Here is a 60,225-nt window from a genome sequence, read left to right on the forward strand (position 1 = left end):
GGAGTTAAAGGTGTAGACTGTTTTGCCTGTCCTTTTTTTTTTTTTTTTTTTTTTTTTGAGACAGGATCTCATGTATCCACCACTGGCTACAGACTACATAGCCAAGGGTGGCCTTGAATTACTGATCCTACTGATCCTTTTTTTTGCAGGGGGTAGAGGGAGCAGGATTCAGGACAGGGTTTCTCTGTGTAGCTCTAGCTATTCTGAAACTTGCTTTGTAGACCAGGCTAGCGTTGAACTCACAGAGATCCATCTGCCTGCCTCTGCTGCCAGAGTGCTGGGATTAAGGGTATACACCACCACTGCCCTGCTGAATTACTGATCCTCCTGCTTCTCCCTCCTGAGTGCTGCGGTTACAAGTCGGTGTCACCACAACCAGTTAGTCAATCAGTGCTGAGGCTCAGGTCCAGGGTTTAGGAATACTAAGGCAAGCACTATACCAACTGAACACGGCCCTAGCCTAGGGTCTATCTTAGATCTTGCAAGGTCACAGTAAGCTGGCTTCCTAGGTGTGCACCTTGTGTGTTCATGGACACAACCTCCGAGAGATTTAGTCGTTAGGCTCCCACCTGAGACTCCAGCCACCTCACCCCTTCCTGGTCCCCGGTGACAGAGGCAGTCTATCATAGCTGCATGTGGTCTCAGGAGCTGCTGCTGTATAGAAGGAAGCTTGACTGCAGAGGATTGACTTCTACATAGTTTTGGGGAGGTTATTCACTTACACTGGTGTGATACAGTGTCTGGGATCACCCATGCTCCTGTAAGTAACCCTCACTCATCTGTGAGTAAGCCTTAAAAACTCACTGGTGCAGCAAGCTGGACTTGGATGGAATTGTTACTTTGGTCTGTCACTGGTGGCTGATCTAGGATGATGTCTTAGGGTTTCCATTGCTGTGAAGTCAAGACACCATGACCAAGGTAACTCTTATAAAGAACGTTTACAGTTTCAGAGGTTCAGTCCACTATCATCATGATGGGAAGCAGGGCAGCATCCAGGAAGACATGGTGCTGGACAAGGAGCTGAGAGCTCTACATCTTGGTCCAATGACAGTCAGGAAGTGAGAGGCTGGCTTCTGCAGACAGCCAAGAGGAGGGTCTCTTCCACACTTGGCATAGCTTGAGCACTCGGAGACCTCAAAACCCATCTACACAGTGACACAGTTCCTCCTACAAGGCCACACCGCCTAGTAGTGCCATGCCCTGTGAGGCAAGCATTCAAACACATGAGTCTATGGGGGCCAAATCTATTCAGACTAATGTGCCAGGAAGCGACCGTGAACCGCAAAAGACCACCAAGGAGCCAATTCTGATGCAGTCGCATTGGGGTCTTTATTTACAAACTTGACCTTGGGCCACACCTCCATCTCTGGCAGCAAAATGGGGGGGGTGCAGCCCCGATCTCTTAGGGGGACAAGGCTTTATAGGAATGGGGAGCAAGTGAGGGGTCCAGCCTGGCAAGCATCTAACTGAATGACTACTGTATGCTGACAGGGGGGTGCTGTGAAACAAATGTCTGAAAGTACATCTGAAACAATCAGACTCATCTTTGATTACCTGTTGCTAGGAAGATCTTGGGGGTAGCTCTGGCCAAGGACAAGCCGTGGGGTCCTTCCAGGTACCTGTGTGCAGCTAGGGTTCAGCTGCTGGTCAAGTTCTCAGGCTTTTCTTTCTTTTTTCTTTTAAGATGGAGGCCATTCCAAGATGGAGTAGGTTTGGCCTCTCAAAACCACCATACACAAGTAGACATTTTTTTTTCCAGGAAAAATAACCTAACTGGGGCTGGAGAGATGGTTCAGTGGTAAAAAGCACTAACCGCTCTTTCAGAAGACCTAAGTTCAGTTCCTGCTACTTACAAAGTTGTTTATAAACTGTCTGTAACTCCAATTCCAGGAAATCAGATGCCCTCTTCCGGCCTCGGTAAGCACCAGGAACACACATATGTGCACAGCCATGCCTTCAAGCAAAATACTCATCCACATAAAAAATTATCTTTTTTTAAAAAGATTTATTTATTTATATATAAGTACGCTGTAGTTGTCTTCATCCACACCTGAAGAGGGCATCAGATCTCATTACAGATGGTTGTGAGCCACCATGTGGTTGCTGGGATTTGAACTCAGGGAGTCTGGAAGAGCAGTCAGTGCTCTTAACCACTGAGCCATCTCTCCAGCCCATAAAAAATTATCTTAACTGGATCTGTCTGTCTGTCTGTCTGTCTGTCTGTCTGTCTGTCTCCCTCTCTCCCTCTCTGTCCTTGAGCTCCTCCACATAACCACTGGACCCAAAGAACAAATATTGCAAGTTGAGGGAAAGCTGTAGATCATCAGACCCAGACTCAGAAGTCACAGTGCACCACCGATTCCACTCTCTATTGATGAAAGCACACCTGAGTTCGTTTGCCCAGCACCCACGTGAAAAGGCCTTGCTCTGCACCAGCACTCCAGGCACTGGGGGATGAAATATAGCTGAGAAAACCCGCTCCCCAAAGCCAGGTGGAAAGCAGAGTATGCTGTTGAAGTCATGTAATCCCAGCATCTGGCAGGCAGAGAGGCAGGTGGCTTTTCTGTGAGGTCAAGAATAGCCTTTTCTATACAACAGTCTAGGCCAGCTAGGGCTACAGAGTGAGATCCAGTCTCAAAAAGCAAAACAAAACGAAACAGTGAAGAGCAATTGGAGAAGACACCTTTGGCTTTTGTAGGCACATGCACACATATGCGAACACTCTAAGTATGTAAATAAATACGAAGCTTGGGCTGGAGAGATGGCCCTGGGTGGTTAAGAGCACTGGCTGCTCTTCTAAAGGTCCTGAGTTCAATTCCTAGCAACCACATGGTGGCTCACAACTGTAATGGGATCCGATGCCCTCTTCTGGTGTGTCTGAAGACAGTGACAGTGTACTCACGTGCAGTCCATAAATAAATAAATAAATAAATAAATAAATAAGAAGCTTAAGGGCCCAAGCTAGACTATTGAATGGGACAGGGACACAGCCACACTGGTTCATGTTCCAATTAAGGCTAGGGAAACAGCTAGCCACCTCCACCTCCAACACTGGCCTCAGGTTAGACCAACCAAGTCAGACCCTCCCAGGTGGGACATCAAAATAAGATCATTTGCTCCTCTCTAGTGGTCCCTGCAAAGCCCTTCTACTGGGGGATTCTCCTCACTACATGGTTCCTTCCAGGAAAAGAGGGGGCAGGCTGTGTCCCTCTCATCTCTTATAGCTTCCCAAGGGAATCAATCTTCTCCTCTCGGAGACTCAACCCTCCAGGAACTAGGATACTAGGCTATCCTCTGGATTCTGGAGACTCTGAATCTATACCCCTTCCTAGGACACCCCAAGGGGTAGCCCTTGGTGCAAGTGTGAATAGCAAACAAATTAGTCAGGACACAGACTTCCTCACAGAACTCTCAGGTCCGGGCTGAGCAAACAGCCAGCCAGGCGTCCATCCCACTAGGAGACCCCCAGGCTCTGCACCTGGCCTGCAAAATGAGCTTTCCCAGGATGCCCCTCACCCCTCCCTCCAGAGCCCTCCCAGGTTGTTCCCCTTGGGCTCAGCCTTGGGGCCAGCGTCAAAGGCTTGCTTAGTGGATCAACCGGAAAGTCCACTTGTAGAAGAGCTTGGAAGGTTTCAAGGGTTGAGAGGTCTGAGCTGGTCCATAGGTCAGCAACATCTGTCTTTGTCCCCTGGTGCGGCCACCTGGCATCCATCTGCAGGACACACAACTGGCAGTGTCTGTCTTTCCTTTGAGAATAGGCACATCCTGGGTGGTTCAATCATGCTCTCTCCTCTTGGATTCCATCTGCTTACAAAGCATCCTAACCAACTCAAGTCATTTCACTGGGGCTCTTCACTTTCAGAGCAGGCACCAGTGGCAAAAGTCTCATTGTGTAACCCAGTTCAGTCTTGAACTAGAAGCAACTCTCCTGCCTCCACCTCTGGAGAGCAGAGATTACAGGTTTACAGCAAACACATCTGGATAGGATGGAAACTTTTTTTTTTTTAAGATGTATTTTATTTATATGAGTACACTGTAGCTGTCTTCAGACACACCAGAAGAGGGCATCAGATTCCATTGCAGATGGTTGGGAGCCACCATGTGGGTGCTGGGATTTGAACTCAGGACCTCTGGAAGAGCAGTCAGTGCTCTTAACCTCTGAGCCATCCCTCCAGCCCTGGATGGAAACTTTTACTCGTTTTGTTGTTTGTTTGTTTGTTTGTAAACAGAGAATAGACTGGGCAGTGGAGGAACATTCCTTTAATCCCAGCACTGGGGAGGCAAAGGCTGATGGATCTCTGAGTTTGAGGCCAGCCTGGTCTACAGGGTGAGTTCCAGGACAGCCAGGGCTACACAGAGAAACTCTGCCTCCAAAAACTGAAACAACCACCAACCAAAACCAAACAAAAAGACAGAGAAGGGTCAGAAACTCGCAGAGATCAGATGCCCCTGCCTCTCTGCCTTCAAGTGCTGGAATTCAAGGCTGGCTCTGACACACCCAGCAGGAACTTTGTAAAAAGAGCTATTAGAACTGAGCATGGTGACACATTCCTGCAGTCCTGTCATGTGGGAGACAGAAGCAGACAGAACTGTGAGTTCCACAGTAGCCTGCCTGGTCTGCATGCAGTCCCAGACCAGCCCAGGCTCCATCGTGAGATCTGGAAAGAAAGAAAGGAGAGTTAGGAGGTCTGGTAGCACACACCTGATATCCCAGCTCTTCAGAGGCCAACGCAAGAGGATTGCTCAGAGTTAGAGGTCAGCCTGGGCTACATGGACCCTGTTCAAAAAACAAACACAAAAACCAACATAGCCATGAAGGAGGTTTACTCCCTACCCCAACTCTCTCCCATCTCATGATCTCCAAAAAAATGTTTATCTTCCCCTCTAAGGGCTGTGAGTACAGAGAAATCAGCTCAATTCAAGTTCAACCTTTAGTTTTAGTTTTGTTGCTGTTATTTGTCTGTTGTTGTTGAAGATTTTATCTTGAGAAAAATATGAACATCTTGGGGACGCCTGGGCATTGGATAACTTAGAGCCATCTGATTTGATGCACCTGTTGCAAGAGCAATCCTCCCTCTTAACCACTGAGCCATCTCCAGCCCCTGGATCGATCTCTCTCTCTCTCTCTCTCTCTCTCTCTCTCTCTCTCTCTCTCTCTCTCTCTCTCTCTCTCTCTCTCTCTCCCCCCGTGTGTGTGTGTGTGTGTTTAAACCAGGCTTTCTTCTCCTGAGTCCTGTGTTTAAGAAGTGTTACCAAGTCTGACTTTTTTTTTTTTTTTTTTTTTTTTTGCTTCTTTTTTTCAGAGCTGGGGACCGAACCCAGGGCCTTGCGCTTCCTAGGCAAGCGCTCTACCACTGAGCTAAATCCCAAACCCCCAAGTCTGACTTTTTAAAAAATGTATTTTGTTTCTGTTGTTGTTACTATTGTTTCTGGTAGGTTGTTGGTTAGTTGAAGACAGGATCCTACTGTGTAGCACCAACTGGACTGGAACTTGCTTCAGAGACCAGGCTGGCCTCAAATTCACAGAGATTTGCCTCCTGAGTGCTGGGATTGAAGGCATGAACCATTATGCCTTTATTTTTAACATTTAATTACATTTTATTTGTTTGTAGTGAGTATATGTATTTGTGTATGGGCATATATGAGTCATGCCGCCACCCAAGATGTGCCTATTCTTAAAGGAAAGGAAAAGAGATACTGCCAGTTGTGTGTCCTGCAGATGGATGCCAGGTGGTGCTCAGAGTGTGGTGGTCAGAGGTCTACTTGTGAGAGTCAGCTGTCTCCTTCCACTGCTGGCCCTTGAAGAGTTAACTCAGGGGCAAGTACCTTTACCCACGGAGTCATCTTTTCAGCCCTCGTGCTCTTCCTCTTGCCTTGGCATTCCTAATGTTGGGATTACATGTGTGAGCCTCTATACCCTGTCCCCTTTTCATGCTGGAATCAAATCCAGGCTCTCTAAATAGGAAGCAAGTGTTCTAAAATGGAGCCCCATCCCCCGCACCTCTTCTGGAAGTTAGAGTTGGACGAATCCATACTGAACGTAGACATTACTAATGATGAAGGAAGTCATGGGGCTGGAAATGCAGACCAGTTAGTCGAATGCTCCCTAGCATGCAAAGAGCCCTGGGTTCAGCCTCAGCTCTGCATATACTGGGCACGGTGGTACACACTTGGGACATGGAGATGGAGAGAAGATTGAGGTCATCCTCGTAGAGTGAGTTCAAAGCAAGTCTGGGCTAAATGACATCCTGTCATAAAGTTAGTCATTTACTTGTCTGTCGGCGCCTGCGCCGCCAGCGTGTGAATATTGGGCGTAGGTCTGCGAGATTGAAAGAAAACACATATACGGGCCACCCGTTTTCAGCAAGTGCCACCAAGGCTTTACTGAGATCTCCTTATATACCCGAAGCAAAAGCCGTGGAAAACAACAAGGCAGGTGGAAATCCCCAAACAGAAAAACAGGAAAAGTCTGTGTGGTGGAAAGTTCCAGGCCCAATCAGGGGCATAAACAACTTCTTAAACAACAATAAGCTGGAAGGCTTGGTGGGGAGGAAGGGTGCCATGGAAAATCCCAGCCCCAAATCAGGGGCTAAGAGCAGCTGCCAGGGTGTAAACAATTTCTTGCTATAGCAGGCTAAAAGGCTCAGGGAGGGGCAAGGGAAACACCGAGGTAGGGCCCAACACTTGTCTATTTTCTACACGTGTGAAATGAAAATAAAGTTCCAACCAGAGGCTGGCGGGGTCACAGGGATGCCTGAGAACCTTGCAGTGTGTGAAGTGATAACAGGTTAGGGGCGTTCCTCCGTCTACTCTTTTTTCAGAAACTGGCTGGAGGAAAGGGGGAGAAAGAATTCAAGCCCAGCATATCTGCACTGAGCTCCACAGTAGGTGTGGCCAGTGGGTAGAGGCTGAGTGAGGCGCTGTCCCTGCCTTGAGCTGTCCTAAGAGTGACCACCTGGATGTGCAGAGCCTAGGACAATCTATGCTTTTGGAGCAGTTTCTTCCCTCGGGGTCCTTGCTGCCAACACCAGGGACTTCCAAGTGGATACAGCATAGACTGTCTCAAGCCTGGCATTGTGGCATGTGTTTATAAGCCGAGTACTTGGGAAGGCTCAGGATTTCAAAGTCATCCTCTACTATATAAGCAAGGGCAAGGGCAGCCTAGGCTACATCCTTGCCCCTCTTCTCTGACCTACCCTCCTTTATCTTACTCATTCTTAAAGTCACCACAGTGCAGACCAGCTCTTTTTCCTTCTACAGAGTTCAACGGGACTCAGGGACTTTGGTAGGCCTGCTTGCTTTGGGCTTAACTACAGAGGCAGCCTTCTCACACCTCTGGAGATACCGGGCTATTGGCTCAGCTACTTGGAAGACTGAGGCAGAAACACCAAAAGCTCAAGGCCTGTCTGGGCTATAGAATAAGCTTAGGGCCAGCCTGGACACTTTAGGAAGATCCTGTCTCCAAGTAAAAGGTGTACTGGGATATAGTTCAATGGCAGAGAGCTAGTCTAGCCTGCATGAGGCCCTGTGTTTTATTCCCCAGCACTACAAAAAAATACTGCTGGTAAAAAACGAGTTGTCCCTCATCTCTCTGCCTTCCACACTCCCGCAGACTCATCCCCTGGCTTGGCAGCTGCATTAGCAAGTTGTAGATGGGTGTGTCTATTTCATCTCCCACCCCACCATGATACCGGTAGTTCCCAAGGTAGAAACGGCAACACGTACCCCATAGCTCTTTGTACTCCTCATAAAACCCAAATCACAGAAAAGAGCTCAAACAAATACATGTTTGTTAACTTCACTCTAATTAAAGAGCATAGGACTTCAGAGGGTCTTAAAAGCAACATACATAAGAAAAAGTTAGGAAACCCTTGGAAACTGCCTAAGTGCCTGTGTGTCAACACACAGCACCTCCTCTAGGGGAGCATTCCAGAGAGGGAGGAACAAACAACCGTGTTTGCTCTTTTCTCTTGGTCAGGTGCAGCGCGGGAGGTGGGGCAGAGAGAGAGCAGGTGTGGGCTGGAGCTGCGGCAGCCTGGGCAGGGGAAATGTGAGAGGATTCGCCAAGGGACCTTCAGGCTCTCCCTCTCAGCAGGCTCTGCTCTACCTGAAGTCCATGGTGTGTGGGCTGTGGGCTGAGCTGAGAAAGAGGGCATCAAGGGGGTCTGTAACTGTTTCCCCAACTCCCAGCTTCCCGATGGCTCTGAGATCACAGTGAGGGCACCCCTCTATCCAGTGGAGGAAGCCTGCTCTTGATTTAAGGGAGATAGCCGAGCACACTGATGCTTAACGTCACTCCCACTTCTGTCACATACTCATCCATTTCTCAGTGCTCAGTGAGTTCAGAGAGGAGAACGAGCCCCTCAGTAGAGTGGGCAGGGGATGAAGGAGGAATTAGAGTGAGGATAGTTGAATAGATCTTAGCCAGTCTGTAGTTACTGTGTTTGGAAACAGAATAAGGTCTCCCTATGTAGCTTACACTGACCATTGGCTTCTTTCGACTTCCCATGTGTTCAAGTTAGAAGTGTATGGTACTGGCCATTAAAAATATATAAATTTGGGGGCTGGAGAGATGGCTCAGAGGTCAAGAGCTCTTGTTGCCTTTGCAAAGGACCAGTGTTTGCTTCCCAATGCCCACATGTCAACTTAACAACTCCAGTTCCAGAAGATCTAGTACCCTCTTTTGGCTTCTTTGAACAACTGCATATGATATACAAACATACATATAGGAAAAACACCTATATACAATATACTGATATATATACATGCTTGTTGTTTGTTTGTTTGTTTGTTTGAGATAGAGTCTAGCTGCTTGCCACAGATGTCCTAGACCAGGCCAGTCTTGAATTTCTAAAGTTCCATTGACCTACCTATCTCTGCCTGCCAAGTGTTGGGATTAAAGATGGTGTGCACCACTATACCCAGCCTCTTTATTGGTTTTGTTTGTTTGTATTTCCTGTATAACCCTGGCTGTCCTGGAATTCAGTATGTAGACTAGGCTAGCCTCAAACTCATAGATAACCACCTGCTTTTGCCTCCCACACCCTAGAATTAAAGTTGCACCCCACCATGCCTGGCCACTTTGCTTTTAAAGTCAATGTTTTACACTGATTTGTATTTATCTGTGCACAATGCGTGCAGGTGTTCTCCTGTGCAAACATGTTCTGGTCACAGTACATGAGCAGAGGCCAGAGGTCAACTTCCAGAAGCCAGTTCTCTTCTCCCATTCTGTAGGCCCTGGGGCATTAAATTCAGGTCGGCAGTCTTGGTGGGAGGACTTTTACCCACTGGACCATCTTGCCAGGCTGTATTTGTTGCTTACATCGCCCATTTTGGCCTTGAACTTGCTCTGCAGTTGAAAATGACCTTGACCTACTTGATTTCCAGCTCTTCCATTTCTCCATGCTAGGTTTATAGGCCTCTGCCCCTATGCCCAGTCCCAGTTTTATGGAGCACTGGGAATTGAACCCACAATTTTATGCATGCTAAGAAAGTACTATGCTAGCTGAGTTCTCTCTCTCTCTCTCTCTCTGCTTGTGTGTGTGCGCGTGTGTGTGTTCTGAGACAGGTTCTAATATAATCAGAGTTTGTCTCAAACTTGTTATGTAACTGAGGCCGGCCTTGAACTCCTGATCATCCTTCCCCCTACCTCCTGATGCTAGGAATACAGATGTGCACCATCACGCACCATGCTTTAAATACATATTGTTCATTTGGTCAGCTGAGTCCTTGGCATTGTGCTGGATCCCTGGATATGCTATGTAGCTACGTACCTATATAGCAAGGGCTGAACTAGTAAAGACTTTTGGAGATCAATGTGGCATAAAATATAAGTTCATATAAATTTATGCCCATTCATCCTATTTTCAAAATTTATATAGAAATAAGATCACCAGTTGTGCATTAAGTATTAAAAATAGTTGTCTATTACCTGTTCTGTTTGTAGAGGCAGAAGGTAGGAAGCTACTGAATGTTCTTCAGCAAAGGAACAGTTGAGTAATTGTGGTTTATCTACACCATGGGTCTAATGCAGCCGTTACAAAGAACAAGTTATAGCCATGGCTTGGATGCAAGCTGGTAAGTGCAACTACTTGAGTGGCTGAGGCAGGAGGATTGTCAGCTCCAGGTCTGTAAAACTGAGTGAGACCTGGTCTCAAAAAACGAGAGAGAAGGCTGGGCATGGTGGGGGTACACTCCTTTAAATCCAACACCTAGTAGGCAGAAGCAGACAAAATCTCCATGAGTTTGAGGCCAACGTGGCCTACACAGTGAGATCCTATCTTAAAAAATAAAATTAATTAGTACTGGTGATGTGGCTTCATGGTGGTGTTCTGCACCCTCACCAATATAAAAGCTCAAATGGGAGGACTTTGAGGGGAGGGCTTCACAGTTGACTGGGAAAAATAAAACCGAATGCACCAGGGTGAATGAACGGCAAAACTGAATGTCTTCAGATGATTCTGGGCAGCAGAATTCTTCTAAGCATCGTGCATCCGGGAAATTTGTTAAGTTGCCTCCAAGTGTTTCTCCTTTTTCCCATTTTCATGTTTGTGTGTGTTACACATGTGTATGCATGTTTACATGCATGTAGGCACACGTGAGGTATGGGTGCACATACATGTGGGAGCCTGCGTTTAATGTCAGGACTTGTTACTGTCTAGGTTTCTGTCTGTGGTGCAGATCGAACCCAAGGCCAAGTGTTTTACCACTGAACTCCATCTCCAGCTGTCTTTTCTGGTTTAGTGTTATAAAATGTGCTACAATGAACAGCGAAATTCCTCAAAGGGATGTTTGAAATATTTTAGTGGTTGCGAAAATTATTTTCAAAAAAATTGGAAGTGCCTAGAGATAGTGGATCATTTGCCACGTACACAGGAGGCCCTGGTGTTAACATCCAGTACCAGAGGCAGAAAGTAGCAGGAACAGTGCTAGTCAGCACCGACCAGATCCTAGGTTCAGTTTCCAGCACTGAACAAAACTGGGAATGGTGGCATACCCTGTCTTCTCAGCACTTCAGAAGTGGGGCAGGAGGCCAGGGTCATTCCAGCTAACTAACTAGCAAGTTTGAGCCCAGATACTAGAGTCTGTGTCTCCAAAAAAAAAAAAAAAAAAAAAAAAAAAAAAAAAAAAAGCCATTTCAAGAAACAAAGGCAGGCCCGGAAATTGTCAACAATTTCCCGTGGGACAAATCATATCCCTACCCTCACACCACTCAACTGCTGAGCTCTCTCCAGACTTGCACTTTTCCTCTTTTGCGAAAGGGTCTCATGTAGTCCAGGCTGGCCTCAAACTTGTACGTAGCCAGGGATGACCTTGAACTGCTGCCTCTCCCTCCCTTTATGCTGGGGTTGCAGGCATGAACCACCAAGCCCCAGTTTTATGAGGTTCCGAGTCCTGAGCCCAGAGTTTCATGCATACTAGCCAGATGCTCCGCCACTGAGCCACATCGTTAGGCCTCCACTCACCAGGCCTCTTGCAGGATTCCTTGGGAGTCACAGCAGACGTATTGGTTACTTTTTATTATCAATTTGATACAAACTAGAGTTAGCTGGGAAGACGGCGCCTCAGTTGAAGAACTGCCTCGGTCAATTGGCCTTTGGGCATGTCTGTAGGAAATGTTCTTGATTGCAAATTGATATAGGAGGGTCCGACCTACTCTGGGAGGTACCATTCCTATACCCGGCATAAACAGTGTTCTCTCCTCTCTCCCTCATGGTTTCTGCTTCACTTCCTGCCATGACTTCCCTTGGTAACTTGTTAGCAGAAATAAACCCTTTCCCTCCCAATTTGCTTTGCTTTTGGCAAACTCGGAGGGCAGGTGTGTATTCAAGAGAGAGCAAGATTCCCTCTACCTCTGTTTGGTGAGACAGAAGGGCACAGTTGTGGTGCCAGATAGCCGAAGACCGTGGGGTGACACAGAACCAGCCGCAACATGGCAGTGCAGCTTTGGTGCTAGGCATTGATTTGAGAAGTCAGGATTCCAGGAAAGACGGAGAATTGGGGACTCTCAAGGCTCCCCCTCCAGACCAGTCCTAAAGCACCATGTGCTTTACCTCGCTCAAGCCCCACCTCAAATAAAGGTAACCCCCATTATTCTCCAGTTCGCAGATGGTAAACGCAAAGGGAGTACTAGTAGCGGCCTGCAAAGTTGGGACACAAGTGCCTGTCCCACACACACATAATGCCGAGTGCTGGATATAGGAAAGAGCCTGCCTTCCTCAAACTCACAGAAACCCACCTGCCTCTGCCTCCCAAGTGATGGGATTAAAGGTGTGTGTCGCCATGCCCAGCCCCGAGATAGGCGCTTGACCTTGGCTTGTGTCTCCCAAGCCTGGTGTTAGTTGAACTCTATACAGTGTCTTTGTTCTCACCTTTTGTCATGGAGAACTAACTCCTGCCTACGAATGTCATGGTACATGTATGGAGGTCAGAGGACAAACTTGGCTGCGGTCTTTCCCTTCTGCCTTGTCTGAAACAGGGTCTCCTTCTCCCCCACCCTACCCCCACAGCCCCTAAAGCTAGCTGGCCCTGGAGCTCCTGGGGACCTTATCCTCTTTGTTTCCTGTCACCTCTTAGGAACTCTGAGGATGGCAGATACTTGCTGACTTTATGAGATTCTGGGAACTTGAACTCAGGCCCTCAATGTTTGCGTAGCGTGCACTTTACCCACTGTGCCGTTTGCCCAGGCCCTCCTCAATTTTTTTTGTTTTTTTTTATTTGTTTGTTTGTTTTGTTTTTCCGGAGCTGAGGACCGAACCCAGGGCCTTGCGCTTGCTAGGCAAGCGCTCTACCACTGAGCTAAATCCCCAACCCTCAATTTTGTTTTTTAAAAGACAGAGTCTCGCTGTATAGACCAGGCTAGCCTCAAACTCAGAGATCCATCTGCTTCTGCCTCCAGAGGGCTGGGATTAAATCTGATCCCCCTTTCGGGTGCTGGGACTCTAACCTAGGTCCTCTGTGAGAGTAGCAAGAGCTTTTAACTCTAAACTATTTCTCCAGGCCTCTGAGTCTTTGAGACAAAGTCTTTTGTAGTCCAGGCTGGCCTCAGACTCATTGTGTAACTGACGATGACCTTGTCCTCCTGGTCCTGTTGTCCCCCACCTCCCAAGTCTAGCTGGGATCACTGGAGAGTACCATCACGACCCCTTGTTTATTCTTTCTTTCTCTGACAGAGTTTTGCTTTGTAAAGCAGGTTTGGCCTTGTACTGTAGCTCTTCCTCCTTTAGCATTATAAGTGCCAGCAGGAAGGACCTGTCTAGAAAGACCCTGTGTTGAGGGCAAGGCTAATCCAAAAAAGATCTCAAAGCAGATCTTTTCTGCTTTTGTGGTAACAGCAGCAGTTTAGGGAGTCTAGGACGTCTATTTTTCACTATGGATACAATGTTTACATATTTTAGAATTCCAGTCCCTAAGTGGATCTAGCCAAGCCTCTGCTTTAAGAGGATTCTTCCAGAAGCTCAGAGGTAGAACCCTCACTTAGCAGGTGTCCCAGCTGCAGGAGGAAGAAGGTGAAGATTAGGAAACTCAGGACATCAGGGCACTGCCCCACCCTCCTGAGATCATTGTTTCCCACACCAGCAGAGGAGACTGGCATCACAGATGTCACAAGCAGGGTCAAAGAACCTACATCCAGGATCATCATCAGCAGAGAGCCACTTCGAAGCCAAGCACAGAGGCATATGTCTATAATCCTAGTACTCAGGAGGCTGTGGCAGAATTGCCATGATTTGTGACTTGGATGACAGCCTGGACTACAGATTGAAAAGGGAATGGAGGAGGAGGGGGAGGTTTGGCGGAGCATGCATTTAATCCCAGCAATCACAGGCAGAAGCAGGTGGATCTCTGAATTCAAGGCCAGCCTGATCTACATGGTCCAGGATAGCCAGAGTTCCACAGTAAGACCTTCTCAAACAAAAGAGAGTGGGAGAGGGCACCACAGTGAGTAAATTTCAAGGCCTCTTCTCCACCTCCCATCCCCGCCCCGGTGGGAAGCAACCTGCAGCTAGCTACCGGTGGCCTCACTCAGCAATGATTAAGTCAGTCCTTTGCTCCGCCTCCTCCCACCCGCTAAGTTTAAGAGTCTTGCAAACAGCTGGCCCTAGGGATCCTGATTCACAGGTCTCCTGTTCTTTAGTGAGGTGGTCTCTCTCTCTCTCTCCTACTGAGGCCCTTGCACAGCCTGGGAGGTCCTCCTACGCATCTCCCGTGTAGGTTTCCTTAGGGTCTTGCCATGTCCAGCCCAGTGCCCCAGCCTGCTTCCTCAGGCACTCAGGTCCAGCCCGGGGACTTGGGACCCTGTCCGGTGGCTGTTTCCCCAGTAGTCCCGAACCACCTAGCTCGGGGACGCCTGGAGTCCTCCTTCTCTGTTGAGGCCATCCTGGCGAGACCCGAGACTCGTGAGCACTCTGCCACGTCTCTGCCGCTCTCTACCTGCACCAGTCTGAACTTTGGCTCTGTGTCACAGTACCAGGTCCTGCCCTGGGTGTGCTCCACGGGGACTTGGCTGCCCACCTACCTGAGCGTAGGCATCTACCCGATGTGCTCCATGTCCTGCATGCCCGGATTGAATGTGACTCACCTCTTCTGCCAACAGGGCCTCAGACTCACAGGTATCGATATGGAGGTGGTGGCAGATGGTGTCAAAGGGAACTCCTAGAGTTAGCCAGGGGTGATGGTGATGCCTGTAATCACTGCTGTGATTTTATAGCTCTAATAATCATGTCAAATCCAGAAGACAGCTTTTCACAGCGTTCCTTCACATCCCCCTGACTATTTCGTACGTGTGTGTGCATGTGTGTGTGTGTGTGGTTAATTTGTATTCATATGTGTGCAGGCGAGTGCACCTGGATGTGCATGCTAGAGGTCAACATCAGGTGTCTTTAATACCTTTCAGATTCCCCAGAGCTATTTACACTTAAGTACAAGTGGCTGTAAGCAAGGTCTCTGGGAACCAACACCAGGTCCTCTGGAAGAAGAGCAATTAGTTACTCTTAATTGCCAAGCCAACTCTTTAGCTCTTTTCCATCTCAATATTGAGATAGGGCCTCTCACCTAACCTGGAGCTCTCCAGTTTTCTAGATTGGCTGGTCAAACACCTCCCCAAGGCTCCTCCTGTCTGCTTCCTCAAAGCTGTATGTATGTATGTATGTATGTATGTATGTAAGTATGTATGTATGTATGTATATATGAGTACACTGTTGCTCTCTTCAGACACACCAGAAGAGGACATCAGATCCCATTACAGATGGTTGTGAGCCACTATGTGGTTGCTGGGAATTGAACTCCGGACCTCTGGAAGAGCAGTCAGTGCTCTTTACCACTGAGCCATCTCTCCAGCCCCCTCAAAGGCCTTTTCAAAACAAACAAACAACAACAACAATTTGGTGCTGGGAATCAGAATTAGGTCCCCAATTGTGCACCATTTACTGGCTGAATCCTCTCCCTAGTTCTTCTGGGGTTATTTCTACTCCACCTCTTCCAGGCTATCCTATATTGCTTGGCCCAGGGGAAGAGCCTGTGAGGTTTTTTCTCTCTTACCGTGTGTGGGCAGGTGGCTGCTGGTTGACTTCTGCTCTTGGTTGTTCTCTAGGGTCAGAGCTACCTTCCTGTCTAGGCCCTCTGAAACGGGCACCCACTGTGAACCTTCAGGACCACAATACCGAGAGACACCAAAAGAGGGTTCGCACAATGTTTAGCGAGCAGCAGCTGGGAGAGTTGGAGAAGGTATTTGCAAAGCAGCACAACCTGGTGGGGAAGGAGAGAGCCCAGTTGGCTGCCAGGCTGCACTTGACAGAGAACCAGGTGAGAGCAGGGACCTGAGGCTCACACTGTGTAGGTGACACCTGATAGTAAGGGATGGGAAGAAAACATGACCTTTTCCCTCTGGGCTAGGATGATGGGGAGAGAGACCCTATTTTTTTTAAACACATTTCCTATGTAATATTCCTCTCAGGAGTCACATTATAAACATAACCAAAGGTTCCTCTAGTGCTTCCTCCTTTTTGTTTATTGTGTGTGTGGTTGGCATATATGTGTATGTATGTTTTGGCGTGTGTGCAGGCACACACGTGTGCGTATGTGTGGGGGCCTGAGGTTGATGTCAATAATTATTCTTTGGGGGGGGCTAAAGAGATGGATCAGCTCTTAACCACACTGGTGGTTCTTCCAAGGATCCAGGTTCAATTCCCAGCACCCACATAGCAGCTCACAACTGTCTGTAATTCCAGTTCCAGGGGCTCTGACATCCTCACATAGACATACATGCAGGCAGAACACCAATGTACATAAAATAAAAATAAATTATAATACATATACATTACACACACACACACACACACACACACCACCACCACCACCTCCACCATTTCCACTTTGTTCACTGAGGCAGGGTCTCAGTCACACCCAGAGCTAGCTAGCCAGCATAGCTAGTCTCACTGGACCAACTTGCTCAGGGAATCCTGTCTCTGCCTGCTGAGGCCGGAGTTACACACAGGCCACTTGGCATTTAAGTGAATTTCTGGGCATCTGAACTCTGGTCGTTAGATTTATTTATTGTATGTATATGAGTACACTGTAGCTGTCTTCAGACACACCAGAAGAGGACATCGGATCCCATTACAGATGGTTGTGAGCCACCATGTGGTTGCTGGGAATTGAACTCAGGACCTCTGGAAGAGTACTTAGTGCTCTTAGCCACTGAGCCATCTCTCCAGCCCCCCAAACCTCAATTCTTTTTTATTTATTTATTTATTTATTTATTTATTATAAGTACACTGTAACTGTCTTCAGACACACCAGAAGAGGGCATCAGATCTCATTACGGATGGTTGTGAGCCACCATGTGGTTGCTGGGATTTGAACTCAGGACCTCTGGAAGAACAGTCAGTGCTCTTAACCTCTGAGCCATCTCTCCAGCCCCCAAACCTTAATTCTTAATTGATTTTCTCCCCTCTATTTGTTCCTCTCCTCGTCCACGGTCATACCGCCCATGGGGCTACTAAAAATGACGTCATCAGTTTTCCCACTGCCCCTGCTTTACATCCCTACATCCCTAGCGCCCCCTGCTGCATGTTACTGCACCAGCCTCCCACCTGTCTTCTCGCCTCTGCCTTCATTGTTACTTCAGGATTATGTCTCACCCCATTTGCAAGCCTCGAAATGAGCTTTCCTGCCTTGTGTCCATACAGGGTCTTGGGCGTCATGGCCCTTGCTGACCTCTGCCTTTCCTGCCCTTTCTCCCTTGCAGCCATACCCCTCTTTCTGGTCCTTACCTTGAGTTTGGTGTTAACTGAAAGCCATTCTATAGGCTGTCCTCCTGCTCTACCCCATCAGCTACTAGGATGGACCTCACCAGAGCTCCCCCAACCCATGCCTCTGTTTGTGACTCCTCTTTTTTTTTTTTTTTTTTTTTTAAAGATTTTATTTTATGTATGTGAGTACACTGTAGCTGCCTTCAGACACACCAGAAGAGGGCATCAGATCTCATTACAGATGGTTGTGAGCCACCATGTGGTTGCTGGGGTTTGAACTCAGGACCTCGGGAAGAGCAGTCGGTGCTCTTAACCACTGAGCCATCTCTCCAGCCCCATGGTTCTTTGTTTGTTTTTTCTTTTTTTCGGAGCTGGGGACCGAACTCAGGGCCTTGTGCATGCTAGGCAAGCGCTCTACCACTGAGCTAAATCCCCAACCCCAGCCCCATGGTTCTTGAACGCTGCTTTTCTTTCTTTTTTTTTTTTTTCTTTTTTTTCTTTTCTCGGAGCTGGGGACCGAACCCAGGGTCCCCAGAGCTAAGCAAGCGCTCTACCACTGAGCTAAATCCCCAACCCATGACTCCTCTTGTATCTATTATATCTCCTTATTTACACTGGGCCTTCTCCCACTGGATGGTGAGCTGTAGAGGACAGGGGCCATGCCTCTCTGCTCACGGCCATCACTGTCACCATCCTTGAGTATAGCACCAGCATATTGTAGTCATAAGTACTCACTGGGGGCTAGAGACATAGCTCAGTATATGATTGCCTCAAATGCTTGAAGTCCTGCATTCGGTTTCCAGTACCACATAAAATGGGTACAGTGGCACACCTGAAACCCCAGTACAGTGGAGGCAGGGGGACCAGGGGTTCAAGAATATCTTGAGCTACATAGTGAGTTTGAGGCTAGCCTGGGTGATATGAGACTGGATCGAAAAATAACAACAAAAGTACAGACAGGGATGGATGCTCGGTGACTGAGAATTTAGGAATGGCACTTGGGAGGAGTGACAGTGATGGGTAAAGGGGCCTGCTGGCCAAATTCTAATGCCTGTTCATTGCCTCCAATTACAGGTAAGGATCTGGTTCCAGAATCGCAGGGTAAAGTATCAAAAGCAGCAAAAACTGAAGTCACCTCCCCCTGATGCCATGGAGGAGCCCTCCAACAGCTCAGAGGGCAACGTCCGGAATGAAGACGCTGAGGCAGGAGTTGGCAGTTAAGGACCAAGCAAGAGGTCTAATCATGCCATGTGAGCTATCCTTCCTGTGGTACCTGCTGGTCCTCCTGCCCAACATCTCAGTGAAAAGCCTCCATAAGGTCAAAGGACACCAAATGTACTTGATCAAATGGGAGCTCCGGAAGCAGAGCAATGGATTGATCTGTGTCCTTAGCCAGGTTTTACTTCTTGTGGATAGAGGTGTATTGATAACTCATCTCTCCCAGGGTGAGTTAAGGTCTGTAAAGCCCTTACCGAGTACCAGCTCGTGAGGTTTATGGGATGGAGGCTCTGCCCTGAGGATGGAGTCACCAGCTCTTTCCTGACTGGCTATGGAGAAGAGGCCTCCTTGAGTCAGCATCAGGGTGTGGAAGACTCTCCCCAGAGTCTGGAGGGAAGGAGATTTCTTAGCTCACTTCAAAGTTTCCTGCATTTCAAGCCTTTTCCTTTTCCTCTTGTCACTCTTCCCTGTATCTGAGGATCATCTACTTCCCACGCACGCTGGGATTACAGCAATTCTCCTGTCTCAGCCTCTCTAGTGCTGAGGTAATGGATGAGAGCCAACATGCTTTGCCCAAAGTTTTCTTGTCTTGTCTGATACCACTTTCAATAGGAGCTCATGTTATAGTGAACTCAGGTTTATGGTGATTGGTTCCTTGGAGCAACAAGCTACTTTTTCTCTGAAGCCCCTCCCCTCCCCTCCCCCTGAATTTATCTTGACCTAATTTTGTCATTTTTCACCCAGTATCGACAATACAGCTCTTCCTCCCTGAATGACCCTCTGAGCCTGCTGAGTTTCTTGCCAGGAAGCCTCCTGAGAGCTTATTCTTGTGAAATCATTTCCAACAGTTAAGGGCTGCTTTCTGTACTGAAGACAGCTCATCCGAGTTCCTGGGCTGAGGTGAGGTGATGGGGGAAAGGAAGGGCTGGTCTTCCCAGTTAGGTCGTTCTCAAGGCCCAGTTTTCTGGGGAAAGAGAAGGAAGGTGGGTGGCGGCAGATGAGCCTGGGAAGTATTGGCATCCAGGACAGTGGATGTAGCCAGGTACGGCGGTGCTTCAACTCCATCACCATGGAGGCAGGGGCTAGCCTGGTCAACAGAGAAGTCCTGTCATGAAACACTTAAAAAAAAAACCCCTCCCCCTAAAACTAAACAAACAAACAAAAAAAACCCCAAAACAAACAAACCAGTGGACTTGTAGACATTAAGAGGCAGGTTTGAGGGAATCCTCAAGAAAGCCATCTTTTGGAGCTGGACAAGGCAGTACACACCTGTAGACTTAGCATCAGGGAGGCTAAGGCAGAAGGATGGAGTCAGCCAGAGCTACCATAGTAAGTTCGAGGCAAGCCTTAGAGTAAACAGGCCAGATGCTGTCTCAAAGTCAAGGGCTGGGAAAAGGCTCAACAGGCAAAGACTCTTGCTGCCAAACTGAAGATCTGAATGTGATCCCTGGAATCTACGTGTGATGGACAGAGAGAGTCGTCTCTCCCAGTGCACACACCCACCCACACACAGACACACTCACAGAATAACTATAAGAAGAAAAAGACACGTATAAAAACTGGAGAAATGGCTCAGCAGTTAAAAGCACTTGTTGGTCTTGCAGAGGACCTTGGTTTGATTCCTAGTCCCTATGTGGTGGCTCAGAGCCATCCATAACTCTGGTTCAGATGACCCAAAGTCCTTTTCTGACTTATGCAGACACCAGGCACATGCAGGCAAACATTCACACAGGTAAAAAAAAAAAAATTAGAAAATGTAAAAATGTACAAAGACAACAAAAGGGGGGACCCTGAAAATTTCATTGTTCATATCCTTGGGGAAATCCTTCTGAATGCTAGGGTCAGAAGTCCTATTCACCAAAGGAATCAGCTGTCTCCTTCAGGAACAACTGGTCCATTGTGTATGTATGTGTGCACACCCATTCGTGTTCATCAGATGCCAGAGGTCCACACAGTGCCTTAATTGCTCTCCACTTTTTTCGAGTCAGGTTCTCCTGTTGAACATAGAGCTAGCCCATTTGACTAGGCTAATTGGCTGGGGAGCCCAAAGTGTCACCCTGTCTCTACCACCTCAACCCTAGGATGATAGCTTGTTACGTGGGCATTGGGGATCAGACTCAGGTCCTCATGCTTGTGTGGCAAACACAGGCCCAATTGTCTCACTTAAAAAAACAAAACAAAACAAAACAAAACAAAAAAAACCAAAAACAAGGGGCTGGGGATTTAGCTCAGTGGTAGAGCGCTTACCTAGGAAGCGCAAGGCCCTGGGTTCGGTCCCCAGCTCCGAAAAAAAAGAACCAAAAAAAAAAAAAAAAAAAACCCCAAAACTATGAGGCAGAGGTAGGTAGATCCAGAGATCCAGCCTGGTCTACACAGTGAGAGCTTGTCTCAGCTGGGCGGTGGCATTAGGCCCGCAGGAATTTCTCTCTATCGAGTTTGAGGATAGCCTGGTCTTCAGAGTGAGTTCCAGGACAGCCGAGGATACACAGAGAAATCCTGTCTCAAACACCACCCCACCGAGAGAGATGGGGGGGGGGGGACTGACTGAGGAGACTGAGACCTTGTCTGAACAAAAAATTACAGGACAAAAAAAAAATCACTAAGCAATTACTAGGTTATTTAATCCTCAAAAGTCACTATGAAACCATAGCAGACACAGGTTCCTTGTCAAGGAATAGTCAACTGGGGCACAGAACAACAAAAAGTGTGGTAGTCAGGCTCCGCTGCAGAAACAGTAAGATCTGCCCTCTCCCAGCCTTATGTACATTCATTTCTGTGTCTACTTAAGGGGTCCTCATGTGTGAGGTCCACTTATGACTATTCCATAACCCACTCTGCCAAGTCAAGAAAGTCCCCAACTACTCTCTGAGGCACTGCTCCAACCCAGCTAATATTTGTAGAAAAAGGAAATAACAGGGTTGGGGATTTAGCTCAGTGGTAGAGCGCTTGCCTAGGAAGCGCAAGGCCCTGGGTTCGGTCCCCAGCTCCGGGGAAAAAAAAAAAAAAAAAAAAAAAAAAAAGGAAATAACTTAATTTTTTTTTTTTTTGGTTCTTTTTAAATAACTTAATTTTTTTTTTTTTTTGGTTCTTTTTTTCGGAGCTGGGGACCGAACCCAGGGCCTTGCGCTTCCTAGGTAAGCGCTCTACCACTAATATTTTTTGTTTAAATTTATGCATATGATTGTTTTGCCTTCATGTATTTATGTATCTGCCTGGTGCCTGAGGAGGTTGGAAGAGGGGGCATCAGAGCTCCTGGAACTGGAGTTTCATACAGATAGCTGTAAACAAGTAAACAAGTGTTGGGAACCAAACCTGGGTCCTCAGAGCAACAAGTGTTAACTGCAAACGCACCCCTACATTTCTCTGTCAGGCAGGTTTCACATATTCTAGGCTAGCCTTATGATCACTATGTAGTTGAGGATGACTTTGAACTTCTGGCCCTCACTGCCCTCTCCTGAATGCAGAGGTTATAGGCTTAATCATCATGCTGGTTTTTTTTTTTTTTTTTAATCTTTTTTTTTTTCGGAGCTGGGGACCGAACCCAGGGCCTTGCGTTTGCTAGGCAAGCGCTCCACCACTGAGCTAAAAATCCCCAACCCCCATCATGCTGTTTTTAAGCCTTGTTGGGGCTCAAAGTTCTGCCCTTATGTGTTCAAAGCAAACCTCTCCCAAACATAGAAACGTTGCCACTGAGGGAGGGGAAAATTTTAAGCCGAGTGAGCCCAGCAACCAAACTGCTTTTCAGGATGAGGGTCAGAGCAAAAATAATTAAGTCAGCCTTCTCCGGGTCTAAAAACGGCTTTCTTTGTTCAGCGTTGGTATGGTGAGGGGCTTCTTAAGCAGGAAGATGGCTGCAAACTCTTGGCCAGCCTAGCATACATAGACCTGTCTCAAAAACCAGACAGCATGAAAAGAAGCAACTATGGACAATTAAGAACACAGCTGGGAAAGGCTAGGGGTTTCCCCTGAGCTACTCCATCAGCCGTCATTCATGGACTCCGACATAGGACACCGAGTCAGACACAGACTACCAGAAGTCCAAGCACACAATCACCCGGGTTCCACCCAATTAAGCAACCAAGACACCAAAAGCCTTGAATCACTGCAGAGCAAGTTGTCGGTGTTGCTTGCCACGTCCCGGGGCGGGGAAAGGTGGGGAAGTGAGCGCTTGGCGACTCGGTGGGCGGGGCATCCCAGGAAGGGGTCAAGGGTCAGAAGGCGGAGGCGTGCCCAAGATGGCGGCCTCCATGTGCGACGTGTTCTCCTTCTGCGTGGGCGTGGCAGGCGGTGCCCGGGGCTCCGTGGAAGTCCGTTTTGTGAGCAGCGCCAAGGTGAGGCCGGGTTGGACCCCTCCCGGAGAGCCATTCTGGAGTCCGGGCCCCTCGGCGCTGGTCTGGTTCCTGCTTGGGCCCGGGGTGCAGGGTCAGTCCTCGTGGCATGACTCGTGGCAATATCGCGCGGGGAAATTCCAGCCTGGGACCCTGCATGCGCACTCTTCCTGGAGTAACCCGGTTCACGGGTGGCCGTGCTGCCGGTGTCCTGGGTGGAGTTGAGGCTCTGGGAGGTCCTGGGGTTGAGGGATATCCTGGGCCAGATTAAAGCCATCCTTGGCTAGGCTGGGGCTTAGCTACTATTCTGGAGATAGTGGGTGGGGAGTACTTAGCCGAGGGAACTGAGGTATAAAGCATCCTGGGCCCCCAGCGACCCTTCTGACTAAGGTATGGGTGGAGACATGGACCAGAATCTACACACCGAGCACTCATCCTGAAGGATTTTAAGCAAGAGAATGACATGATTTCATGATTTGTATTGTGGTTCTTTTTGTTGCTGCTGTTGTGTTTTTTGTTTTGTTTTTGTTTTGAGACAGGGTCTCATTATGTAACTCTGACTGCCCTGGAACTCACTATGTAAACCAGGCTGGCCCTGCTTCACTAGTGTTGAGATTAAAGACTTGTGCCAGTATGCTTGGCTCTATTAATCGTGTTTTATTCCCTGTAGAGTAGAAAATGCACATAAGTAAAGATAAAAATCACTGCAAATTGTACTCGAGGCTGGACTTGAACTCACCTTGTGTTGGGTTACCGGCCTTGTGACTGAAACACCACACCCACCCATCCTCCCCACCCCCACAGTTTCTTTTAATACATGTTTTCAGTACATCTTTAGTATCAGTGATCCCATTTCTACTTGGTTAAAGAGTTGGCCGATAGAATTTTAGGGTGGGGGGCACACTTCATTCAACCAAATCCTTATTTATAGCTTTTTTTTTTTTTTTTAAGATTTATTATATATGAGTACACTGTAGCTGTCTTCAGACACATCAGAAGAGGGCATCAGATCTCATTATAGATGGCTCTGAGCCACCATGTGGTTGCTGGGACTTGAACTCAGGACCTCTGGAAGAGTAACCAGGGCTCTTAACCACTGAGCCATCTCTCCAGCCCTATTTATGGCTCCATATCTTGTCTGTCCTGAGAGCAAAGGTCTTGCTGCTGGGATTTCAGTGCAGACAAACTTTGTTTCTCTCCAGCACTGTTTTTCCCTCTATGCCTTTGCCAGTTGATATGTGCAGAATGGTATGGTTTTGTCTTCATTTGCATTCCTCAGGGTAAAAGTCAGGTCGAACAATAATAATGTGCAAGTCCTTGGGCCAAGATGTTAGCTCTGAGATCATTTGCATCTCTGTACCTGCCTAGGTTTCTATCCTAAGTTCTCTTGTCTTTGTGTTCCATAGGCGTTGGGAGGGAGTGCTCCTGTCATCTGTGGGTGGGAAGTCAGCTTCCTGTTTCCTTAGTGTCCTTAGCTGCTCACATCCCCATTACCACCCAGAGCAGGTCCTTCTCGGGTCCCACAGTTTGAAGTATCTCAGATCAGAAATCCTTTCATCTTACATCACCCTTTTGTAATCCTCCCCTAACTTGGTCTCATTTTTTCACTCCACCAGTCTCCTTGCCCAGTTCTTTCCTAGACTTCTCTTAAGACCCCAGCTAGTGCCTAGGCTTTGTGGCCCTGGCCTGTGTTCCAGCAACTCAGAAGACTGAGGCAAGGGGACTCTTGTGAGTTCCAGGCCAGCCTGGGGAACAGAGTAAAATCATGTCTAAAAAACAAACTCCAGGGCTGGAGAGATGGCTCAGTGGTTAAGAGCACTAACTGCTCTTCCAGAGGTCCTGAGTTCAATTCCCAGCAACCACATGGTGGCTCACAACCATCTGTAATGGGATCTGACGCCCTCTTCTGGTGTGTCTGTGGACAGCTCGGTGTATTCATATACATAAAATAAATAAATAAATCTTTAAAAAAAACAAAAAACAAAAACAAACTCTAGCTGGTCACATCCTCTGCCTATCCCTACTATTCTGCTGGGGAGAACCACCTTCCTGTGGACTCACAGCTTATGGAGGGCTCTGGCAGCTGCAGTCATCTGTTGTGATTGATTTGTAAGTTTCTTTCCTTTTGTGCTGTCTTCCTGGGGTTACCGTAGAACACTCATGTCTGCTTAGAGTGAAATGAGAATCCCTTATCCTTTGAATGTTTTAGAGAACTATCTCCTAAAGCATGATGAGAGGGGACTTCTGCTTCTGTGGATGTTAGGAGGAATGACTTTTAGATCTCGGTGAACTGTTATGCCAGGGACCAATCAGTGGAGAATGAAACCTAACGAGGTCTAGTCGGTGCCAATTGGAATGGTATACTGCTGTACACCGGATAAAGCCTAGCATTGTGCACTAATTTGGGCTTGCTTCCTTTAAAATCATTTTGATAATTGTATTTGTCCAAACAGTTATTTAATGGAACCTCAAGCACTTTAAAGTATTGTTTACTTGTGTGTATGATATGTGTGTGTCTCTGGACATGGATGCGTATGTGCCACATCATACATGTAGAGCTCAGAAGATAATGCTCAGTAGCTGGTTCTCTTGTTTTCAGTGTGAGATCTGAAGATGGAGCGCAGGTTGTCAGACTTGACGCACAGAGCATTTCACTCACTGAGCTATCGGATGGCCTTGTAAAGACTGTTGACTGTACTGTCTGGGCTAAGAGTTGTATAATTCTCTCTTAAAGTTTGTCTTCCCTTCCTTGATCTCACCCTTCTCTTGTCCTCCTGATGTAGAAGCCATTATATCAGCAGTTCTCAACCTGTGGGTTGTGACCTTTTGGGGGTTGAATGACCTTTTCACAGGGGTCACCTAAGACCATGGGAAAACCCAGATACTTACTTTGCAATATAACAGTAGCAAAATTACAGTTAAGCAGTAGCAACAAAAATAATTTTATGGGGGTTGGGAATTTAGCTCAGTGGTAGAGCGCTTGCCTAGCAAGTGCAAGGCCCTGGGTTCGGTCCCCAGCTCTGAAAAAAAGAAAAGAAAAAAAATAATTTTATGGCTGGGTCCCCACAACGTAAGGAACTGTATTAAGCTCACGGCATTAGGAAGATTGAGAACCACTGCATTATGTAGCTCGGGTTAGCCTTGAACTTAAGGTAGTCCTCTTGTCTTAGCTTCCTGGATTCTGAGAAACAGGTATGAGCCACAGTGCCTAACCTTGCATGCTTCTTGATCTTATGCATTGGGGACATTTTCTTTATTTTTCATACTTTTGTATATTTGAGGAATGAGTAGAATGTTGTTTCTGAGGGGGCTAGAACTCCTGACTTTCCTTCCTCCTAGATGCTGGAGTTTCTGACACCAACCACCATTCCTCTGGCTCTCTGCTTTAGTGCCTAAATCTTTTCTGCATTTGGTCTTCCAGGACCTAAGGGAGGGGAACTCTATAGTTCTCCTCCCTGTCCCATACCCACCTCCACTCCCAGGGTTTCTCTGTGTAGCCTGAGCTGTCCTGGAACTTAGCCTCAACCTCAGAGGTCTGCTTACTTCTGTATTCTAGAGGACGAAACACATTTGAAGTCAGCCTGGACGCACACTTCTAGAGCTGGATAGTGGCACACACCTGTTATCCCTGCCCAGGAAGAGCTATTGTAAGTTCAGAGACAGACTGGGTTATGTAGGGAGACACTGTCCAGAAAGGAAAGAAGCTTTCTGGGTTATGTATAGGCTGAGGTGGCAAAGGCCCATCTGCACCCAGTGCCTGCTGAAGGGAAATGGGAAGCTGCTGTGGTAACAGCAGTGATGGGGCATTTTCTCTGCCACTCTGATGGCAGCTCTTTTTTGGAAGCATTTGCTAAAGCAGTGTCAGCAGAACCATTAGCTGCCTAGGCTCTTGTCTGCCAGGCTAGGTTTGTTCTGTTTTATTGTTATTGTTATTGATTTATTTGTGTATGCATTTATTTATTTTTGAGACAGTTTCCTGGATTATGCTCTGTAGACCCTAGGCAGGCCTTGAACTCAGAGATCTGCCTGCCTTTACCTCCCTAGTGCTAGAATCACCACTGCCTAGCTCAGGGTAGGCTTCTTTTTTTTTTTTTAAAGATTTATTTATTTATTTCATGTATATGAGTACACTGTTGCTGTCTTCAGACACATTGGAAGAGGGCATTGGATCCTATTACAGATGGTTGTGAGCCATCATGTGGTTGCTGGGAATTGAATTCATGACCTCTGGGCAGTCAGTGCTCTTAACCACTGAGCCATCTCTCCAGCCCCAGGCTAGGCTTCTTAATCTTTAGTGTGCGAAGGGATCACTGGTATCTTCTTAAAATGCAAATTTCTGTCCTGGGAGATGGCTCATGAGGGAAAAATGCTTGCCATACAAGCCTGACAGCTTGAGCTTATTGCCTGGATCCCATAGTGGAAAAAGAGAGCGGATTGCTAAAGGTTGTCATCTGATTGCTCCACAGCACCCACACTCGTGCATGCATATCACACACACACACACACACACACACACACATGAGTGCACATTCTGATTTAGCAGGTCTGTGCATATACTCATATATAATAAATCTTTAAAAGAAAAAGGGGGCCTTTTAAATACTGGGTGGTGAAGAGGTAGAGTTCACAAGGGTGCTCACTTGCACTATATTACCACACCTTGGAAACTGCCTGGCAGAATTATTTCAATACCCACTTCTCCAATGGGAAACAGTTGGCTAGGAGGTTCCCAGGAGATGTCAGGAGCTGGTTCTAGGACTAGTTCAGTGCTTTATGCATCCTTTGAACACTGCAAGAAAGAGGTCAGTTCTCCCCCAAACTAGGCTGCTTTCTGTTGGGATATAGGATGTCTCTGAAACCCTGAACAGCAGCACAAGGTCTCATGGGGAATTGAGGATAGTGCCATCCTAGTAGTCACTGCTGGTGTAGGAGGCCCCAGCGTCACTAGGAACCGTGGCTTTGCCCTGGCCATTCTAGATTGTCTGGGTGTTCCGATGGCTGCTGAGGTAGCTCCCTCCTTGGCCAGGTATTGTGGGCTGAGAGAGGAGCAGATGGCAGCCTCCCGTGAGCTCTTGGAGATTTGTCTTTGTCCCACATGGGTTTGGTGCCAGTGGTTTGGGGGCTTTGGGTCACCTAGAACTGTAGTTAGAAGTGTGTGTAAGCTGGGGTTGGGGATTTAGCTCAGGCCCTGGGTTCGGTCCCCAGCTCCGAAAAAAAGAAAAGGAAAAAAAAAAAAAGAAGTGTGTGTAAGCTGCCTGTTGTCAATGCTGAGAAACAGTGTGTCTTGTAGAAGAGCAGTAAACATCCTAAATTCTCTTTAGCCCTGTTCTTAGTTATATCGTGTGCGTGCGTGCGTGCGTGCGTGCGTGCGTGCGTGCGTGCGTGCGTGCGTGTGTGTGTGTGTGTGCGCGCGCGCGTGCACGTGCATGTGCATGCCCTCTGTGTATGTAGATATGCATACCTGTGTATGTGAACATAGGCTAGTAGAGGGCATTGGGTTTCCTCTTCATTACACTCCACCTATTCCCCTGAGGTAGGGTCTCTTCCTGAATCTGGGGCTCATGGCTTAGCTTCACTGAAAGCTAGCAGGCCCCAGTGATCTTCCTGTTTCTGCCCTCTTTGGACCTGGGGTTTCAGGCATTTGTAGAGACATCTGGATTATTATATGGGTATTGGGATCCAAATTCTGGTCCTCATGATTATAAAACAAACACACTTAACTACTGACCCATCCTTCAAGCCTGTTTTCTTTTAAACAATGTCTTAGGTAGCCCAGGCTCCAGCAGGTTTGGAGCAATGTCTTACCCTGTCTGTTCTTTGCCCTGTTAGGGAAAGGGACTGTTTGCCACACAGCTGATTCGGAAGGGAGAGACCATCTTCATCGAAAGACCGCTAGTAGCTTCACAGTTTCTCTGGAATGCACTTTATCGGTACCGGGGTGAGTACATCTTGCCTACTTCAGGCAGCTCCTGAAATGTCCATTTTGTGCATGGAACAGAGCCTCACACATCTCCTGGCTGACCTTCTGGGTGTTGGAAGGAAATGCTGTCTTTCCTTGGAGAATAGGACCTGAGAACTACATCTCTGGCTACCTTTGTGTTTGGGGCTGTGTAGCTGCGACGGGAGGTGCCTCCAAAATGCTTCTTGGGAACAACTCTCTATTGGACATCATGCTGAAGAGCTGTGTACCTTAGACATCCCGACTGAAACATTGTGCATAACCCATGCTCAGTGCAGACAGTTAGGTGCCAGAGCGAGATGCCCTTAACTTTGCCAGCTTTTTCCTATTTTTCTTAAGCTAGAGAGAAACAGAAAGCAGCACCAGTCTGAGGCAGGAAACCCTACAGACTGAGTCTGAAGGGGAAGCAGTGGGATCAGTAGCTAGACTTTCTTGAAAGAGGGACTTACTGTGTCTTGCTTCCCTGCAGCCTGTGACCACTGTCTTCGGGCACTGGAGAAGGCAGAGGAGAATGCCCAGAGGCTGACTGGGAAACCAGGCCAGGTTCTACCACACCCAGAGCTATGCAGTGTGCGCAAGGACCTCCACCAGAACTGCCCCCGCTGCCAGGTGAGCACCCCTGGGGAACGCACAGGAAAGGAGGCAGGCCAAGGAGGCTTTAGTTAAGTCTTTACTGGTGAGCCAGAGTCTGAACTGAACTAGTCTGTCCTCAAGGCTCACAGTGTAGTGTGTGATTGTGAAAGGACCCAGTAACAGTTCGGCTGCTTTGCTGCCCGTGTCCATTGTTCAGAATGGTTATGGTGGGCCTTAGGGTTTCCATTGCTGTGAAGAGGCACCATGACCACACAACTCTTTTAAACGAAACGTTTAATTGGCGCTGGATTACAGTTTGATAGATTTAGTCCATTATCATGGCAGGAAGCATGGTAGTGTGTAGGCAGACATGGCACTGGAGGAGCTGAGAGGTCTACATCTTGGTCTACAAGCAGCAGGAGACTGTCCCACACTGGGCGTTGCTTGAGCATATATGACCTCAAAGCCCACCCCCAAAAGTGACACACTTCTTCTAACATGGCCACACCTCCTAATAGTGCCTCTCCCTATGGCCAAGCATTCAAACACATGAGTCTGTGAGGGCCATTCTTATCAAACCATCACAGTGGGACATACTTTTTTCTTGGGAGTTTGTAGGCAGCTGAAAAGCTCTCTTCCCTTCATGTAGTATAACAAACTTAGGGTAGGTGCATGCTCCTAGAACACTCTATTTATCTTCACTGAGCTCTTGCTCCAGGGCTGTTATGGAAAGAATGCAGTTAGATGAGGAGAGGGCCCCAGGTCCTGTGTGCTAGCCTCCACTCCACCTAACAGGTGACGTACTGCAGTGCAGAGTGTCGGCTGGCAGCTGCAGAGCAGTACCACCAGATCCTGTGCCCAGGCCCATCCCAGGATGACCCCCGGCACCCCCTCAATAAGCTGCAGGAGGCATGGAGGTAAGTCTTCCTCTCCTTACCCTTCCCTCCATTCCCGCCTCAGCTCAGCAGCTGTGGGGAGCTCTGGTGAGTTATATCCATAAGTCGTGTTCTCTCTTGTTAGGCTTAAACAGAAGGCACAGTTTCAGCCTTGAATGTAAACAGCCACCCTACCATTGTCAGTACTTTACACACTCCAGAGTCCACCAGACCCTAAGGGATTGCCTAAGTCCAGCCTTTGATAACTGATGGAAGGCAGGAAGTGTCCCTGTAGCCTTCATACTGGCCCTGCCTGGCTCTGCCCTTAGAGGGGGAACTCCTAGGTCACACGTTTTTCTCCTTCCCTAGGAGTGTTCACTATCCTCCTGAGACTGCGAGTATAATGCTGATGGCCCGGATGGTAGCCACAGTGAAGCAGGTGAGCAGAGAAGCTGGCCCTAGTCAGTCCTGGGTCTCACTCAGCTACCTGACCTCGCTTGGATGCTCTAGCTTCTGGGTTTCCTGAAGGACAGCTGCCTGCTCTGCAGAACCTCCAGAGCATGCTAACCAGAAACCAGGCTATGGCCCTGGTTTTGCCTGCCTTGGTTTTCTGTGAGATTTCTGTCTTATGTAGCAGCATTTCCTGAATTTGATCAATAGGTGTCACTATCCCAGGATAGTGTCTCTCACACAGAGTGAGCGGTCTTGTGGACCCTCTGTCTTCACTCTTCTCCTCGTGCCCTTCTGTTTTCAGGGTGTTTTGAGTTGGCAAGCCCTGTCCCAGCTAGGAAATGTGTGGGCAGAGTGGGGAAGGAGACCTGGGCCCAAACTCTTGGGTGGTGGTCATATCCTGAGGGAAGGGACTTGAGACTCATAATCTCTCTGTTCCACATGGACACGTATATTTGCTGTGCAGGCCAAGGACAAGGACCACTGGGTCAGGCTCTTCTCCCATTTCTGCAGCAAGACAGCCAATGAGGAGGAGGAAATTGTCCACAAACTCCTGGGGGACAAATTCAAGGTTCGTTTCCTCCCATGACCCCTTTCCCCCCACCCCTCAAGTAGCCTGGAGTTGTATGGCTACCTGTAGAGGACAAACTCCACCTTTGGTCTCTTCTCGGCTACAGTGGGGGTTAAAACCTGGTCCTAAAAGTCCCTTCAGAGAATGTGCCTTCCTAGTGCCATTTACCTTTGTGACCTAAGATAGACCTAAAATTGGAAGTACCCCAGTGCTCATCATTCCATGGGAAGGCAAGACTCTGAGGAAGGCAGAAGCAGGTACATCAGGTTTTCTGGAGAGTGGAGGGCTGGGGGTTCACAGATCAGAGTTATGTGAAATTCATGTGGTCAGAATGAGACACTAAGGACCTCAGCCTTCCTTTGGAACTGCCCAAGTGGGGAGGCTGCCGGAGGTAGAGAATGCTCGAGGGAGGGATGTAGAGGGTAGGAATGCAGCTGTGGGAAAGATGTATCCCTCAGGGTAAGTGTTGCTGTACTGGATCTAGAAGAAAGAGGGGGGAAGCCAAGCTGGTCAGAGGCCAAGCAAGTCTCAGGGACACTCTAAGGGAGGGTGAGGAGAGGTGTTCTCAGCCACACTGCCTCAGCCTGGCTAGAGTAAGTACTGGAAACAGCTAAAAGGTTGGAGTGTGCACCTTCACTTGGAGCCTGCAGACTTTAGAGATAAGTACTTTCCCCCGGGAAAGCCCAGGCCACACAGTTGGTCCTTTCCCTTCTAGTACCTGATTTTCCCACTTACCTGGTGCTAAGGGGAAGTTTCCATCCAGGGCTGCAGTGTCCCTCTGTTTCCCCTAAACCAGGGCCAGCTGGAACTTCTGCGTAGGCTCTTCACAGAGGCCCTTTATGAGGAGACCCTCAGTCAGGTAAGTGTGGGAAGGCCCACAAGGCCTTTTTTCCTGGTGCTCTAGGCCTGGAGTTGAAGTGAGGACAACTCTTAGTGTGGTCGGATTAGGAAAAGCAGCATTAGACTCACCTTTCTCTCCCTACAGTGGTTCACACCAGATGGATTCCGGTCTCTCTTTGCCCTTGTTGGGACCAACGGTCAAGGGATTGGAACCAGGTTAGGAGAGAATGTTCTAGACCTATTAGGTAATCCCCTAATTCAGGGGTTCAGATAGAAGATTAATGGAGGAAGGTAGTCACAGATTCCCTCAAGATGGTGGGATTGGGTGTTGCCATTACCTGGATGGGAGGAGTGAGGCAGAGGAAACTCTTCTGCCTGGGCTTAATGTGCCTAGACATGGAGAGCTCTGTGACCTGGGTTGTTTCCATCCATGGCTGCTTAGTTCCCTCAGTCAGTGGGTACATGCCTGTGATGCACTGGAGCTGAAGCCTCAGGAACGGGAACAGCTAGACACCTTCATTGACCAGTTGTACAAGGACATCGAGGCAGGTTGGTGAGATGGGACTGTGGCTTCCCCTACCCTTAGAGCCTTCCTAGTTAGATAGTGGACATGTTCTTGCCAGGAGCTCTAAGCTTATAAGGGATAGGGAATCTCTATGTGCCCATGGGAAGCCTCAGATCTGTCCACAGGACTTGGAGGGGAGAAGTGGTCCTGAGACCCATCCAGAGGCTCCATGGTGGGGGAAGGGAGAGTGCCAGATAAATAGGTAGTGGTATAGACCGAAGAACAAGGCTTCTTGGGAAGCAAATTTAGGTAAAATGGTAGAGCCTAGCTATCTAATTTGGAGGATTGGCAGGAGAGTAGAGCTGATGTCTATTCTCGTGAGTTTAATTTCCTTTTCTAGTGTATCTGCACATTACTTTCTTACAGCAACCGGAGAGTTCCTTAACTGTGAGGGATCCGGCCTCTTCGTGCTTCAAAGCTGCTGTGAGTCTTGGACTGGGGAGGAATGGGCCTACATGCTTCTTTCCTACCAGGCCATCTTTCCCAGTTTGCGCCTTCTAGGCTGACCAGGGCAAGTCTAGAAGTGGGGTTAGGTCTGTCTGTCTTTGGAGATTTTCTTGGAAATTATCGCTTTATCAGTTTCTTCCTTCCTCTCCTTCCTTCCCTTCCCTTCCCCCCTTTCCCCTTTCCCCCTTCCTTCCTTCCTCCCCCCCCCCCCCCAGCTGGGGACCAAACCCAGGGCCTTGCGCTTCCTAGGCAAGCGCTCTACCACTGAGCTAAATCCCCAACCCCCTTCCTTTCTTTATTTCTTTCTGGTTCACTCCTTCACTTGTTTGTGGTGTTTCCAGGATGCCCAGCCTCCTGCCTGTGTTTAATAGATGTTTGCAGTGAGCCACATCCACCTACAGGGGAGGCACAGAGTCCTCCTTCTTGCAAAGGGGGGGAAGCATAGGCATTGCACCACCACTGCCCTATGGAGTGTGGTCAGGAATCACTTAAGAGCCTGAGGCTTGTAGGATCTTGGGGGAGGGGGTTGGGCTGGAAGTCCTTAGCACCTTCTGGGAAGGCCAAGGCCACCTCCAATCAAGACTTTTCTAGATCCCAGCCTTCCACTTCCTGCTTTTCCCACTACTAACTTCTCCCAGGTTGTGTGGTCAGGGATCCACGTCCACAGACAGAAATAAATGGTTTGTTGTAGGCGAGTCCTCAGAGCCCATGCCTCCCTCAATGAGGTAATGGGACATATGAGAACAATGGTCAGTCTGGGGTGTGTGTGCAACCCATAGTGACACAAGGCACACTGTACTCCCACTGTGGTCTTCAGGAAAGAACACTGGGTAGGGAGAAAGGAAATGGGGCCTTAGACCTGCCCTTCCCTGCAGTGTTCAACCATAATAAAAATAACCCACAGCTTTGTTGAATTAAGGCTTTTTTTTTTTTTTTTTAAGAGACATAGGAGCTGGAGAGATGGCTCAGTAGTTGAGAGCATTGGTTCTCTTCCAGAAGACACGGGTTTGGTTCCCCACATGGCAACTCACAAGTGGCTATAACTCCCAAGATCTGACACCTTCACACAAACATACATGCAGGCAAAACACCAATGCACATCTAAGTAAATAAACAAATAGTTTTGAAACAGGATCTCCTGTAGTCCAGGTTGACCTTGAACTTGCTGTGTAGCCAAGGATGACTTTTGGACTCCTGATCCCTGGCTCCCCTTCCTAAATGCTGACACTATTATACCATGCCCAGCATGTTTTGTTTTGTTTTGAGACAAGGGTCTTGAGTCCTGACTAGACTGGAACTCACTGTGTGGTCCAGTTGGAACTCAAACTCATAGCAAATCTTATCAGGCTCAAGGAGTAGAGATTACTTGTGTGAACAACTATGCTTGGCTTGAGAATATTAGTTTGGGGGGTTGGGGATTTAGCTCAGTGGTATGGCGCTTGCCTAGCAAGCGCAAGGCCCTGGGTTCGGTCCCCAGCTCCGAAAAAAAAAGAAAAAAGAAAAAAAAAAAAAAGAGAATATTAGTTTGGTATATGTGTGTGTGTGTATTTTTTTGAGACAAGGTCTCACTATGTAGCCTGCAGGGCCTAAAACTTGCTATGTAGATCCCCTTGCACCACCTCCTGAGTACTGATTAAAGGCCAGTGTCACCATGCGTGACTGTTTTGTTTTTAACATTTATTTATTTACACACATAGGCTGTGGTGTGCACGTGGAGGTCAGAGTCAGTTCTTTCTACTGAGTCAGTTGTAGGGATTACTCAGGCTGTCGGGCTTGAAGTATCTGCTGAGCCATCTACCTGCCTGTAGAATTACCAGTTTTAAAGCTGATTCTTTAAAGCTGGGGATTTAGCTCAGTGGTAGAGCGCTTACCTAGGAAGCGCAAGGCCCTGGGTTCGCAAGGCCCTGGGTTCGGTCCCCAGCTCCGAAAAAAAGAACCAAAAAAAAAAAAAAAAAAAAAAAAAAAAAAGCTGATTCTTATGGTGGGTATCATGATGCACTTAGGAGTCAGAGGCAAGTGTCACAAGTTTAAGGATAGCCTGAGGTACATAGCAAGACCCAGATTCAAAACTAGGGGCTGAGTGTAGACCAGTTATGGAATGCTTGCTTAGCATGTGCAAGGTCTTGGGTTATACACACTCTTTACTTGTTACCTGTCTATTGTGACCTAGGCAACCACAGCTGTGTCCCCAATGCGGAGACCTCCTTCCCAGAAAACAACTTCCTTTTACACGTCACTGCCCTGGAGGATATTGAGCCAGGCGAGGTGAGAGGGCTGGGCAGCAGGGTGGGCAGAGGGCTTGCAGCTTCTCCTTCCGAAGCAGCAGGAACTAGCTGGAGCCCTTTGTTGGGCTGGTGGTGAGTCACCACAGGCCTGAGCCTTTTGGCCATAAGTGTGCTCTAACCCCTCCCAGCAATTAAGCTACCTCAGAGAGTCTCAGATTGAGGTGGAGCTATGTGCCCAGTCCCTAACCCCAGCTACCTTTCTGATTTCTTTGTGGCTTGGGCCACAGGAGCTAGTGTGGATTGGCAGTGCTGGTTGGTGACCATAGCCTGACAGTTTCTCCTACACAAGTTAACAGGTTAACCAAGATTAAACTCTGATCCCATCTACAGACCTTGGCTACTAGCAGGTTTTCCCCAGGGCTTTGAAGCAACCTCCATCCAGGTCTGTTGTCTTAGACCTGGATGGGAGGCTTGCCAGCTTGGAGGATGGGATGGAACAGTGCTGAAAGACACTGGAGGCCTAGCTCTCAGGCAGGGAACAGTGGTCAACAATAGAGAATAAGGCAGTTGTTGGGGAAGCTCTTCCTTTCTGGTGGAGGGCATAGGCAATCAGATCCTCCTCTACCCTACAGGAAATCTGTATCAGCTACTTAGACTGCTGTCAGCGGGAGCGCAGCCGCCATAGCCGCCACAAGATCCTCAGGTGCCAAATGGGGACATGGTTGGGCTCTGAGCTCTTCTGCCCCAGCAACTATCTGACTTGTCACCCCTCTACTTTGAAGGGAGAACTACTTGTTCGTCTGTTCCTGTCCCAAATGCCTGGCAGAGGCTGATGACCCTAACGTGACCTCAGAAGAGGAGGAAGAGGAAGATGAGGAGGAAGGAGAGCCAGAAGATGCAGAACTAGGGGATGAGATGACTGATGTCTGACGTCACCTTGCCTGGAAGGGGCCCTGCCCAGACCCTGCTGGAAAGGGGGCCTGTCCTCCACAAATGTGGATGGAAGGACCATCCCCTCCCCCTTGCACCCACTGCCTGCTTTCTCCCTTCTAGCATTCTGCTGGAGGGTAGGATAAAGGCTGGACCTGAGCCCCCTCACCAGACCTCATGCCCTGAGCACTGCTGCTGAGCTGCATCGGCCCTGTGCCATCACCAAGCCTTCCAGAACTGGCCTCCCCTGCCATGCTCCAGTGTAGCTGTGAGACTGAATCAAGTCTCAGGCCTCATAGTGTTCTTCCTCTGGGCCCCTCAGCCCATACTCAACTCATGCATCCACCAGAGGCTTGGCGCCTGTTGACAGGCTATTAATTTGAGGGTGGCAACAAAATGGCCAATCTTGAGAGCAGATTGGTTTCCTTGCCAGAAAGAGGTGATATGAAGCCTTACCTCTCTCTTCCTTACTGCTCACTTACCACAGCTGCTGCTGAAGTAATGGCCCGCCACTTGCCAGCAACAGGCAGGAACAAGGGAGTAGGCCTTAGAACAACACTGCAAAAGACTCTGCCAGGGGCGCTGGGCTGTTCCCACTGGACAGTGGGGAGGTGGAGATTAACCTGTTGGCCAAACTCCAGAATTGCTATGCCTGTGTTCTGCCTCTGAGGCTCAGGCAAGGGGCTAGCTCCATAATGTGTGGACGATGCCTGTCTTTATCAGGACAGAGACCACCATCCTTTCTCAGACTAACAATATGGCAGATGACAGACTGCTCCATAATTTAGGATACCCAGTCTTGCCTGAGACCAGCTGCAGTGGTCCAGCAAGGGTCCTTTACAATCTCCAAAGAGGAGCACCAGTCTTCCAGAAACCTGACAGGCTGGGCAGGACACTTGAAGAGGAGCCAGGGCTTTGTTGCCTCCTCGCCACAGATGACCATCTCACTCTTGGGTGGGCACTGTGGGAATTACAGCAACCACTCCCTGTTTGTTCAGAGAGGCCCGCACATAGCTCTGCTAGGAGCTTCCAGGGAGGACCAGTGCCTATGCCTCAGGCCCTTTTCAAGGTAGAGCCAGATGGAGCATGCCTGACTGGTCCCCTTACCTATTGGGCACACTCCTTCACAACAGCCAGCACCCCTTTCCCTCTGGTCTCAATAAAATGTGAGTGGTGATCTGCCTCTAACAGTGCCTTGTGGGGCGTGGGCTGGGTGGGCCACTCTGGGCCTGCAGTAGTCAAGGAGGGGGATGCAAAGGCACAAGTTAGGCCACTGGGTGGCAGTAGAATGCTCCCACTTCCTCAGCAGTGCTCATACTGTCACCACGCTGGTGTAAATGTCCCTAAAGCCAGAACAAGAGTCTCAGAGGTTTGGTTTCAATTACTGACTTTAGGCCCTAAGAGTCTTCCTCCGGAGGGCTGGACTACAACTGGCATCTGATGTGCTCATCCTAATGGGTCTTGAGAAGCCAAGGTTGTATTTGAGCTTCCCCTAAAATCAGCAGAATATGGGACTAAATAAATGAGCTCCTCCCGCACCCATGCATTCTTAGTTAGGACACAGGCACAAATCTGATGAGCTTTATTTGGCTTTATTGCTGAAAGTAGGTGCTAATTTATTAGTCCCCAAAGACCACTTCTTTAAGCCACTTCAGCAACAGCTACAAGGCTCCCTGTGACAAGGCCTGGCTTCTGGAAGCTGGAACAGGCGTTATGTGTCAGGGCCACCTGCCTTCAGCACTTTTTCCAAATTCTAGCCAGAAGCCTCTTGAAGCATGAGATGTCCTTGTAGGCCCTAGGGAAGGGACAGTCAGGAATATGGGCTCCTTGTCCTCTCCCTGGCTCCACTTGTCCTCAGTATCTATCTCCAAACTCCATATAGCAGAATCTTGGGTTTCCTCTTCCCGAGAGTCACTTGTCGCTGGAACCTGGGGTCAGCTTTTCTACCAGAAAGTCCATGGAGGTTGCAGCAGCTCAAAGGTAGGAATGCTGGTGACATTGACTGGGATAGAGATGATAGCCCATGGTAGCCCATGCTGTTCCAGAGAGCGTCGGATCATGTAGCTGGGAGGGCATGAAGAGCAGTAGCGATGGTCACTTTCTCAGCACCTAACACGGCCCTCTGCCCCAGTTATTCTGGGAGTTCCAGAACCTCAGAACGTTTTTGCCCTCTGACTGGGATATTCAGGACAGGGCCTGTGAGAGGGCACTGGTGTTTGACCCCCACCAAGTCACGATACCCAGTGTAGTGTTGCCAGCCTGAAGCAGAGTCCTCACCCATCTCGGCCGAGCAGGAAGAGGGCAGGAATATCAGCTGTGCGTTGGGTACTATCCTGGATCATCTCCACATAGAAGCTGTCATTGTCAACGGCATTGTCCGAGATGATCACAGCCCGCCCACCATGCTCCTGTACCACCCTGGTCTTAGAGAGGAAGGAGCAGCCCCTGGAAGAGGTGATGAGACCAAAGGAAAGGCAGGTGCTAGCTGCCCTCCCTCACATCCTCTCGGGGAGGATGGAAGGACCATAGAAAACTGTACTGAGGGTCACTCGGTACACAGCTGAAAGCAGACCATTCTTAAAGTCAACATTTCAAAGTACCAAGAGCTGTGCGGAATCTGCCTTTCCCATGCCTGCCCACTCCTTACCCCCTTTCCACCAGAGCGATCTGGTCCTGGATGAAGAAGCCGTTGCTGAGTTCCCCGCAGGCCTCTGGAGGTTCAGCAGGGACGAGGTGAATCTGTTCATACCGTGTGTGCTGAAAAATGTTCAGACATTTGGACAAATAAGAATGTAGGAAAACACTTTCTGGAATGGACTAACAATCCCATCTGACTGGTGCTTCATAAGGAGCAAAGGAAGAAAACGCAGTGTTTCTCTGAGGCTGAGCACCTAAGCACTTTAATCTGATTTTCACAAAGTCCAGTCTGATTACTCGACCTGCCTTTCTGTGACAGGGCAATTGGTTATAACCCAGGGACAGAGGGAAGTAGATAGAACTGACAGGACGCTGGCACCCTTGGTTTTTCAGGTAGTTTCCACCAATAAAGGCAGTCCCTCCCTGGTTTGTATATATGCAGCAGCTCCTGGAGGGCACGACTGGATTCTACTTCTTGCCCTGTCCCAGCATAAAAGTGGGATGATGCCACTTTTATGGGTGCCACCATGGCTAAATGATGGCAGGGAGGTGACTGAAGGTCAGAGATCTGAGCATCTTTGAACTTACAAATATGCCACCAAAGTCCTTGGCAGGCGTGGCAGTGAAGATGTACCGAATGTCCCCAGGACTCAGCACTTGGAAGTACAAGTAGTCATGGATGCGTAAGCCTAAGGAAAAGAGTGTAGGTGAAGGCCTCTCGAGCAGGCGGATTCAGGTTTGGATTACGGTTTTCTCTATGTCTTCAACTGGGTGGGCTATGGTCTGGGTCCAGACTGTGGCATCAGCTGATTTGATCCTCAGGGAGCGTGACTTTATTTTTAATTTTAACTTAAAAAAAAAAAAAAAAACCAGAGTCTCACTGTGTAGCCCTGACTGGCCTCAGACTCAGAACTCCACTTGTCTTTGATACCACCCCACCCACCCACACACACCCTTGGTGCTGGAATTAAAGGTGCGTGCGTCGTACCCAGGGATCTTTTTTAAAATGGCCTGCCTCATACTGCCCAGGCTGGCTTTGTACTAGTTGTTTCCTTGATGGGCCTTGAATCCTTCCTCCTGACTCCACCCCAAACATCGCAGTGCCCAGCTGGAGATCTGGTTTCTTCAGGAAAGGGCAGACTGGATGCAGATTTGTGTTTGCTGCTGCTCCTGCCACAGTAAGTGAGCCACAAAGACCCAGAGCTCTTGGGTTAACATTCACCCCTTCTCTGAAGAAGCCCTAACTTAGAAGTTGGCTCTGGTCTCACTAACATCTCCTAGATTAGTCACTGTCATCTCTTGTCCCCACTGTTCCACCTTAACTTGTCTTGTTTCCATGTCTTCTTTTTCAGATGGGGTTTTGCTATGTGGCCCAGGCTAATTTTCAACATTTTGGGCTCAAGCAATCCTCCTGCCTCAGCTTCTCATCTGCCTTCATTCTTTTTGTAATTTTTTAAAATTAGTCAATCTTTTTTTTTAATTTATTTATTTTACGTATATAAGACACTATAGCTGTCTTCAGACACACCAGAAGAGGGCATCAGTTCCCATTACAGATGGTTGTGAGCAACCATGTGGTTGTGGGAATTGAACTCAGGACCTCTGGAAAAGCAATCAGTGTTCTTAACCACTGAGCCATCTCTCCAGCCCCTCTTTTTGTATTTTTAATTTAAATTTTATTTTATGTATATGTATGCTTTGGCTGCATGCATGTTTATGTACAATGTGTGTGTCTGGTACATGCAGAGTCTAGAAGAGGATATCAACTCCCCAGAACTGGAGGGACAGACAGTTGTGAGCTGGACCCTCTGGAAGAACAACTAGTATTCCTAACTGCTGAGCGTCTCTCCAGCTTTCTGCCTGTTCTTGCTCCTTAAAGTCCACCTGCCACCCACCCCACTGCAAGAGCAGTGTCCCCTTCACTGACTAAAGTGTATGCTACAACTGTTGGCTGAGGTGTAGAAAGCCCTGTCTGACTTGACTCCTATACCCACCCACTCCAATCTTATCTCCTCTTTCTCATGTTCAAGTTGTACTGGCTTTCCAGTGTCTTTATCTTTTTTGGGTCTTCCTAAACGTTTACCTGTCATTTCTCAGAAAGATGCTGCCTTGTCCCTTCCTACACCCATTCAAAATATACTTTCTTCCAGCTAATACTTCCTCTGTAATTATGGTGGACCCCTAACATTCCATATCTGATTCTTTCATTAGAGCAATGATTCTAAGTATGTGGCTTTACACGGAGATGCCTCCCTACTGCCTAAGGTACAGTGGCTGCTCAGTAAGGGCTACTGAACAAAGAACTCTGCCGAGCTCTGTTGTCCTGAACAAGAGAACGACCACAACAACCAGAGCTTTGCTAGGATATAGGAACTTTTCTCAGCATTGAAGTTAAATGTTTTCCTGGGGTTTGAGTCCCTGGATTCCTTAAACCCAGAATGGCAAGTGAATGTTGATAGATGAAAGTTCAGGTCTGTTGTCAATCCAATTACCATGCTATCACTGTGTGTGCTGTGGCCAGAACTGTTCCTGGCTATAGCTGTTTCTATGTTCCAAATCACAGCTCAGAGAGAGCTAAGGGGACTTGCAGTTTTTGTCCTGAGTGTAGGTACACCTCATCAGATGGATGCACCCCCCAGGAAACCTTCTGGATTAACATAGGCAACCCTTTTCACAAGCACACACTTGTCTGGCATTTGATGTGCTTATCTAATAAGCTTCGATTATATGCATATGTTCACTTAACGCGTAGGTGTGTACATTTATGTTCGAGTTGTGTAAGTGGGTGCCTGTACGTGTGAGCCCATGTGTGTGTTCCTGCCTATATGAACACTCTCGTTCTCTGTTCTGGATCTCTAGCTGTCACCAGGATCGCCCTCAGTGGGAGGAAATCTGAAGGATCTTGCTTCGACGGGGAGGGAGGGTTGTCAGGTTGTGCCTAGTCACAGACCCAGGAACCAGCATCCACCCGCTATAGCCGCCTGGCCCCTGGATTTGTACGGCCCAAACTCACAGGGTCCCCAAGGTGACCCGTGGCCCCCGGCCCGAGCAGCGTGCATGCTGGATGCCCGCCCCGCCCGTCCGTCGCCGCTCACCGTGGGCCGCGACGCACGTGGGCAGCCAAAGCACGAGACAGCACCAGCCCGCGGCACCACGGCTCATCTCCAGGGCCGGTCCCGCCGCCGCCGTCCCGCCGCGATCTCTCGCCGGACTTTAGCCTGACAGCTGCCACGGCCTCCCCGAGGCCCGCTCTCCGCGCCGGTTGGAGCGCGGAACGGAGGCCGGCGGCTGATTGGCCTCCACGTCTGTTCGTGTGGCCGCACTTTCCGCCTCTGCGCCTTAGGCCACTTCCTATTGGCCAGGAGAAGTGGAACCCGGAGCTGATTTGCCAAAACTCTTAATAGCAACTGCAGTTCGCAGCCCCGCCCCCGCACTCCTCATTTTAGACGCACCTCCCCGATCCTGGGGTGGGCGGCTTGCGGGGGACGCGCGGGATTCACGGATCTCCTTCCAGTCAGAGGCTGGCCCCGGCAAGGCGGCGCCTCAGCCGACAAGAGGCGCCACAGAGCTAGAAGCCGCTCTGATAAAGTTTCCCGCGCCCGAGCGGGCTGCGCACCTGTGACCCGGGACACTGTTCTCAACTTCCCAGGCTACCTATGAAACGCACAGAGCTCCGAGGCCCCGGGGCCGTGTGGTTGCAGTGAGATCACTCACCTAAGGTGCTTCTCACAGCCGGTGTTCAGTGTTGACATTTCATTGCACGTCTACCATGGTGCCTGGGTACGCGGGCTGAAGGTGGGACCTTACTGCACCCTCCCAGACCAAAAGCACAACGAAACTCGATGACCCCGCCAAAGCTAACTCGAGTTCCTAGAGCGTCCCTGGGCCTCCGACGCTTCTAGCCGGCCACCTCTTAGCTAACCATAGAGTGGCGGAAGTGGTCCGTTCTCTTCCTCTCCCGGGCTAACGTCTCGCCAGAAGCTTCTGGGGACTTCTCCGGCGCGGAGCATTGTGGGCTTGGGTGGGCGGCCCCTAGGCGGAGAACAGACGAGTTGCGGGTACCTGAAACCGCTTCCAAGATGATGGTGAGTGGCTCCCCGCGCATCCGCTGCCATCCACGACCCTGGGGCCCTTGTCTGCCTTGCGGACCGTGTACAGCGGCTCGTCCCGACCCCCTGCCTAGGGGTGGCCTCAACCCAGAGCTGCAGTGGTTGGCGAGAGCCGAATGAGGCTCGCGATGCCGCTGGGCCTGGAAACCATGGGTCTCATAATGCTTTGGGACCACGAGCCCGTTATTCAGCCCCTTCCCCGTAATGGAGGCTTGGGTTTTCAGAACCGAGTGCGTGTTGAGCTATGTACCTCTACCATAGGGCCGGGTTACATCGCTCTGGGAGGAGCGGAAGTGAAGGCGCGAGCTTCTAGGGCTCACGGAGGCAGCGTGAGGATCTTTAGGTTGGGCCGAGTGAAGCCCTGCCTGGCACTGTGGTCGCTTACGTCCCCACGTGCACAAAGACAGAGTCCTTCATTCCTCTTGGAAACTGTTCATTCTCTCGGTCGTTCAGCAAGGGGCATTTTTAATTTTCCTGAGTGTACAGGCCGCTCTCGGTTCTGGAAAAGGGCAGTTGAACTACACAGCACCACCTGAGTACCTTAGGCAAGAGAGTCTCTTAAAGGTCGGCCTGTAGTTGTCCTCCTTCATCACCCCTTAATCCCTGACAGAGCTCCAATACTTTCCCTGTTCCTTGCGATAAACCCGAGTTGTTAGTGAGGGTGTCAACTTCCTAATTGGCATCAGTGCACTCATTAATTAATTTTGCAAAAAGTGTCAATCCTTTGCCTTTGCAGCTTCTTATCTCCATAGATTCCAGACAGACTTGATAACCTGTAAGGCGCTCTCTTTGCTGCCAAATTAAAGCTTTGCTATTACAGCTCCTACTCAGAAGGAACCCCTACAGAAGCTCCCTGACCCCTAACACTGTCCTTTTCAGAGTTACTTATTCTTGAAATTGATTTGGTTGGCAAAGACCAGCGCTGAGGAGTAAATTCAAGACTCTTATGTACCGCAGTAACATATTCATCATTGCTGCTGATGTGACCATCGGCCCAGCATTTGCCAAAGAAGTGGCAAACCTTTTATCAAAGAGCCCCAGACCACCACATCTGGGTTTAACCTGAATTGAGGGTTCTTGTTCTGTGCAGTTGACTTGATGGCCTTCTGAGTATCCTTTCTTAAAATATAAATCTTCACCATTCTATCAACAGGCTGGTATTAATTAGGTGGTCTAGAAGCCTTTTGTAATGGAAAGTTAAGTCCCCTGAAATCCCAATTTTCTGGCTTTGGTACATCTATAGCAGGACATGTCTTTCCCTTTTTAGCATTACTTTGTATGCATTCATTCATAGAGTGCTGGTCTTGTTCTATAGAATGTCAAGTCTAATGTTAACGGTGGTGGCTTTGTTTTTAATTTTTCCAGGGACTAGGTATTGAATCTAAGGCCTTGTTTTCGTCTACTACTTAGCTATGAGCAGGCTTGCTCTTTGTAACTCAAGGCTTGTTTAGAAGTCACTATGCAGCCCACTGTGGGGATTGTTTTATTAACCCGATACAACCTAGAATGACCTGGGAAGGAAGTCCCAGTGAGGGATTGTCTAGATTAGGTTGGTCCTGGTGGGAATTAACTGGGTTGCTTTAGTTGATGTGGGAAGACCCAGTCATTATGGGTGACACAGTTCCTGAGGCTGGACTGTCTGAGAGGAGAAAGCTAGCTGAGGACTAGCGAGGGAACAGCATGCATACTTTCATTTTCCTCTGATCTTGGCTGCAGATGATGTGACCAGCTCCCTCAGTGTCTTAGTTAGGGTTTTATTGCTGTGAACAGACACCATGACCAATGTAAGTTTCATAAGGGACAACATTTAATTGGGGCTGGCTTACAGGTTCAGTCCATTATCATCAAGGCGGGAGCATGGCAGCATCCAGGCAGGCATGGTGCAGGAGGAGCTGAGTTCTACATATTTACCTGAAGGAAGCCAGGAACAACCTGAGCATCCTCAAGCAGCTAGGAGGAGGGTCTCCAAGCTGGAGTGACACACTTTCTCCAACAAGGCCACACCTTCTAACAGTGCCACTCCCTGGGCTCTTCTCATTTTTATTTTTTGTTTTTATTTTGCTTTTCCTGGTCAGGGTATTTTATCACAGGGACAAAATGAAACTAAGTAAGATATCTGGAGTGATGTTGAACTTAAGATAATTCTTCTCCAGCTTTCTTGGTACCTAGAATTACAGGTGTGCACTACTGTGCTCCACTCTAGCTTGCTTTGCCTTGCTTGCTTGCTTATAGTGTATGCCCTGTGCATGCCACCGCACTGGCCTCAGCGAGGTCAGATGGTTGTCCAGGGATGTTTCTTACCTTCAGCCTTGTTGAAGAACAGGAGGAGCTCTTGTTTCTGGTGCTGTACTGCATACTCCAGGCCTATGAGCTTCCTGGTGATTCTTGTTTCCTCCCGTCTTGCTGTAGGAGTGCTGGAATTACAGGTATCTATCACGACGACTGCCTTTTTATGTGTTCTGGTGATTAGGCTTGTGCATCCAGCACCTCTACCTCTGAGCCATTTTCAGGGCCTCCTCTGACTAATTGTTTAACAAATGATTTGGCTTTTATTTTATTTAGTGTATGTGAGTGTTGGGACTACATGAATGCCTGGTTACTGTGTACATGTAATGCCCATGGAGGCCACAAGGTGTCAGATTTCTGGAACTAGAGTTACACATGTGAACCACATCTGTGTGGATGAGTGGAAGGAATGCCAGTCAGAAGAGCAGCCAGTGTTCTTTCTTGTAAGATGTTCTTCTAGTCCCTTAATAAGCAATTCTAAGGAAAATTGAAAGGAAGATTAAGATGAAGCACTAGAGCCTTTTATGGGTCCCTTGTAGTGAAGGGACTAGAAGAGTGAGATGGAAAATAAGGGATGGTGGGCAGTAGGCAGTAGGCAGTACTGTCGCCAGAGAGCGGCAGAAGGGGACCTGCCTTGTTTACCATAGCCTGGCTTACTGTACTGTTGTCAGCCTTTCCCCCTGTGGCTAGCCTTGAAATCACAGCAGTCCTCCTGCCTCCACCTCCAGACCAATGGTTCCCAACCTTGCTAATGCTCAACCCTTTAATATAGTTCCCTGTGTTGTGGTGACCCCCAACCATAAAATTATTTCTTTTTCTTTTTTTTTTTTCTTTTTTTTTTTTTTTTCGGAGCTGGGGACCGAACCCAGGGCCTTGTGGTTGCTAGGCAAGCGCTCTACCACTGAGCCAAATCCCCAACCCCTCATAAAATTATTTCATTATTACTTCATAACTGTAATTTTCCATTGTTGAGAGTTGTAATGATGTTCTTAAGCAAAACCCGTGAAGAGGTCATTTGACTCTAAAAGTGTCATAACACACAGGTTGAGAACCACTGCTCTTGACCATCCTAAGGAATGATTCAGAAGGACCATGAGGCTATGGAACCATTGGGGAAGCATGTTCCTTCTAGATGGAACCAATCATCAGGTCTTCTATAGTGCCCCCAAGAATACTGAGAATATAGAGAAGCCATTTCTTGTCCCGAGACCATGGATACTCTGGGAAAAGGAAAGTGTTTACTCTTCAGTTCATGCCTGACCAGGATGTAGGGGAGTTTCCTGACCAGCATTCTTTCCTTGTATGCTAGTTTTGTTTTATTTTGTGGTAAATTTGCTGTAACAAGTAATAACGTATAGAATGGGGATTGTCGAGTGTTTTTTTTTTGTTTGTTTTTTTTTTTTTTTTTTTTTTTTGGTTCTTTTTTTCGGAGCTGGGGACCGAACCGAGGGCCTTGCGCTTCCTAGGCAAGCGCTCTACCACTGAGCTAAATCCCCAACCCCAAAGTAGGGGTTCTTCCCCCCCCCCCCCCCCCCCGCAGCTGGGGACCGAACCCAGGGCCTTGTGCTTGCTAGGCAAGCGCTCTACCACTGAGCCAAATCCCCAACCCCTGTCTAGTGTTCTTAACTGGACCTAGGAAGCATATATATACCCCCTTCCTTGTCTTCCCTTTGCCTCTGCTAATAGTCTCCAAGACCTTACAGCCTAATCTTTTTTTAATTCTCCTTTTATATATAAGCTGTCTTAGTACACTGAAGCATGCTCTTCAACATATGCAAACCTTTTGTCTCTTTAGCTTTTTAGTGTGTATGCATGTGTGCATATACGTATGTATGCATGTATTCATGTGGACATGTGAAGGCCAGAAAAGGCAGTGAATTCAATCTTGGAGATAGAGTTTTACAGATAGTTGCAGTATTCCGAACCAGACTTTGTCCTCAGGGAGAGCAGGAAGCCCTGTTTATTGCTGAGTTGTTTCCTCCAGCTTCAAATCTATTTTTACATTTCACTCTTGATACAGACTTTTAATATTTCTTTGATTTGGAAGCCTGTTTGCCTACAACTGGTCATTTTTCTTTGAAAAAACAAATAGGTCTTTATTGGCTTATATCTTTTAGATACTGTGACTTCTGTGTACAATTTGAGGCTAGCACCCTGGTAATTTTTCACTCAGTAAAGGACAATGGTTCGCTAACCAAGTTAGGATATGATATGTGTGGTACTAAGTGTGTTTTAATGTTTATCTCATTGGACTGCTAACGTCTTGTTTAAGTTTTATTTCAGTTGTATTAGATGTTTATCTGCCTGTGGGTCTGCATCATTGTGTATTTGGGTGCCTATGGAGCCTGGAGGAGTTATAGGTGGTTGTGAGCTGGGTACTGGGATTCAAACCCTAGTCTCTGAGAAGAGCAGCCAGTGCTTTTAATTGCTGAGCTGTCTCCCCAACTACAAGTAGTTAATGTCTTTTTGCCCACAACTGTGCCATACTGGATCCCTTATTACTGTCAGTAATTGTGCTGAAACCATGCTCATACCTTGTCTGAATTCTGGTGAATGTACACTATTTACCAGCCTAAATTCAGTTGTGGGCCTTTTGGTTTTGCTGTATGACCTGTATAGTGTTTTCAAGCTTTAGAGTGTGTGTAAATCCACTTGTACTATTTCTGAAGTTCAGCCCCTGCATCAGTGGGTCTGGAATGCAATGCAGTGAGATGTGCTGCTCCAGAGAATCCTGACAGATAAGCAGTTGGTTCAAAAAATGTTTATGAAATAATCTAACAAAAAGTTGAATAGTATTCTATGTTTCCTCAACAATTACACATTTTTATTTTAAGATGAAAGGTCATTTATTTCACCAAAAAGAAAAATGTAGTCCAGTTCTGTAGATCTAGCCTAGCCTTTAAAAAAGAAAGCTGGGAGCAGAGACTCACCAAGGTCATTTCCAGCTCTAACATCCACTAGGGTTAAAAGGAGGCATAACAGACCCACAGAAGGATTCAACAACAAGAGAAAGAAAAGCAAAGGCAGTCTGCACTTAGCAAGGTACTTAGAGAGCCATGTTTTCATGGCACCCATGGAAATGGGGTGCCATGAAAAGTGAGTTCTCTGTACAGTGAAAGCTCCAAGTTTCTGCCCCTGCCCTTCCCACTTCAAAAGCCTTAGTACTGTGTCCAGACCACATACTGCTCACACAAAGACACATCCAGCAGGCAATCTACATGATTGCAGAAATGTGGGCAGCTCTCTCTAAGCCCCTAACTCTCTGACAGTGGGGTCTCAGGCTGCAGTGTGCAACAAATTAGTATAGACATCAAGGGAGGTAGAGTAAGTTGACTGACCATAGATGTACTGGGGACTTGCAACTGGAGCAGGGTCTGTTCTGTATAATTCTAAGCAAAGGCAGCTACCACTGCCTCATGACAATGACTGTAGTGGACTTGGAGCACTCAGTCTGAGCATGTTTTAGTACAGTAACTTTCCATAGCTCATGATAGAAAGTGTATGCACTCCTCGATATTATTGTTCACTATGTTGTTTGCTCAAGTCCACCATGCTGCTCACCATCTTCTGTGGGATATTTTTTTAACCAGTGCCCCCTCTTTTCTTTTGCTTCAGTTTCCCATCTTAAGCACTACCCTGAGCCAGTTGATAAACATATAATCTTTTGCCTGGAAACTTCTAGGCCCCTGGGGTGTCTGCTGCCTATGTACAAAGGCATAATCTTTTGTGACGCTTTCATGATTCCTTGGCTTTCCTTATTGGTGCTGGGATCTTAGTGCCCATTTGCAGCTCTGCTGAGAGGTTTTGCCCTTGCTAGTGTGGAGTGCTGTAATATGCAGTTAGCATCTACAATTGTCCTGCAGAGATAGTCCAATACTGAGAAGCTGACCATTCATCCCTGAAGGCTCGGTTTACATATATAGGGAGCTCTGGTTTGCTAGCTGCTGTCTGCTAGTTCCTGAACACTGGAGGAAAGATAACCTATCTATCCTGGTTAAGTTTCTGTTACTATGATTAAACACTGGGATTGTCTTCGTTATGTTCTGTTTCTGTGAAAAGACATAATGACCAGAGTAACTTGTAGAAGAAAACAGATAATTGGGGGCTTGTTAGAGGGTTAGTTCATTCTCATCATGGTGAGGGATGGCAGGCAGGCATGGTACTGGGGAAGTAGCTGAGAGCTACATCTGGATCCACAGGCAACAGGCAGAGACAGATGTACAGACACTGGGCTTAGTGTGAACTTCTGAAACCTTAAAGCCAGCGACACACACCTCCTAACTCTTTCTAAACAGTTTCCCTAACTGAGGACGAAGCATTCAAACATGTCAGCCCATGGGGGTCACTCTCATTCAAACCACCTCCATGACTAAAGCAACTTGGAAAGAGCAGGGTTTATTCTTCCTGCTTAGAGTCTACCAAGAAGGGTGGGCAGTGTACATTACAGGAACTGAAACAGCGTGGAGAAAGACTGCCGACTGCCTTGCCTACCTACCTTCTTTCCTTCTTTCCTTCCTTCCTTCCTTGTTTGTTTGTTTGTTTTTGTTCTTGGAGACAGGGTTTCTCTGTTCTGAAACTCAATCTGTAGACCACATGTCTCTGCCTCTTGAGTATTGGGATTAAAGGCTTGTAACACCACAACCTCATTCAGCACCCCCCCCCTTTTTAATGGTTTACTGATTATATGCATGTCTGTCTTTGCATCAAAAGAGGGGATTAGATCCCATAGAGATAAACAGATGGTTGTGAAGCCCCCATGTGGTTGCTGAGAACTGAACCCTTGACCTGGAAGAGCAGCCAGTGTTCTTAACCACTGAGCTATCTCTCCAGCCCCCTCAGTCTCCTTTCTTAAACAATGCAGGATCACCTGGTACCATCCCCAGTGGGCTGGGCCCTCCAACATCAGTCATTAATCAAGAAACTCTCTCATTTGTGTCCAGAGGCCACTTTGGTGGCATTTTCTCAGTTGCTGTTCCTCTTCCTTGATGACCTGGCTTGCTTTAGGTTGACAGAGGACTAGCCAGTGCAGTCTCCAAGCAGGCCTTTCAGCAGGCAACTTTCTACTGTCTGGTAGTTTCTAGAGTGGCAGTGCAGAGAAAACCCCTGCAGGGGTGAGGTCTCTTCCAAGTCAGTCCTGAGAGACACAAAGACTTTTCTGAGGTGTGACTAGGATGGAGTCACATGAAGGCATTTTGGAGTGGGTATGAGAGGTGACAGCATTGCTGTATGGAGTCAGTATGTCACTTTGGAAGGTAAGACAGACATGCTTTTTTGGTGTTGAGGTCTCTGAGGTCTCTGGTAAAGCTGCCTTCCTAGGCATTTCTAGGACAGTGTCTTGGTTTCCATACCAGTTCCCCTCTGCTTCTCTAACACAAACCAGTGGCTGTTTTATAGGGGGTGGAAGTGCAAAGCAGGGCCTGTTTACTTTGTGCTGTGTGTTATAACCTGGTTGTGAAGCACAAGACAAACTGTCAGAAGTTGAAAGGGTCACATGGGAGAAATAATGGTGTATTGTTTAGGCTTCATTACTGCAGCATCTCAGAATTTGTCGCGGTTGGGGGAATCAGTCTGGGTAGCAGGGGAATGCGCTTTAAGAGTGTGGATAACTCAGCCATGGTGGTATTGGGAGCATCTTCCCCACCCACTGTCCTGAGTCTCAAGTAGCAGATAATTAAAAGTAGTCAATTGCTCTCTCTTCTCCAGCCCACACCTGTTATCCTGTTGAAAGAGGGTACTGATAGCTCCCAAGGCATCCCTCAGCTTGTGAGTAACATCAGTGCCTGCCAAGTGATTGCTGAGGCTGTAAGAACCACCCTGGGTCCCCGTGGCATGGACAAACTTATTGTGGATGGCCGAGGTAAGTCTTCATGGTTCCTCAGGGCTTTGTACGGGGACTTACTTTGTATGCAGGGCCTTAAATGCAGAACCCTTATTGGATCTGTGGGAGAACCTGCTCAGGAGTCTGTTGCCTTCTAGTGAAGTGGCCCAGAGATATGAATAGAACAGATGGGCTAGAGAGAGGTAGATGCGCAGTGTTAGGAAAGCTTGCTGCTCTCTCACGTGACCGAGGTCAGTTCTAGCACCTGTGTCTGTCAGAGATACTAGGATGTCAGCTGTATTCCAAATATCTTAACTGGTTACTCTTGAGATAGTATAGCCTGGGCTAGCCTTAAACTGAAGATGTTCTTGTTTAGCCTCCTGGGTGCCAGGATTACTGTTGTGTAACACCATGCTTGGCTATTTAAAACATTTCTCTGTGTTTAGTTAACCTGTATTCAAAAGAAAGCCAAGAGCCCATGTTACTTAAAACCTAATCCCGAGGAAAAAGTATATATGGAGTCCAGGTCCAGTAACAGAATTAAGAAAGAGGGGAGGGCCTGGAGAGATGGCTCAGCAGTTAAGAGCACTGGCTGTTCTTCCAGAGGTCCTGAGTTCAATTCCCAGCAACCACATGGTGGCTCACAACCATCTGTAATGGGATCTGATGTCCTATTCTGGTATGTCTGAGACAGCGACAGCAACAGAGTATTTATATATAAATCTTCAAGAAAGAAAGAGGGGCTTTAAATGTTACTGTCTTTTTCTCTAAGGCAAAGCAACAATTTCTAATGATGGGGCCACAATTCTGAAACTCCTTGATGTTGTCCATCCTGCAGCAAAGACTTTAGTGGATATTGCCAAATCCCAAGACGCTGAGGTAAGAAAGTCAGACACAGAAACTTAAGTGGAGGCCAGAACACGTGCTTATTACTTTGCTGCCTCTCTCTTCTTCTCACTGAAGTTTTTGTTTTTGTTTTTGTTTTTATTTAGGTCTAAACTTATAATTATACTTGTTCCATACTCATAAAAATAGTTACAAATTTTTTAGAGGGTGGGGGGTAGGGTCCAGTCCTTCTGTAGTTCAGCTATCCTAAAGTGGGCTATGTAGACCAGGCTGGCCTTGTATTTACAGAGTTCTGCCTGCCCCTGCCTCCCAAGTGCTGGGATCAAAGGTGGGCATAACTACCACCCAGCTTTTTAAAATTAATCTTTCTTCTTGGTACTGCATAGTTATATGAACGTGAAACTGTTTCTTACTAATTCTGTACACTATATAAAATACAATGACTAGTTTTATGTCACTTGACACAAACTAGAGTCTTTGGAGAGAAGCTTTAATTGAGAAAATGCCTCGATAAGATCAGGCTGAAGCGGGCCTTTTCTTAGTGATTGATGTGGGTAGGGCCATCTCTGGGCTGATGTCCCGGGTTCTATAAGAAAGCAAGCTGAGTAAGCCATGGGGAACAAGCCCATAAGCAGCACTCCTCTGGTTTCTGCATCAGCTCCTTCCAGGTCCCTGCCCTGCTTACGTTCTTGTCCTGACTTCCTTTGATGATGTACTGTGATGTGGAATTATAAGCCAATTAAAGGCTCCCCCTCCCCACCCGAAAGTTTCTTTGGTCATGGTGTTTCATTGAAGCGACAGTAACCCTAAGTTTGTATCCTGAGAGTGATTGTCCCTGGGCCCTTTGGAAAATGGTGCTTGCTGTCTGGACAGTTAATCTTGTGCTCAAGGCTACCTGAGAAAGGTTGATTCCCTGGGTGCTTTCATCTTTCCATTTGTTGTAAAATTTGTGGGTTTCTGAAGAAAGAGCTTTACAACCAATTAAACAATGTCCATTTTAAATTGGTAGGTTGCCTAAAAGTGATTTTCAGTGCTTCACTCCCTGAGTACCAGAAAACACGCATGTATTCTTGCCATCTTCTTCCAGGTTGGTGATGGCACCACCTCAGTGACCCTGCTGGCTGCGGAGTTTCTGAAGCAGGTGAAGCCCTACGTGGAGGAAGGTTTACACCCTCAGATCATCATCAGAGCCTTCCGCACAGCCACCCAGTTGGTATGGCTACACCAGTCAGCTCACGTGATCTACACCTAGGGACCTGAACGTTTCTGTTACAGAGGATAATGCCTTTCCTGGGGAATGGAGGAGACACAGTGTATAGGCATTCCCAGCCATCCCCCGGATGCATTGCATCCCCCCAGAGCATTGCTCTGGGTCCTTATTTGGCAGTCCAGAGCCAAGTTCTAGAAGTGCCTGATGATTCTTCAGAACCCTGAGAGTTTCCCCAGCAGTGGACCTTTACATTTTCTTAAGCAGCTACAGGCCCAGGAGATGGGCTTAGGTTCTTAGCAGTGGTTGGATCAACTTTACCATTCTGTGTTTACTGTGAGCCTCATTCACCTTGTGTTTTTGGCAGGCTGTTAATAAAATCAAAGAGATAGCTGTGACCGTGAAGAAGCAAGATAAAGTGTAAGTTTCCAGTGGGCTGTGTCAGAGCCTTGATACTTGAGGCCAAAGGGGTGTGGTGGCCGAGTAAGCCTGCTACGACTCTGGATGTACAGGCAGGGGCTTTGGATCCACAGACCCTTGGTGCTAACATGAAAGAGGGTGTGGACTGTTGTCAAGAACCGGGATGGGGCGGACATGACTATCCTGCTCTCTGTCACTGATGATACAGCCTAACAATAGAGAAGGTGAAAGGTGGAGGGGTGGGCGGTAAATTTTGGTTAAAGGAAGAATAATGGGGTGATGTGTGTAGATTTTATTTAAATGACGGGTTGATACTGCTTGTGTCAAGTGTGAATTGTCTGCTTACTGTGTGCATGACTCCCACACTGTACTACAATCAGGTAAGAGGCTCAATGCCAATTCTTCCCTGTGTTGCAGAGAACAGAGGAAGATGCTAGAGAAGTGTGCAATGACTGCCCTGAGCTCCAAGCTGATCTCCCAGCAGAAGGTCTTCTTTGCCAAGATGGTGGTTGATGCTGTGATGATGCTTGACGAGTTGCTGCAGCTTAAAATGATTGGCATCAAGAAGGTGCAGGGTGGAGCCCTGGAGGTGAGCCTGTTATGCTCTCCCTAGACAACAGACAGCTTCATGTGGGAGCAGGGTTCACAGTGCGTATGGGTAAAGGGAGAATGCAGCTAAGGCAGGAAAGTAGGTGGGACCACTCTACCCATGCTGCCTGTGTTCTTTGGATCTGTTTGCTTATCATCAGGATGGGAAAGTGGACCCAACTGTAAAGAGAGCTTAGAGTTAATTGTCACATAACCACTTCTATCCCTTATGTAGCCACTGTTAACAGGCTACATAGTGTAACTTAAAATTTGCATACACAGTGCGAGCGTGTGTGTGTAATTTTAATGCCAGGGGTTGTTTCTAATGCATGCTGCGGTATTCTGTACTATGGTTTTGTGCATATAGCACTATTGAAGCAATTGGTCCATGTGAGCATTTGTATTCCCTTGATAATGTCCAGTACATCCTATGCTATCTGGGACAAAAGCCTTTCCATGTGTAAGCACTGAAAATAACAGCTAATGCAACAAGCCAAAATTGAAATTGAAATTTCTCTTATTTAAATAACGTGGTTGGTGCCTGCTGTATTGGATGGCATAGCTGTGATTCACCTTTAACAACTATCTAGAAACATTCTGTGACATTAGTTTTCATTGCTGGCCTGCTGTACTCTTAAGGCTTCTTATAGTGGGAGCCATTTGTATAGGAAAACTCCTGTCTTCTGGGTGGAGGAGAGTGAACGAGATTGTACATGTGCCACACAGGTGCTCTAACGATGCAGGGTGCCCAGGCCTTAGAACTAATAGTTTTAACTGGCAAACTTGAATTTTCCCCAGAGTGCTCAGCATTTCATTAAATTCAAGAAAAAGTCTAGTTTTGTCTTGCTCCTATTTCAAACTGGCCTCAGACGTAATGATTTTCCAGTCTCTGCTTCTTGAATGCTGGGTTTATAGGCTTTTACCATTGTGCTTGACCCTTTGAAAAATACCTAGAGAGACTGATGAGATGAGATGGCTCAATGCATGCAGGCATAGGAATCTTAGTATCCCGACACCCATACAGAAGATCCCCAGAGCCTCCTGGCCAGCGACCTAGCAGACTGCTCAGCTTTAGGTTCATGTATAGAGAGCTGAGAGATGGCTCGGTGCATCTCGAACACCTAGACCAAAGCTTTCAGGGCCCAGAAGATCCTTCTACACTGGCCACTGGTACCTTCCCCCCTTTTTCTTCTGTACTGTCACTCTCTGGTCCCTGCCCTCTATTTTGTGTTCCAGCAATTCAAAGAATTTTTCATTCCCTGAGTCTACAAGACAACAATGTGTGCATGTACACACCTACTGTTTTATTTCCACTTCTTTGGACTACCTCTCTCTTCTACTGTGTCTGACTTTCTCCTGCCTACCTGTTCCTTTGTTGGCACTGCTTTGTAGGTAGTTGCCCTCTGTCTGCTACTTCAGAGGCCAGCTGTAGGGGACAGCCCAGATACCCTGTACCATGCACATCTCTACAAATTGATAACACTATAAAGGGGCAAGTAAAATGTATTCTGTGTCACTTAGCAAAAGGAAGATGAATTTGTGATGGTGATGATAAGATTATCACAGGAATGCTTAAGTGAGGTTCATTCTTTTGGGTTCGTGGACTGATGGATTTCTGGCTGTAACCAAACCATTGATCTGTCTGCTTTAACCAGGAGTCTCGACTAGTGGCTGGTGTTGCGTTCAAGAAGACGTTCTCTTATGCTGGGTTTGAAATGCAGCCCAAGAAGTATAAGAACCCCAAGATTGCCCTCTTAAATGTTGAGCTTGAACTGAAAGCAGAGAAAGATAATGCTGAAATCAGGGTCCACACAGTGGAGGTAGGCTCCCCTGCAGGGGTGGGGAGGGGGGTTGCTTTCTGGTGAGGGATGGGTCTCTAAGTGGCTAAGCTTTGTTTCTCAGGTTCCTGTGGACACTTGCTTTTCTCTTTGTTCTCCTTAAATGACTTCCACCTGGGGTAATTTGAATGTGAAAAGTTACTGAGTGACTGCTCTTGCCTCTTTGGGGTGGACCCTACAACACCTGAATTTTTGTTTCGTTTTCTTTTCTCCTTGGTAATGGAAATTGAACCTAGAACTCAGACATCTGGTAGGGCTCTGCCACTGAGCTATACCCCCAGTCCCTGACCCCTTTTTAACTTGTTTTTCTGAAACAAGGTGCCCCCTCCCTCTTGAGACAGGGTCTCACTATGTAGCTCTGTCTTTCCTGGAACTTGCTATGCTAGCCTCACAGAGATCTGCCTGCCTCTGCCTCCTGAATGCTGAGAATAAAGGTGTGTGCTTGCTAGGCCTTTTTAAAATGTTTATTTTGGGATGACATCTTAAGTTGCTCAGGCTGGCCTTAATCTGTGGTTTTCCTATCTCAGTCCTGAGTGTCTGGGATGACAAGCTTATACTAACTTGTGGCTTTCCTTGGTCAGACAGGTCTTCTCTGTTTTAGATTTTAGTCTCAAGGATTGTGGTTCCCAAGGCTGCCTCTAGGTAGCAGTGTCTCCCAGCCCAGAATGGCTTTTGTGATAGGAGAGGTCTTATTGGGAAATCCTAGGCACAGCTTTCAGAAGAGGTTAAACTAGTCTCCACACCTCAGCAGTACCACAAATTGTGGCAAAGCTCCTTTCTTGAGTACTTTTACTTCCTATGTTGTGATAAATTGGTGTGTTTTCCTTAGAGGGAGGGGGTTGGGTTAGCCTGTCATATCCACCTCCATTCTAACCACCCTCATCTTTGGGGGTGGGGTCTCCAGGATTACCAGGCAATTGTTGATGCCGAGTGGAACATTCTCTATGACAAGTTAGAGAAGATTCATCAGTCTGGAGCCAAAGTCATCTTGTCTAAACTCCCTATTGGGGATGTGGCCACCCAGTACTTTGCTGATAGGGACATGTTCTGTGCTGGCCGTGTACCTGAGGAGGATCTGAAGAGGACGATGATGGTAACTTCATGGGCGGGCTGCTGCTTATCCATCATGGTCCTGAACTGTTTCCTCTGTCCCTGATGTAATGGATGTAATGTAGACTAGCGAGTTGTCCCTATGTTAACTCTGTCGAGAAATGCTCTAACCCAGTGTCCATATGCCCAGTAATAGAAACTCCTTTGAATTCCCCAACCAAGTCAAGTCAGGAAGTGGGTGGTGCACAGCCACTAGCACTGTGGTCAGCAGGTTAAACTCAATGCGTATGGCTTCCAGCCAGGGCTTGCCCTCTTGGTTTGAGCCTGTAGTCTAAAGAACTGAGTAGAGTTGCTGGACCCAGAGCACTGACATCAGGTCCCTGTCTCCTTTGGCCTTTGTGTGTTCTGTTTTGATTGTTATCTTTTTGAGGGGTAGTAGGAATTATCTAGAGGTCAAGGTGAAGGTGGGCTATCCTATGCAGAGGACTCCAAGGTTCTGCAGCAGATTCAGCTTGGGAACTGGTTTATTGAGTGGGCTTCGAGAGGCCAATTGGCCTCGTTGATCTTTTCCTTGCTCCTTAGGCTTGTGGAGGCTCAATCCAGACCAGTGTGAATGCTCTGATTCCAGATGTGCTGGGCCGCTGCCAGGTGTTTGAAGAGACCCAAATTGGAGGAGAGAGGTGAGCTCTTGGTTTCAGTTCCCATGAACTGCTTGGATCTTTCCAAACCCTTCTTTGGCCGTGTTTTGGGTGTGGCATATAGCTTGTACTGTTCATTTTTCAAGGTACTACTGTTGGGATGTGGGGGATAATTACAGAAGGGGAGAAGTTCTGGTTGGATCTTGGCTCTGATTCCACAAGCTTTGATGCTCCAGTGATACACACAGACCTGCCTGAAAAACTACCTTTCAAAGTTAGAATCAACAGCCTAAGTGAATAAGAACTTCTCTCTCTTGGGAAGGTTTGGCAGGGCGATCAGCTGGCAGGATGGCGGCAATTCATGTGAGCACCATTGTTTCCTGGACATAGGTACAATTTCTTCACTGGCTGCCCTAAGGCCAAGACATGTACGATCATTCTCCGTGGTGGTGCTGAGCAGTTTATGGAGGAGACAGAGAGGTCCCTACATGATGCCATCATGATTGTGAGGAGGGCCATCAAGGTACTGGGATGACAGTCTTACCTTTACCATCACCTAATCCTGGAGCTGATAAGATTGGATTTCATCTAACCTGCCTTTCCTTGGTGGCATGTTGGCCTTTGATTTCCTCCTGTAAACTAGAGAGTAGGTCTTCATTTGCCATCAATATCATTAAAAGACTTCAGCCTCACATAGGAAACAAACTGGGCTGATCTATTTAGTTGTCCTCCTGAAGTTACCACCCCCAAGCTATGGCCCACCTTGACAGTGACCTTAAAATACCTAGGGTTGAAGCTGGGATGTGCTTGATGGTTCCTGGGGCTTGAGAAAGGGGACAGAAAAGTCAATATTCAATTTTCTGGGCTGGAAGATTTGCTTTGTAGCCTTGGGCTAGGCCACAGCATTGAGATGTTTGGTTTCTGTAGAACGACTCTGTGGTGGCTGGTGGTGGAGCCATTGAGATGGAGCTTTCCAAATACCTGCGGGACTACTCAAGGACCATTCCAGGGAAACAGCAGCTGTTGATCGGGGCATATGCCAAGGCCCTGGAGATTATTCCACGACAGCTGTGTGACAACGCTGGCTTTGATGCCACAAACATCCTCAACAAACTGCGGGCTCGACATGCACAGGTAGTTATGCTTCTGGGATTCAGGGATTGGGTGGGTGAGGCAGGCTATTAGGTATGTGCTGTGCCTACCAGAAGTAGTCACTACAGGTACAGTGGGCAACTGCCTCCTGCCATAGTGCCAGGCCTGGAGACAGCAGCTTCCTGGCAGGGCCTAGGTACTTGTGGTCAGCATGCCCAATGGAAGGAGGTCAAGTAGGGGAGGTGCACTGCATATCCTGTGCTGTTTGCCTTGAGAAAGTGCTGTTAAGTCAGGTTCCTGGAGTCCTTTGGAGGTGCGAGAAGAAATGTGCCTTGACACCTCTCCTCTCTTTCAGGGGGGCATGTGGTATGGGGTGGACATCAACAACGAGGACATTGCTGACAACTTCCAGGCATTTGTGTGGGAGCCAGCCATGGTGCGCATCAACGCTCTGACAGCAGCTTCTGAGGCTGCGTGCCTGATTGTGTCTGTGGATGAGACTATCAAGAACCCCCGCTCCACTGTGGATGCTCCAGCTCCAGCAGCTGGCCGGGGCAGAGGCCAGGGCCGCTTCCATTGAGAGGCAGTCCGCATACCTCCTTGTGAGGTGTATTGGGGGGTGAGAAAAATGGTTAGTCTTAACTGTGCTCTCACTGGAGGTTATTTAAATAAAAATTAAGGTTACTTGGTCAGAGTTTTTTTTTTTTCCATAAACATCTTCCTGCCTTAGAATTTGAGTTATGTGTACTTGGAAATAGAAATAAAGAACTGTGTTGGCCTGCTGCTTGTTCTGCTATGGCCCTTGTCTAAAAGCCTCAGTGCAGTGCCTGTGAGAAGTGGCCGAGTAGTGGCAGTATCAGTCTTCAGGTACTGCACACGGCAGTATTGTGAACATACTTGGAGTGCATTCTGTCTGCTTTGCCACACTTCACGTCCTTGGAGTTCAGGTGTGTTCCTCTTGCAGTATTTTAAACCTCTCAAGCTTTCTGGGCCTTGTAAGAAAACAGCTATTGTTCAGTCATCCTGAGCATCCCTTTTTGTTTAAACTGATTCTGTGGATTGAAGCCAGGGCCTCAGAGGTCTGCTAGGCAGCCACTTGCCACTTAACTACATTTCAGCCCTATATTTTACTTTGGGTTCATCAGTCTTTGTGTTCTTCGGGTTTCACTAAATTGCCCAAGCTGGCCTTGACCTGCTTTGTCTCCTGAATAAGCCACCATCCCAGCTCCTGCTTTCTTCTGACCAGGGGCAGTTAGCTGTCAGCACAGAAGACTGGCAGGATTTAATCAGCTCCTCCCTTCTGGCTGCCCCAAGATAGAGTTATTAAGAGTTGGAGGGGTCATTCTGAATAACTGAAGGAACTTCTGTGAAGTGATAGAGAACCTCATGAGCCCTGCACTCATGGTTAGATGGCCCTGAGGCAGGATAGGATTTGTGGCCAACTGGAAGCATCTGGCTCCCGAGGA

The 60,225-nt window shown here is 47.9% G+C and overlaps 4 protein-coding genes across 5 annotated transcripts; 3 read left to right on the forward strand and 1 right to left on the reverse strand.

Annotated features, from left to right (window-relative positions):
- Window positions 1-14,230: 14,230 nt before the first annotated feature.
- Noto (notochord homeobox) lies at window positions 14,231-18,470 on the forward strand. Its single transcript, NM_001192014.1, has 3 exons — window positions 14,231-14,609; window positions 15,590-15,801; window positions 18,324-18,470. Exons 1-3 carry the CDS (start codon window positions 14,231-14,233, stop codon window positions 18,468-18,470), a joined length of 738 nt encoding a protein of 245 aa, NP_001178943.1.
- Window positions 18,471-22,682: 4,212 nt separating this feature from the next.
- On the forward strand, window positions 22,683-37,148 carry Smyd5 (SMYD family member 5). The gene is made up of 13 exons (NM_001107870.1): window positions 22,683-22,798; window positions 28,625-28,733; window positions 29,224-29,363; window positions 30,123-30,244; window positions 30,572-30,641; window positions 31,119-31,223; window positions 32,020-32,082; window positions 32,209-32,279; window positions 32,506-32,612; window positions 32,995-33,051; window positions 35,246-35,340; window positions 35,933-36,003; window positions 36,083-37,148. The coding sequence occupies exons 1-13, from the start codon at window positions 22,703-22,705 to the stop codon at window positions 36,228-36,230; spliced, it is 1,254 nt and encodes a 417-aa protein (NP_001101340.1). The 5' UTR covers window positions 22,683-22,702; the 3' UTR covers window positions 36,231-37,148.
- Window positions 37,149-37,806: 658 nt separating this feature from the next.
- Pradc1 (protease-associated domain containing 1) lies at window positions 37,807-42,104 on the reverse strand. Of its 2 annotated transcripts, XM_003749786.6 has the most exons (5): window positions 41,963-42,104; window positions 39,456-39,556; window positions 38,878-38,987; window positions 38,508-38,675; window positions 37,807-38,294 (listed from the first exon to the last, which is right to left on the reverse strand). In XM_003749786.6, exons 1-5 carry the CDS (start codon window positions 42,027-42,029, stop codon window positions 38,174-38,176), a joined length of 567 nt encoding a protein of 188 aa, XP_003749834.1. In that variant the 5' UTR covers window positions 42,030-42,104; the 3' UTR covers window positions 37,807-38,173. The 2 variants fall into 2 exon arrangements, with proteins under 2 accessions (XP_003749834.1, XP_006236859.1); XM_006236797.5 differs by lacking the exon at window positions 38,508-38,675.
- A 193-nt stretch (window positions 42,105-42,297) lies between these two features.
- On the forward strand, window positions 42,298-59,541 carry Cct7 (chaperonin containing TCP1 subunit 7). Its single transcript, NM_001106603.1, has 12 exons — window positions 42,298-42,952; window positions 50,966-51,119; window positions 51,853-51,959; window positions 53,014-53,139; window positions 53,501-53,553; window positions 53,971-54,142; window positions 55,797-55,961; window positions 56,884-57,072; window positions 57,612-57,709; window positions 58,058-58,190; window positions 58,595-58,801; window positions 59,115-59,541. The coding sequence occupies exons 1-12, from the start codon at window positions 42,947-42,949 to the stop codon at window positions 59,337-59,339; spliced, it is 1,635 nt and encodes a 544-aa protein (NP_001100073.1). The 5' UTR covers window positions 42,298-42,946; the 3' UTR covers window positions 59,340-59,541.
- Window positions 59,542-60,225: the final 684 nt, after the last annotated feature.

The sequence above is a fragment of the Rattus norvegicus genome, chromosome 4, assembly GCF_036323735.1.
Source record: "Rattus norvegicus strain BN/NHsdMcwi chromosome 4, GRCr8, whole genome shotgun sequence".
Classification (NCBI taxonomy): Eukaryota; Metazoa; Chordata; class Mammalia; order Rodentia; family Muridae; genus Rattus; species Rattus norvegicus.

Bases quoted from the DNA above. Each gene is read 5' to 3' on its own strand.
- Cct7 (NM_001106603.1), top strand. The intron at 57,710-58,057 runs GTGAGCTCTTGG...TCCTGGACATAG, and splicing joins ACCCAAATTGGAGGAGAGAG to GTACAATTTCTTCACTGGCT. The intron at 58,802-59,114 runs GTAGTTATGCTT...CCTCTCTTTCAG, and splicing joins TGCGGGCTCGACATGCACAG to GGGGGCATGTGGTATGGGGT.
- Smyd5 (NM_001107870.1), top strand. From the start codon at position 22,703: ATGGCGGCCTCCATGTGCGACGTGTTCTCCTTCTGCGTGGGCGTGGCA. The intron at 31,224-32,019 runs GTTCGTTTCCTC...CCCCTAAACCAG, and splicing joins TCCTGGGGGACAAATTCAAG to GGCCAGCTGGAACTTCTGCG. The intron at 35,341-35,932 runs GTGAGAGGGCTG...TCTACCCTACAG, and splicing joins AGGATATTGAGCCAGGCGAG to GAAATCTGTATCAGCTACTT.
- Pradc1 (XM_003749786.6), bottom strand. From the start codon at position 42,029: ATGAGCCGTGGTGCCGCGGGCTGGTGCTGTCTCGTGCTTTGGCTGCCC. The intron at 39,557-41,962 runs GTGAGCGGCGAC...TCTTTTCCTTAG, and splicing joins CACGTGCGTCGCGGCCCACG to GCTTACGCATCCATGACTAC. The intron at 38,295-38,507 runs GTGAGGACTCTG...ATGCCCTCCCAG, and splicing joins TTCCTGCTCGGCCGAGATGG to CTACATGATCCGACGCTCTC.
- Noto (NM_001192014.1), top strand. From the start codon at position 14,231: ATGTCCAGCCCAGTGCCCCAGCCTGCTTCCTCAGGCACTCAGGTCCAG. The intron at 14,610-15,589 runs GTATCGATATGG...GTTGTTCTCTAG, and splicing joins ACAGGGCCTCAGACTCACAG to GGTCAGAGCTACCTTCCTGT. The intron at 15,802-18,323 runs GTGAGAGCAGGG...CTCCAATTACAG, and splicing joins TGCACTTGACAGAGAACCAG to GTAAGGATCTGGTTCCAGAA.